General features: G+C 38.4%; 1 protein-coding gene across 1 annotated transcript; it reads left to right on the top strand.

Annotated features, from left to right (window-relative positions):
• The first annotated feature begins 5,925 nt into the window (after window positions 1-5,925).
• SLC2A2 (solute carrier family 2 member 2) lies at window positions 5,926-39,802 on the top strand. Its single transcript, XM_082655699.1, has 11 exons — window positions 5,926-6,003; window positions 13,596-13,688; window positions 17,762-18,024; window positions 22,834-22,958; window positions 25,581-25,696; window positions 26,825-26,987; window positions 27,476-27,663; window positions 30,109-30,213; window positions 34,251-34,352; window positions 35,021-35,224; window positions 35,312-39,802. Exons 1-11 carry the CDS (start codon window positions 5,989-5,991, stop codon window positions 35,510-35,512), a joined length of 1,575 nt encoding a protein of 524 aa, XP_082511825.1. The 5' UTR covers window positions 5,926-5,988; the 3' UTR covers window positions 35,513-39,802.
• The last annotated feature ends 26,214 nt before the right edge of the window (window positions 39,803-66,016 follow it).

Below are 66,016 nucleotides of genomic sequence, written 5' to 3'. Positions count from 1 at the left end.
TCTCCTTAAGATCCTAGCAGGCTCCCCTAGCCATGGATATGGCTGAAGATAGAGACCATCACTGACCTTGGACAAAGACTTGACCTCGCTGGACCTCTGCCAAGGCTCATTTCCAGGGGAAGCCCAAGAGGTCAGTATGGGTCCCAGAGCACGATCGGGAACCATATGCCAGCCTCAGCAGGCCTTCCTGGAGACCTGGACTCCGTTCCTTTTAGTGTCCTCCATCTTTCCTTTTTCACTCATTGTTCCACCCAACCCACACTCACATTACTGTCTGTCAGAGAAATATCTACACTTAATCAAACCCCTCCCTCAAGTCTATTACATCAGAGCTCAGACTTCAGTGCTCATTGGATTATTTATTCCTAAAACCTACTCTAAGAAATAAGGGCCTAATATTATTGGCCCAACTGTCTCACATTGCTTAGGGGCACAAAGTTTAATGAAGGCTTGAATTTGAAACGTTTCGTGGCCACTAAATTGTCTCCAAACTATTTACTTAAATTGTTTAGGGTCTTCTAAAATTAAATAATCTCAAATCCTTATTCTCAATACATTCAGTAAAGTCCTCATTTTATCTTTTCACAAGGAAAGCTATCATAGGGATTCTTATTAAATGGGTATTCTCCATATGACAGATGACTTTCTATTTGGATTGTAGGTAGAACTGAAAGAAGGCGTGAGTAGGCGTGAGGGTCTCTAGACTGGGCGGAAAACATGACAATGCTTTTGTAGTTTAAACAACTGTTCACTCTTACCCTTAGTGGTCAAGAATCCAGTTATTAATTGTTGAATAAGTTGGGCCATACAGCATATGAATGTAAAGAGAGCCAACGTTCACTGTGGAGTAGATCACATGATGACAAGCTTCAAAAATGTCTTGCAGAACAGTAACAACGATGGTGGGCTATAGCAGAAAGAACTGAAGCTAAAAATCTGGGTTTATATGGAACCTAATAGGTTGTCATTTGGGAAAGTTTGAGCACTCTCAATGTAGGCTCTAAAACTTGGATCCCAATCCCTATAGCATGTAAATTCTTGGAAGACAGGAATCTTATCTGATGGGTTCACTGTTGTCTCCAGTTCGGGCACATAAAAGATAATCTACAAACATCTGTTGAAAGGCTGAGTGAGTAATCACAGCTTTTCCACTGATTAGCCATGGAAACTTGGGACAGATCCTTCAATGCTCTGAGGCTTAGTCTTCTCACAGGTAAATGAGAATATTCTATTTAAATGGTGCTATAGGGATGAAGTGACAATGTGTGAAATTCTGAACCATGGTAGGTGTTCGATAGTTTAGAAAGAGGTGGTAGGAACTTGATGGTTAATTATTTTTCTAACTCCTAGTTCATTTGTGAAGTTGCCTCTTGCCTTGCTGGTTGTTTGTCTAAAAATTGAAGATAAACTTCACGCTCAAAAGACCCAAACCATCCTGAAACCTTTTGAGGAAGGGTTTTTTTTTTTTTTTTTTGCGGTACGCGGGCCTCTCACTGTTGTGGCCTCTCCGGTTGCAGAGCACAGGCTCCGGACGCGCAGGCTCAGCGGCCATGGCTCACAGGCCCAGCCGCTCCGCGGCATGTGGGATCTTCCCGGACTGGGGCACGAACCCGTGTCCCCTGCATCGGCAGGAAGACTCCCAACCACTGCGCCACCAGGGAAGCCCGAGGAAGGGTTTTTAAAGGCAAGGTGAGGAAGAGGGTCGAAAGGTGCCGGATCGGCTTGTGGACATTCTTCCGATTGGTTGGTAGTGCGGTAACCGGGTGGTATTTCGGGAATCAACATCATCAACCTTCTGGTTCCAGCTAGTCTGGGATCTATGTGCTTGCGGTCAGCATGCGGTAAAGGGTAACTTCTTCCACCTGGTGGGGGTTTTAGTATCTGCAAATCAGCTCAAGGGTATAGCTCAGGATATTACCTATAACCCCCGAGGAGGAACTAAAGGTCCTTGACTTTGTTTTATGGCTAAACTATGATGATCTTCTCTTGCTTGACTATTTTCCTTTGTTTCTGCATTGTCTCACTTCACTGATTAAATTTGCTCTTTGGAACTCAGGGACGCTAAAGCTTTTTTACAAACAAGAGGGAGAGGACACGGGGTGTGTTGTGGTTAGGAGGGGAGTCTGTTCCCGGGAAGGCCTCGCAGGGTCCTGCTTGGTTTCAGTAGGACTGAGTAGCTGAAATTTAAATTTTTAATTAACTTAAGTTGAAATAGCCACATGTGGCTAGTGGCAACTATATTGAACAGCACAGATGTAGGATATTTTTATCATCACAAAACATTCTATTGCACAGGGCTAGTATGGATGGTTCTTAAGGCCATTATATCTGATGAGTTCATCTACAGAATGGATGTAGATAAAAAGAAGAACAGGCCAAGGACTGAGCCCTGGACAACAATACCATTTAGAAGTCTAGGAATAAAGAGGGAGTAAGATAATAAGAGGCAGTGGCCGTTGAGTTCAGGTGATCTTATTGTCATGAGAACAAGAGAAGAAAAAGTTTTAAGAAAAAGGATAGTACTCCAATGGATACAGAATTGTCCATTAGCCTTAGAGAGATGCAGATTTTGGGGAAACCCATAAAAAGCTACTTCAGAGGCACGGTGAGGGACAAAAACCCATTTAAGTTAGATTGAGGAGAAAAGGATGGTGAGTAGTGAAGTGAGTGTAGACAATTTTTCAGAAGAGTTCTGCCATGAAGGGAAACAAAACAATAGTTCAATTAGAAGATGAGCAAAAGATATGAAGAGATATTTCACCAAAAAGGATATACAGATGTCAGATAATTAAATTATATGCCCAACGTCATTAACCATTAAAGAAATGTAAAATAAAGCCACAGTAAGATATCACTACACCTTTCAGAATGGCTAAAGTAAAAAATAATGACAACATCAAATGATGAGGGTGCAGAGAAACTAAATCACTCATCCATCCCTGGTAAGAATGTAAAATGGCGGTTTCTTAAAAGCTAAATGTGCAAATACCATCTGACCCAACAACTGCACTCATGGACATTTATTCCAAAAAAAGAAGACTTAATGGCTACACAAAAAGGTTTTTCTTTATTTACATGAATATTTATGGCAGCTTTATTTGTAATAACCCAAAACTGGAGAGGACTGAGATGTCCTTCAAAGGTTAATGATTAAACAGGTTGTGGTACATCCATTCCATGGAACAATACTAAGCAATAAAAGCAAACAATGGGTACATGCAACTTAGATGCATCTGGAAGGAATTATACTGAGTGAAAAATACCAACCTCAAAGGTAGCATGCTGTGATGATTAATTTGATGTGTCAACTTGGGGCCACAGTACCCAGACATTTGGTTAAACATTATGCTGACTATTTCTCTGAGGGTTTTGGAGGAGATTTATATTTAAATCAGTGGACTTTATAAAGACGCAGACATAGAGAATGGCCTTGAGACACGAAGGGGGAAGGGTAAGCTGGGACGAAGTGAGAGAGTGGCATGGACATATATACACTACCAAATGTAAAATAGATAGCTAGTGGGAAGCAGCCGCATAGCACAGGGAGATCAGCTCAGTGCTTTGTGACCACCTAGAGGGGTGGGATAGGGAGGATGGGAGGGAGATGCAAGAAGGAGGTGATATGGGGATATATGTACATGTATAGCTGATTCACTTTGTTATACAGCAGAAACTAACACACCATTGTAAAGCAATTATACTCCAATAAAGATGTTAAAAAATAAAAAAGAAGTAATCAGAATGTGACTTGAAGGGTTTACAAAGTGAACCCTAAAAAAACAACCACACAGAGCTGTTTCACGCAGCCCAGAAGGGATCTCTGGGTGATTCTGGACACTGGCACACCTCACTGAGGGACCCCCATCCGGACAACAAAGCGAGAAAAGCCTGACTTTATCCCACAGCCAGGGAAACACGAACACGCCTTCATGCAATCGGACCCGCAGCTCCTCGGGTGGGCGCTAAGGCAAACTCTCCTGAGAGGTCGAAATGCATTATCAGTTCTCCGGAGGCTAAATCCCAATGCAATCACTGGAACAATTCCTCCACCCTACAGCCGGAGATAAAGTTTCAGCCATCCCTAAAATGTGCAGAGATTACTTATTTCTGAGTAAGAGAACAGGAGAGGTCTGGGCTAAACCAGAGGAAACTGGTCTAGGTGGCTTAAGGTCCAGCGTCCCGGTTAAGCGAGTGGCAGGGCGTGTTTCCAATGAAGAAAACAGCTCCCTTGCGCGCTGTGCGCGCAGCTCCAACCCGGCAGGAGAAGTTAAAGGCTCCACGGCCCCACGCAGCACTCAAGGCCATCTCTTAAAAGGAAGATTCAAAAAACAAAGGTTGGTAAACAGAGGGAACTATCATTTTTGACAGCCGCACAAAGACTTTCTGGCAGAGTTTCCTGTCACTGGAAAATGATTGCTAAGGAATCGTCTCTTGATTAAATACGCTCAGACAATTGGTCGCGCGCATCACCAGCTGAAACTGGAGCAGAAAGCCAGGAGCCGGCTGTGCACTAACAGCAGCGCGGCTACCTGGGGTCTTTAAATTCTGATTTCAAAACTGCTCCCCAAAGCTTGACTCTACAAGGGAGAGTGCCTTATGTTATGATTCAATGGGTTAATCCACGTAAAGCGCTGAGAGCAGCACCTGGCACTAAACAAGAACTCAATAAAGATTAACTATCTTTGTTAGTAATATTCATTCATGCCTTTCCACTCAGAAATTACTGTATTGCTGTTTATGGTTGCGTTTCTCTCTCCTTATGCATTATGAGCTCCAAAGTGTCATATTTATATCATGCATCTCAGAGCCTGGGACTGTGCTGGGCTCAATAAAAGTTTGTGATTTGAATTGAATGATACTCACTTGCATTACCTTGCAGAAGTGATACAAATGAAAAGAGTGGGGAAATCAAAGACAAATGAAATCTGAGCCTCCTTTACCTCCTCATTCTGTTTCCTCATTTATGGGGCTGTTCGTTACATCTTCCCTGCTGGGCACTGGTTCCAGCTGAGCCTCAGTGGAACCAGTAACACGGTTTGCCAGGCACAGTTCAAGCTCAACCAATTTTGATGTCACCTGCCCCCACCCCCACCCCGAGACTGGACATGGTAGAGGATGTGCAGACGGGCACAAGCCCAAGCCCTGGGAGATTTACTTGAGAGCTCTACTACTGCCTCCTTCAGGTGCCTCTTGACATACACCGAACCAGTAACTATAACAGCAAAAACAAGAGCAACCAACATTTGCTGAGCACCTGTTATTCACCATGCTAAACACTTTCATATATTACCACATTTAACCCAACCAATAAACAAAGTGTATATTCTGTTATTTTCATTCCATCAGGTGAAAAAACTAAGGCACAGAAAAGTCACAATGAGCCACTTGTTTAAGGTCACACCACCAGTAAAATGGTGAGATTCAAACCCAAGTTCCTGACTCTCCAAACGCATTCAGGTAACCACTCAAGCCTACAGTGAGCTCTGGCCACACAGTCCAGCTCTGAAGCGCAAAGCACCACAGAACTGTTTCTCTGCAGGGCAGTGCATGTGCCTCCCACGCACCTGTCTTTCTTTTCCCCACGGCATAGCATGGCAGCCCAGCTTCTCTCATTTTCGACAAAAGACCCCAAAGATTTCTTTTTTCACCTGCCCCTGGTTACTGCCCCATTTAGAACGTGCCTTAAAACATGACCGCCTCTGGTTTCTAACTTAACACCTAAGGGACCTGCTCCCATCATCTTTCCTGGTGGAACAAAGGCATTGAAGCCACAAGTCACAGAGGCAAAGCATTTATTGATTGGATTCCCATCAATATTCACCCTCTGCCCAGGATTAGACTTGGCCTCATGCCTTCTTTGCTTTGCTCCTCCTACTCTAATGTATAACTAGTCTCAGGAAGCTGGAGGAGGACAGTCAGGGACTGGCCACTGTATCTGCCACACTCACTACAGGACTGGGAATTAAGAGGAGGACTCCAACCCACAAAATGACAGAAGATAAGGTACAGTCGTATTGTGTCCATTTGAGGACATGAATAGGGAAATCTGTTGAAGTCAGTGAGCATGTTGAGGATTTGGGGGACGTTGGGTGTAGCTGTCACATATCAAAGCTACTTCTCTTGGCCGATTGATAGTTTGGCTGCTAAAAAAATCATATTTTTTATTCAGTAATTGGGACTTTAAGGATATTTGCTCTCTTTTCTGACTAGTCTGTGTAATGTTTTCTCGAGTGGTACTACATAACCATATTATGGAAGGAATGTGCAAAAAAAGGCATATTAACCCAAATCTAACTAATGGTGAAACGGATCTGAAATCTTCAAAAAGATCAATATTCGAAAAACAAGGGGTAGAAGGCCTGTTTTAGATTAAAGGAGACTAAGAAGAACTGATGACCAAATGCAACAAGTGATCTTAGATGGTGGAAGGAAGAAGAAAACAGCTCTAAGGGACAATATGGGGATAGTGAGAAATTTTGAAAATGGTATATTAGATAATGTTTTATAACTATTACATTCTTGGATATGATAATGGTATTGTAATTATGTAGGAGAATGTCTATGTTCTTAGTGAATACATGCTGAAGTATTTAGGAGTGAAGTGACACAACTATCTGTTACTTATTTTCAAATGATTCAGCCAAAACAACACACACACACACACACACACACACACACACACACACACACAGAGTTAAACAAATGTGGTAAAGGTTAACCATTGGTGAACATAGGGGAAGGTTATGGAGTGTTCACTGCACTACTCTTTCAACTTCTCTGTAGATATACTTTTCAAAATAAAAACTTGAAAATAAAAAGGGTATAGTGCTGTTGCTGTCTTCTAAGTATCCCCCAACCAAATGCACCCACCTCTGCACACAATCATACAAGTGGGTAAATGCATGTTAGAGTAGGACCTCTAAGTTCTGATCTGGTGTAACTTACTCTGCTGAGCCATCTTTCATGTCAGTAAGTGACAAGGCTAGGAGCACAGGCTTTGCAGTCAGGGACCTGGATTTGGAGTGTACTTACCTGCTGTGATACTGGGGTTAAGTTATTTAACTGGCCTATCCACTAATTGAGATTTTAAGGATATTTTCTCTGTTTTCTGAGTAGTCTGTATGATTTTCTCGAGTGCTTTTCTCTATTGCAACAAATTAAGAACACATTGGGATATAACGTAAGGATATAGTATGGGATATACAGGGATTATAATAGTTCTCTACTGTATGGGTGTAATTAAATGAGATAATATTAGAGAAACTCAGATGACAAACATTTTAATGTAAATAGTTATGTATTTATATAATGTGTATTTAAGGAATAACTAGGATTTCATGATTTCCTATAACAGCCCAGGATACAGCTAAAGTAGTTAAAACTTTAAAAATAGTATAAAGACAAATATTAAGTTAATAACTATACAGATGGTATGTAGATTTGGCAAAAATTATGAAGGTAGTGTTCAAACAACTGAAGTTTGGTAGATATTGCAAAAAGAAAGGTGCTTAACCACAGTGCCTGGCACATAGCCTATGATCAAGTTTCATATAGAACTATCCTTAAATTCTCTTAGGGGCCTTTAGAAATTGTGTTGTAGTACTTCTCTTGAGAATTAAGGAATTGCCTAAAAAGGGAACCCAGAAAGAATGAGAACTGATGTAAAGCACAATGTTATAGCTTTGTAAAACCACCCAGACTTTGAAAGCAGTGAACTAAGCATGAGACTGAGGGTTAGGGGACCTGGGTTCTAACTCTGGATATACCCAGTAATGCACTGTATAATTCAAAAGACTTGGACTCAGATTCTTCAACTGAAAAAGGAAGAGATTAGCCTAGAATCCATTGCTCTCAAAGGTCCCTTTCAGCTTGAAAATTCTATGGCTTGAGAAGCTCCTGGACTTTTCCAAAGTTGGGTGCAAGATAGCCTTGGGGTTGGTGTACATAGTATTTTGTAGAGGAAAGAGTACAAGCTCTGCTCCCTACCTAGTCAATCAATAGATGCTGAAAATCTGCCTTTTTGTTTAGCAGTGGGAGTTTAAGATGAGCTCTGGTTTCCAATACAAGAGTATCTGTTATTCATCAGCTATGTGTGTTGGGCATACCACTTCATCTCTGAGCCCTGGTTTCCTCACCTGTAAAATGGGGATAATTTCATGTACTTTGCAGTAGTGTTGTGAAGATTACTGGTGATTTCTAAAAATTTGACAGGTGGTTGTTTGGCAAGAGTGATAAATGAGATGATAATGATGTGATTAAAGATCAGTTGGTTTTTAGCCCTTTCACTATTTATAGGAAGACCACAGTATGTATCTTATTCAGCCTTTGTAACAAATCTATGCATTAACTATTATTATACCCATTTGCGGGGTAAAGAAACTGAGATTTGGGGATGTTAAGGGCCTAGCTGGGACTCTTCCAGGTTTTCTGACTCCCAAGCCTACTTGTTTTTCCTAATAGACTCCATCTGATTTCTAAGCCACAAAATAAACACCACATCTGGGTTTTTTTGTTGTTTGTTTGGTTTTTTTTTTGAGGTACGCGGGCCTCTCACTGTTGTGGCCTCTCCCATTGCGGAGCACAGGCTCTGGATGCGCAGGCTCAGCGGCCACGGCTCACGGGCCCAGCCGCTCCGCGGCATGTGGGATCGTCCCGGACCGGGGCAAGAACCCATGTCCCCTGCATCGGCAGGCAGACTCTCAACCACTGCGTCACCAGGGAAGCCCCACATTTGTTTTATGTTAAGGTTCAGCCACTTGCCCATTCTACTCTTCTACATTTATCCAGCAGCATATTTTTAATTGGATATAGAACATAGTTTCTTTAACTTAAAATTATTAAGCTCTAAATGAAGACAGTCTTTCTAAAAGTGCATGCTTAATACCTTGTTACCTATGAAGAAGTTGAGAGAAAAGGCTTGAATATCTTCTGCCACTTGGTGGATATATGGCCTTTAGATGAGTTCATTACCCTTTCCATATCATTACCTTTTCCCATATGTAAAATGGTATAATAATTTCCACCTACAAGGTTGTTGAGAGAACAGGCAAACCATTTAGAACACAGAGCCTGGACAAGAGTAAGTTCCTCTCTAAGTTCTCACTGTTTTCACTAGCTCTTATGTACCTATCCTTGAGTCAACCTCTTGGATATTAGATTGAATGAATGGAGGTTAATGGGCCAATTCAAACTTAGTTGTTTAGTAGTTTTCAGAAATTTTCCCTCTCATAAACAAAACTTTCTTTGACCAAGTCTAACCACAAGGTTAACTACAAATGTTATCTCTTTTTATTTCACAATGGAAAAAGAAATGATGGGAAGCGAAGACCCAGTTCAAAATGGAGTTCAGAGAGGGAAATCAAACCTGAAAATAAGAGGTAGAAAACAAACAAAAAAATGCAAACAGTTCCAGAGGCTTTGATATTTGGTATGATCACTTTGGTTTGGAATTCAAGTGGCCCGATTAAAATAAATGAGATTGCTCCTTATCTGACCAACTGGGTGAAATTTCTATCTCAAGGAGTTAAAGTAGGGAACTTCAGGCCATGGGTGGCAGTACCAGAGCCAACGCTGAAAAAGAAGCCAGGGAGACCAGAGGACCAAGACTTTAAGAACACCCTAAGATTTCTAAATGTTTAAAACCTCTCTTATCTCCTTCACAGTGGCTTTTTTGTTATCCCTATAATGTGAGAAAGTGATCTTAGGGGCAGCTCCAATATTTCTATAGCAATGACTTAGAACAATTTAATTGGAAGGTAATGGGACAGGAGTTCCAGAGATCTATGTGTTTTTTTTGGTTTTTTTTTGCGGTACGCGGGCCTCTCACTGTTGTGGCCTCTCTCGTTGCGGAGCACAGGCTCCGGACGCGCAGGCTCAGCGGCCTAAGACACCAAGTGCTGGGAGACTCTGCCACGGAAGAAAAGGAGATGCAGGGATGAAACTGGGCAAGTATGTCGTAGCCCTGGGCTTGGTGTTGGGTAGGACCTGAGGTTCTTCTTCAGCTGAGCTACAGATGAGCAGTTGAGTAGCCTTTGTTTGCCCTTTTTGATTTTCATCAGAAACCTCACAAAAGTTTTTTATTTTATTTTATTTTTTTTTGCGGTACGTGGGCCTCTCACTGTTGCGGCCTCTCCCGTTGTGGAGCACAGGCTCCGGACACGCAGGCTCAGCAGCCGTGCCCGGATCGGGGCATGAACCCGTGTCCCCTGAATCGGCAGGCAGACTCTCAACCACTGCGCCACCAGGGAAGCCCTCACAAAAGCTTTTTATGGGTGTGTGAGGAAGGAGGGGATTTGTGCGGTGAGTGGTGGGAAAATGGAAAATGCACTTGGAACTGGTCATTGTTTGCTGATTTGCTTCAGCATCACAATCGGCAAATCCTATAAATACGTGCACTCTTAGTTTCTTTTTTTTCAATTTAGAAAGATTAGGATCCTAGAGTTTCAGACCTGTTTGGCTTGTGAATGTTTGTTTCTGATCAATGAGAAATGCAAAATAACCAAGTAATTAAAAGCATAAGTTCTGGATCCAAATCATTATTCTATCAATACAAGTTACTGGCTGTAAGACTTTAACTAGTCTAGTTATCTATAAAATAGGGATACTAATGGTACTGTCATGAGGAGTGTGGTTGGCAGAATAATGGTCCTCAAAAGATGTCCACGGGACTTCCCTGGTGGTCCAGTGGGTAAGACTCTGTGCTCCCAATGCAGGGGCCGGGGTTTGATCCCTGGTCAGGGAACAAGATCCTGCATGCATGCTGCAACTAAGAGTTAGCATGCTGCAACTAAAAGATCCCGCATGCCACAACAAAGATCCTGGGTGCCACGACTAAGACGCAGCGCAGCCAAAATAAATAAATAAATTAAATAAATAAAAAAAAAAAGCTGTCCACAACCTTGTCCCCAGAACCTGTGAATATGTTACCTCACATAGTAAAAAGGGCTTTACAAACGCCATTACCGTTATGGACCTTGAGATAGGGAGATTCCGGCTATGAAGATGGAGGAAGGGCATGACTAATCAAGGAATGCTGTAAAGCTGGGAATGGCCCTTGCTTTACAGCTAGCACAGACCCTGGTCCTTCAACCACAAGGAACTAAATTCTATCATCAGCCCAAATTTTCCCCTACATCCTCCAGAAAGGAACACAGCTTGCCAACACTTTAATTTTAGTCTGATGAGACTAGTGTCAGACTTCTGACCTACAAAAACTGTAAAATAATAAATTTGTGTTATTTAAGCCACTGCTTTGTTTGGTTATTTGTAATAGCAACAAGAGAAAACTATTACAGGTAAATGACAATACGCATACAGCCATGAATGGCATGCGGTAGGCAAAATAATCAGTATTAGGCATTGAAGCTCTGTTTGCATTGCACCTAACATCAAGATTGTCCAGGCTGTAGTAATGGAGATTATCAAGAAGGGGGTTAAAGCCTGCTTAAGGCGCTTCTTGGTCCCCTCATTACTAATGATGCTATCTGTAAATGAAATTCTCTGTCCTTGGAAACAGCTTAAAGGGAAAAAGGATTCAAGGAGAAATCACCAACCAAGTGAATGGAACCTCATCTTAGCTTTGGCTGCCTGAGCCACTGCGTTTTAGATGTCTCCAGTTCCATTTCAGAGGATAATTCAAAGTCTCTGGTAATCCCACACACCATAACCATACCATGTGTGTGTATTTGTGTGTGCAAGCACTCACACATGTGCACTTTTTACATATATTTTATTTATAATTATTTTACTATTGATTATTAATAAATAACTATATGTATATATGATTTATATCTAATAAATACAAATGTGAATTATATAATTATATGATATATAAGATATTATATATATGCTTCATAGTTATATGATATTATATGGTTCTTTGGAGATATATATATATCATATTAGCATGTAATTTGGGTCAGCTTTGATGTCTTGTCTTTCAGGGAACAAAGTTACTGGGAGGGAAAGTCTATATAGGGGCCACCTGCAATTAATTCTGAATTAGTAGAAAGAGAGGGAATATACAGATTCCCAATCATCACCCCAGAGATTCCAATCCACTAGTAGATCCGAGGTGAGCCCCAGGAAGCTACACATGTAATAAGCTCTTCAAGTAAAGTCTGGTTTTAGGACCACTAGACAGTAACTTCAAGGGCTCTCAGGGTGGTACTGTGATAATACTTTGTTGATGATGACACTGTGAAATTTCTGATCTCCAGAAATTTAATTGAGGAATAAGGAGGTCTGGTTAATTAGCTATTCTTCATGCTGGAGTAGGGGGATTTACAATTATTTGCCAATTGAGAGAAAAACTGAAGACTAAATAGGGAAAGTGGCTTGGGTCACATACCCACTAAGTATCAGAGCGGGAATTAACGCTGTGTTGATATGACTCATTAATTCATTCAACAAAGTTCCTACTATATCTCATGTCATTTACTTTAAAATTTCAAATTACATAATTATACATGAAATATTTTCCTTACAAAATGTATAATAATATAAATAAAAGAAAAATACTCTTTTACCCCACCTCTCCAATCTCACATTCCTCCTCAAAGGTCAGCCTTTTGGTGTTTGTTCTTCAAGAAAATATTCTATGAGTTACATAAAACACACACACATCAAATAACACTTAGGTTTAAGTCTTTTTTTTTTTTTTTTAGGTTTAAGTCTTTTTAAAAAAATAATGAGATTTCACAATTTCCTTTGTCACTTAAAAAGTCAGTATATAACAATCACATTATTCTAACTGCTGCATAATGTGTTGTAGGTACCATGATGTATTTGAATCTATTTGGCCATTCCGTTGAATGACATTTAGGTTCTTCCCACACTTCTTGCTATAACATGCACAAAAATGCATCAGATATCCTTACATGTGACTCTCTATGCATGATCTGATCTCTCTAAGATGGTCAGACATGTAATTGTAAGTTGAAAGAGATGGATGCTCTGCCACTTTCTACAGTTTTTTGTAGCTGCATGAAGTTCGGGAGAAAATAATATCCCTTAATTCACAACTCTAGGTTCAACAAGTTGCAGATCCTGAAAAGTATTTTACCTAGATGTTGATGTGGATTGTGATGCCTCTTAGATGAGTTGTGAGGTGTTTCTGAATCATGGCAATGTCCAGGAGAACTCCCTGTCTCTTTGTTACTGGTGTCTTATTTGACTTTTCAATGATTTTTAAAATTTTATTTTAAAACTGTTTTTAAAAAACAAAACAACAAAAAAAACAAACTGTTTTTATCTTGGCAGTGTCCTCTAGTCAGCAGCAATTCTAGTTCACAGTCCTGATTTTGAAGCTTAAAAGAATATACACACACATATATATATATGGAAAAGGATGTCTGGTTCCTCCCCTGGACGAAGCTGTCCCAGATTTTTGCTGCTTTAGCAGTGTAGGGGAAATGAAAGGTGCCCACAGTCCCATATGAATGAGCCCTGCCAGGAGCATAGGGCACACAATGAATGAGTATCAAGGGGCAAGAACCAGCCAGTGGAGCCTGTCAGAAGTCCAAGCTGCAGAGTAATGGGGCGATGGTAACTGGAATTGCCTGGTGTTTCCCAACCCTGTGTTTCATTCCCCACAGGTCACCAGGACCTTGGTTTTTACTGTCTTCACTGCCGTGCTGGGTTCCTTCCAGTTTGGATATGACATTGGCGTGATCAATGCACCTCAACAGGCAAGTGAAACATGCCCAAGTTCTCTTTTTGGTAATTTCTATCAGTGACAGAAAGGTATCTGCTCCACATCCAGAGAGATAAGGTGTGTCCACACAGAGAACACGGGATAATCCTGGTCTTCTGTCAGGTTCCACATGTGTGGTTCCAAGGCTGATAACTTGGCCTTGACTCCTCACTTTAAAACCCTCACAGAAAAAGAAAGAGTAATAAATAATCCTTGATCTCTGATTCAGCTATTCGCTGAGCTCACAGAAAACTCCAGCTAGAATACCACGTGCCTAAGGATTTTTTTTAAAAAAATTTAAGAGCTGATTGAAGCATACATTCAGAGCTTCCAGACGCACAGATGAAAATGCCAGGGAATAAGAGGAAACAATGGAAGGATAAGGTTGTTTCAGTGCACAAACATGTATTGAGCACCAACTCACTGTGCGTCAGGCACTAACATATGCTCTCCCCCATTTGACTCACACAACAACCTTATTATGCCCATTTCTTGTCCAGATTAAAACATTTTGGAACCCTGCGGGGGTGGGGGGTAGGCAGGGGAGGGGATGGAATTGGATGAAGGAGGTCAAAGGTACAAACTTCCAGGTATAGGATAAATAAGCACTAGGGATGTAAGGTACAACATGGTAAATATAATTAACACTGCTGTATGTTATATATGAAAGGTTTTGAGACAGTGAATCCTGAGTTCTCATCACAAGAAAAAAAAAACGACAAGCAAACAAAAAACACTTAGGAGCCCTAAGACTAACAAGATTCTAGTCCTTCCCCCTACTCCTGTGTCCCATAGGTGATCCAAAGTAAAATAATACAAAACCTTTAAATAATAGTCAACAAGGCCAACAAAGTTTGGGTTTTCTCCATGTTGACTATTTGAATGGGTATTTTTTTAAAATATTGAATAATTTCTGTCATTTTCTCATTTACTTTGTGCATCCCTACTCTGGTTTCCAGTGAATAGACAGGAGAAGGATGTCATTTTTCTCAGATCCCACAGCCTGTAAGCGGGGAAACCAGGACTTCGTTCCCTCTGCTCTGAATCAGACTGTCAGGTCGTTTAGGGTGGGATTGACGTCTTATTCTTCTTCCTAGCACCAGTGCCAAGCACAATGATTGATGTAAACAAAAAAGCGTTTAGTGAATGAAGAAGAGAGAGAGAAAGAGACAGAGAGAGAGAGAGAAGAGAAGCTAGGGGAAGGGGTGGCATAAGGTGATGGTACAAGCATTTGTTCGGTGCCTTCTATGAATCCATCATATTTCATCTGCTTCTCTTATGACACTGGACTCCAAGGAAAATGTAAGAGACTACAGGGTGTGAACGTGTGAAATGTGTACTTGCCACAGTCCATCTGCTGAAAAGTGTTGCTCCTTGAACTAAAAGATGTGCTCTGGTTAGGTACCACATAGCATCATGAGTGTGGCCCTTGCCAAGGCTGAGAGACTTAGGGAATAACTCTGGGGGCCACACTATTTTTTCTGTGGGTGATGACAACACATGCTAATTTAACAGGATTCTTGAAATTTGGAATTGGTAGAACCTTTTCTCTTCTTGTGGGAGAAGTTTTCAAATCCTTATTTAAAGCATCCTCTTCAGTCTTGGAGGGAAAATTAATCTAAGGTTTCCCCTCCTCCAATCCAAGTCCTAGAGCCAAACCTAAACACAGAGATCCCCCACCGGCATCCGGCTTAGTGCCCTCTCTATAACCCCTTCCTTCTGTATGGAAAGAGCTGCTTAAACACTATTACGTAAGAAGAGTCATTCAGGCCCATTTGTTTTTATTAGCAGAATGACATTTGGAATTGTTTTAGGGTATTTTAAAGTCACACTTTTTTTACGAATATGAAAACTATGCATGCCTGTTGCAGAAAATTTTAGAAGAAAAAAATTCATGATTATTCATGTAGAGCAAACTGCTGAGAACATTTGGGATATTTCCTTTCAGCCTTTCTTCTGTGTATATTATCCATATAGAGTGGCCTTCCATGAGGTAAATGTCTGGATCAGACTTCTTTTATTGTAAGAGGATATCATTCTCTCCTTCATCAGCTGATTTTACCACATAGGACTTTGCCCAGGACTGGCAACCTAGGGCAGCTGCATTCCAGGTCCTTGTCAGAGGTCCTCCCAGCTCATTGCTGCTGAATAGTGACCGACTCATCCAGAGGAATGACACAGACGGAAGAGAGCCTGAAGGATGTGCCTTTACTCGATTATACTTTTGTTTGATCTTTACCTCTACTGAAACACATTATAAAATATGGCACTGTGAAATCTAGTTTTGAAATTGTTTATTCTGTTACATACTGAACTCTGTGAGGACCCGTACAAGAAACTTCCTTCAGGTCTCAATACCTTCTCAGGTACTACTGAGTTGTTTTTGATCTTCAGAATTCACCAGTATATATGACTGTTTTCCTGTCTCTTCACTGGCTGCTAGGAAGCTTATTAATAAATTTAGAGCTCACCTAAAGCAAGGATACAGCACCTAGTGTTTGAATTTGTATACCAACTTTATTTTGGGCCTCATCTTTCCCAATCTTTATTCTTATACCTACTTTTATGTTTCTATTAAAATATTTACAGAAGCCAATTAAAATCCTGCTATGCAGGGGTAACAGTGGAGTGAAAATATATCTTTTCAACCTGCAGGATATTTTCAATTTGGATAGTTGCCAACCTTTAAAACTTGAAGAATTTTACATAAAAATCCAGATTTCTGGCTTCTCGTTAAAAATTAAAGGTCATAAATAGACATTTCTCCAAAGAAGATATACAGATTGCCAAGAAATACATGAAAGGATGCTCAACATCACTAATCATTAGAGAAATGCAAATCAAAACTACAGTGAGGTATCACCTCACACCGGTCAGAATGGCCATCATCAAAAAATCTACAAACAATAAATGCTGGAGAGGGTGTGGAGAAAAGGGAACTCTCTTGCACTGTTGGTGGAAATGTAAATTGATACAGCCACTATGGAGAACAGTATGGAGGGTCCTTAAAAAACTAAAAATAGAACTACCACATGACCCAGCAATCCCACTACTGGGCATATACCCTGAGAAAACCATAATTCAGAAAGATACATGTACCACAATGTTCACTGCAGCACTATTTACAATAGCCAGGACATGGAAGCAACCCAAGTGTCCATCAACAGATAACTGGATAAAGAAGATGTGGCACATATATACAATGGAATATTACTCAGCCATAAAAAGAAACAAAATTGAGTTATTTGTAGTGAGGTGGATGGACCTAGAGACTGTCATACAGAGTGAAGTAAGTCAGAAAGAGAAAAACAAATACCATATGCTAACACATATATATGGAATCTAAAAAAAAAAAAAAAAAGGTTCTGATGAACTTAGGGGCAGGACAAGAATAAAGACTCAGACGTAGAGAATGGACTTGAGGACATGGAGAGGGGGAAAGGTAAGCTGGGACGAAGTAAGAGAGTGGCATGGACATATATTCACTACCAAATGTAAAATAGATAGCTAGTGGGAAGCAGCCTCATAGCACAGGGAGATCAGCTCGGTGCTTTGTGACCACCTAGAGGGTGGGAGGGAGGCGCAAGAGGGAGGGGATACGGGGATATATGTATACATATAGCTGATTCACTTTGTTATACAGCAGAAACTAACACAACATTGTAAAGCAATTATACTCCAACAAAGATGTTAAAAAAAAAATTAAAGGTCATGCAACACTAGTCTCACATTGCAACTTCCTCCTTCAGATGGGACAAATAAATTCTGCCAACTCACTATTACATTCTCCAAATTACAGACAGCATTTCAGTCCTCTAGTCATCAAGATCCTTCTTGCCTCCTTCACTTGTTTGTTCCTGTCTGGTTCCTGTTGGCACTGGAATTTGTGACCTCTGTTTTATAGGATATGGTCAACTGAGACAACTATATGCGTTAGTATGTGCATAACACACATAATTGAGATAATCCTGTTTAAACACCTAACAAATATTTTAAAGGAAAAACAAACAAAAAATATACAGAATGTTTGAAATATTGGAGCTATTTTTCTTTATTTTATCTCCTTAGGTAATAATAACCCATTATAGACATGTTTTGGGTGTTCCGCTTGATGACCGAAAAGCTATCAACAGCTATGCTATCAACAGTACAGAGGACCTACCCACAAGCCAATTCCTAGGGGTCCCAACACCAACCCCTTGGGCTGAGGAAGAGCCTGTGGCATCTGCTAGCCTCATCACCATGTTCTGGTCCCTGTCTGTGTCCAGCTTTCCAGTTGGTGGAATGATTGCCTCATTCTTTGGTGGGTTGCTTGGAGACCAGCTTGGAAGGTAGGCAAATTTCATAAACAAGCAGAAACACAGAAACTTCAGTATTTTGGGTGTCATAATTTGTTTAGAAAGAAATCATCTTTCTTTTTGTGGAATAGTTTCAGAGTTGTTTTTTCAACTCACGACCCTATGAGTTAGGTTGGTATTGGACCAAATAATGGAAAAATCTGTTGCAACCATTGGCTTAATAGTGGAGGCATTTGCAGCAAAAGTGAGTTTGGTGTGTATTTCTAGATAATCACTCTGATTCTCTGACTTTGTAACTTGTAAAACATATTGAGAAACCACCGCACAAATGGTTTACTCAGGAACTCAGTGGGGAGTCAAGCGTGGAATTTTTAACCTGGGAGTCGATTGCTGGCTTCATCAAATTGCTCCATTTCTCAGACATCCAGGTTTTCATTTTCAGATTAGAATTTGACATTTGGATCAGTCAGGTCCTAAGGTCCAGTCAATATCCCCTGCTCCCAGTTGCCCAATATACTTGGCGTGGGGTTTCTAGCTGCTGCTCCTTTTATCTCAAAGCCCCAACAAAGGGCTGAAGCAAGTGGTGTCTCCATTTCTCTACTCTGGTTTCTATTATGTGTTTTGGATTAAAAACATCAGTGGAACTCCTTTACACTCAAATTTCATTTAGTCATGTGATGTACTAAAGCTCTTGGATCCCCCCCACCCCCACAGAGAGGAAGTAAAACAGAAAATAAAACGGTTATTTCTTTAGATTTATTTTCTGCTCTTTGCCTCCATCTTTTATCACTTTTTATCTCATGATAAAAACATGCAAATATGGAAAATTTAGAAAATGCAAAACCTTTAAAGTTCTAAATGATATAGGCAACTATCTTAGTAATACTGGATTACAATTCGTTTAACTATTTTTTAAAATATTTATTTATTTTCCTTTTTTTTGGCTGCGTTGGGTCTTAGTTGCGGCACACAGGATCTTTGTTGAGGCATGTAGGATCTTTTTTGTTACGGCACGCAATCTGCTCAGGTTTCTCTCTAGTTGTGGCGTGCTGCTTTTCTCTCTCTCATTGAGGTGCGCGAGCTCAGTAGTTGTGGCGCGTGGGCTTAGTTGCCCTGCAGCACGTGGGATCTTAGTTTCCCGACCAGGGATCTAACCCACGTCCCCTGTATCGGAAGGCGGATTCTTTACCACTGGACCACCAGGGAAGTCCCTCATTTAATTAGTAAAATCCCTACTTTTTGTTTTCTTGGCCACGCCACATGGCATGCAGGAATCTTAATTCCCTGACCGGGGGTCGAACCCGCACCTCCTGCAGTGGAAGTGCAGAGTCTTAACCACTGGACCACCAGAGAAGTCCTAAAATTCCTACTTTAAATTATAGTTTTCCCTCTTTGGTTATTAAATTCTGATAAGTTCTTCCTCTTGTACTGGAGCTTTTATATAGTAAGACTGTAAGAATTTCTCTTAAGTAATGGGTAGCATGGTAATGCAAGTTTTATTCTTACTCTTATTTGAGAGGGACTTCCTCTACCATAAAAGAAAATGGTCAGTTCTTCAAATTGTTATCAACTTACTGGTGCTTAGCTGATCTTTAAATCAGTATCCATAAATTATGCAGGTCATTAACTGGCTTTAATTATTTAAAAAATTGAAAAATCATTTCAATTTGCACCAAGTTGGTTTAAGCAATAGTTGGAAATTTTTCTAGATTAATTATGTCTAAAATAAATAAAATTAAGCAAAGCTAAGTTAAATTTTTAAATATGGATAGACCAACTCTTTTAGCAGCTTTTGACGTTTTATACTTCTTCTCATCACTGAGGAAGAAATTTAAGCCCTTGTCCCTCATTTAGAGAAGAGATTCTAACAATCCAGTGACTTACTCTAAAACATTTAATTAGTGTCCTGGTGATGGAATCAGGATGCTTGTCTTCTCAAGTCTTAGGATTTAGGGGCGTCCCTGGTGGTCCAGTGGGTAAGACTCTGTGCTGCCAAAGCAGAGGGTCCAGGTTCAATCCCTGGTCGGGGAACTAGATCCCACATGCATGCCACAACTAAGAGCCTGAATGCCTCAACTACAGATCCCTCATGCCGCAACTAAAACATGCCACAACGAAGATCCTGCAGGCTGCAACTAAGATGAAGCGCAGCCAAAAACAAAAACAAAGGTCTTAGGATTTAGCATCAACAATGTCAAACGACCAAAACAATGTCAAATGACCATTTATCAAATTATTTATTGTGAACTAAAAGTGAGGCTTCCTCCAACTCTCAGTAGAAAAATGATCCTCCTTGAAAATAGCCCTAAAACTAATCATTTTAACTTCAAAATTAAGACAAAATAGTTCAGTCTCTCTCACAAAACTATTTTTCTAGGGAGATTCACTGAGAACTAACATGATGGTCCTTATTGCCAGGGTCATTGTTTTACTAGTTAAAAGGAAATAAAAGTGTACTTTTCCGTTACTGCTTTAAAAAACATCTTTCCTTGTAATTGTGTTAATAGTCAATAGATGTCTATAGCCACTATTTTATAGATTTGAGTTCTCAAAGTGAAATTTTACTTAAAATTTAAGTACCAGGGTAAGGTAGGGGAGACCATGATCTGGGCAATCCACACTACCATGAGTGAAGGCAGGTATACACAGCTTGCCTTTGAATATGTTCTTTCTTTTGTATCAAAAATGGAACTCACCAAAATAAAGCATTAACCTTTGGTTTCACACAGATCAAATCCCAGCTCTGTCACTTAATAGCTATGTGAAAATGAGCAAGTTACCTCAGTTCTCTAAGATGTTTCCCTCCATCTGCAATGTGGGGAAAAAAATACCTCCCTCGTGGCATTATTGTAAGGATTAAATTAAAATGAATATAAAAGGTTTAGTACACTGCTTGGTACAAAGTGAGCAGGCAGCAAGTGTAGATGATGATGATGATGAAGAAGCCTATGCCTACAGAAGTATTTAGAGCAAGATTTAAAGAAATATACTTAGACATATATTTCTTTCTCCCTGATTCAACCATTTCGTGTATTTTTAGATTATTTATTCTTGGCCATTTCTCACATCTGAGCAGAAGTTAAAATCCTTTAAGGTGTATAGAGTGCTCCAGCATCCACTGGTGGTAAGGAAGAGGGACTTTAGAACAATCCGGCATCAAAAATACTTTCAGGCTATCTATCTCTTTTACGACTTTTTATCTTTTCCCCGCCTAATGGAATATACTATTAGCTAGCTAGTAACAGTTTCCTAGGGTAAGTTATTGAATTTGCCTGCCCTCTGTCCCTGTGTAGAGAAAAAGCACTTCACAGAAGAACACCCCTGTCTTTTTCTACTATGCAGTTCTGAAGCTGGTCAGCTCTAAAGCACTCTATTTACCTGTCTTTGGGTAGTTGATAACTTGCATATACTAGCTTGCCGTTACTGCTCTAATGAATTACTACAAACTTAATGGCTTAAAACAACACAAATTTGTTTTCTTTCCGTTTTGGAGACCCAAATTCAGTTTCAGTTGGCTGAAGTCACAGTGTCAGCGGGGCTCATTCTTTCTGGAGGCTCTGAGGAAGAGTCCATTTCCTTTCCGTTTCCCAGCTTCTGGTGGCCACTTCTGTTCCTTGGCTTGTGGCCCCTTCCTCCATCTTCAGAGCACATCACTACAAGCTTTATTTCTTTCATCACATCACCTTCTCTTCTGCCTTCCTAGTATAAGGATAGTCGTGATTACATCATTGGGCCCGAATGGATAATCTCTTCAATTCAAAATCCTTAATTTAACCAATCTGCAAAATCCCTTTGCCATATAAAGTAACATATTCCCAGGGTCTGAAGATTAGGGTGTGGACCCTTGTGGGGTATTATCCAGCCCATCACATGGTTTTTTGGGCAATCATTGCAGTATGAGATTATATAGTTTTATTTTCCAGAAAAAAAAAATCTGTTTGGTGTTTAAGATACTTGCTTAGAAAAAGCTCACCTAGTAAAGTTTGAAACACTGACATAGAGCATAACAAGATACTTACATTTCTTTGTGGGACAAAAATTTTCACACCTGTTCACTCAAATTCTTTTATTGGCCTTAGCATCGACTGAACTTTGAAGAAGGTTTTTGTGTACCTCACTTTCCCATTTACCAGGAGGAAGAGTATCAGATACCTGCAAATGTCAATTTTCATATGATTAATTTTGAAAATGATGTTTTTTTGCTATTGTCAGCTTTATTACATATTTTACATTGGTTGACATTAACTCATAGATTCTGGAAATATGCTGGCATACAATGACAAAATACGGATAACTATAGTTCTCTATGATAAGGCTTAAAGTAAAAGCATGTTTTAATTTACTTCCAAATAATTCATACTAGAGAAAACTTAACTTTGAAAGTTCCTTTCATGATCTATATCAACTAAAAACTTGTACCATTAAAAGAAAAGAAAAGGGGTGTCATAAGTTACAACTCCAGAATTAAATTTAGCTATCACCAGGCAATTATTCTTTAAAACAATCAACTTCTAGAAAACTTAATTGTTAACTATTTGAAAAGGTGTCAGAAGTGTTATCTTAAAGCAAACCAGTCATCATCACAATTGAATCATCTCTATCAAAATGTGGAGATCAGGTACCTGCAACCCCAATTCTCCCATTATATATATATTACGTATTGTTAATGCTTTAACCCACAGACAGATCAAAGTAGCAATCATGGTTTCAGATTCCCCAACTAGCTCCATCAGCAAAATTAAAATATTCAGTCTTAGGTAAAAATCTCAGCATGCTCTGAAAGCAAATAATTTTATCAAGTTTTGATGCTAAATTTATAATTCTTGCTTTTCAAATTTTCAGAATCAAAGCCATGTTGGTAGCAAACATTCTCTCAATAGCTGGAGCTCTCTTGATGGGGTTTTCGAAATTGGGACCATCTCACATTCTTATAATTTCAGGAAGAGGCATATCAGGACTCTACTGTGGTAAGTCATGCACACGCACACACACACGCACACACACACTCCCACACAAACACATACACACATCTGAAAATTATTCTGAAGGCAGATGTGGTTACATGTAGAGAATTTTTTTGAGCCTCGAGTGACATCATGAAAGGGAAAGGCAGTAGCATAAAGTTGCAGTCCTGAGTCAGGGAGGTTTGGGACCAGTAAGTGGAGTTGTAAGGGTATGTTCTTATCCACAGCGATGACATTTCTAGTCGTACGATCTAAGACAAATTATTTAACTTTGTTTCCTTATCCAGTAAGTGAGAAGGATAACAGTATCTACCTCCTGGAGATGCTTGTGAGAATAAGTGTTCAGCATAGAATGTGACTACAGCAAGCTGCCAAATGTGCTAGCTGTTATCATTACTCCCGTTGTTCAGTAGACAGCGGAAGACTGCTATGCCCAGACCCCTAACTCTACCCTTAGGGCCTACCTGGCCACTGGTGTCTCTGTCTCTCCTATCTGGAAAGACCCTGACATCCTGGCCCATCTCTCAGACCACATTCCCTAGCCCTAAATGCTTCCACATGTAGCTGGTTGAAGGGTTAAAGTGGTGCTGACCATATAGGGAGAGGGAATCAGGCAGAATCAGTTGGTAGAGGAGTTCAGAATGGAGGAAGGGTGCTCCTCCTAAGAACTTCACATCTAAACAGCTGAATCACTATTTCTTGGAGACAGCTTTTCAAACTACCTGAAGCAACTTATCAGCAGAAAGGGAGGATCGTGCATTCTCTAAAATAGTCAAATCTTTTGCTTCTCAATCCCAGTGACACCCATTGTCCCAAATCATAGCCACTAATAATATCCATTGGGGGTGGGAGAGGAAAGGTGAGGGCACAAAACGGTATATAAAATATTTTTAACAATTTTACCTGCAAAGAGGAACAGACTATAATTCCATGAGTCTTCAATGATCAGTTGAAACAAAAGTCTAAGATTACTTGTCTCTTTTTGTTATTTTCAATGCTAATAAAAATAACTGAAAGGGTAGCTTGATCAAGGTCAAGAGTCACCCCACTTGCGGAAAAAGCTTTGGATTCAGAGTGAATCGATTCTGGCACTGTCTTTGTCTGGCCTTAGTAACTGAATGTGAGACTCAGTTTCCTCTTCTGTAAAATGCAAATAATAACACAATCAAAGAAGTCCAAATCATGATTCTTCTATCTTTTCTCTCTATTTTTTAAAATATAGCAAGAAAAAAATTACAAAGTATTTTTGGTAAAGTCGAAGATAAATGCTGTAAACATAACATGGAACAACCGATCACTAATATAGCCAAGTAACTTGTACTCTCCAACCACCTTTCAAAATTATGTCAGATCCTATTATGAGCATTAAAATTGCTAAAAATTATAGGAAATACAATTTGACTTCAGGTTCATGTGACTTCAGACCTGTGAGCTTATCTACATTTTCTGTTCTTGGGGTATAATGTTAGGCATTACACAAAAATAGTACAGCCTAGAATAGGACCAAACAAATGGGTTTTTTTTCCCTTCTTCTTTAAGATCAACAGACCACTCATTAGAGTTACATGTAAAAGCAGAAATTCAGATGCTGTATCAATCATGCAAATGTTCATGTGATATTAAGAACAATTTGAAGCATTAAAAAATATTGAAAAAAAATATTGAAACAATTCCTCAAAGCATCTTTCATACATTTGATAGGCAGGCCGTCTCTCTAAGAGGAAGCCTCTGACAAATCTTACTTTTAAATTCTTAAGAAAATGCCAAACATCGCATTCAGCCTTGCTCATTGATAGTCTCTGACCGTTTTATGCACTCAGCAAATCGCTAGATACTCTGCCATTTCCAACATGACTGATTGCATCTGCATCTAGGAAAACTATAGAAGGCAGAATGGCCTAGAGCTTTTCAAAGTTCTGTATTCCTTTAAGCACCAGAAGTCCTTATGCAAATAAAATCTTTTCTGAAGCCTATTATTTGGAGAGAATAAAGAAGCTAGGTTTGCTCTGGTTGGAGGGATTGGAGGAAGAGCCTCTGAGTTCCTCAACCCCTTCCACCTTCCCCCTTGGCCTGGCCAACTCAACTGTGACCTTGAGGCACCTCCACAGTGTGGAAACTCAGACAGGGCTTGTAGTTCTCCACTAACACTCTATTGCACTGTGATCTTGGCTAAGTCGTTTCTCACCTTTATCAAGTAAAGAAGTTGGCCTAGATAAGTTCTAATTTCCTTTAATCCCACAAATCTAGAGTGAGAATATTATTGTGTTTTTAAGAATATTGTTAAAGCATTCTTCAGTCTCTTTTCCGAAGATAACCTAAGGCATTGTGATACAAACTCAATATTAACATGGATTTTTTTAACTAAATAAGACAATGCTATGAATAATTGCCAAATGCATGACTAACCATTCCTTTCTATTTGTATATCCAACTACAACTTCATTTGGAGTCACATCAACAAACATTCTTTGTGTAAACTGTGTGTAATTGTTGGTGACAAGGGCTCTTCCTTCCAATGAACTCAGGAAGGGAGTTTCAGCAGAATATTGACTGTACTTAAACAGAATTATTGTTATTGAGATAGTCCTGGCTACACTTTAACATTTATGTTCATGTTTCATTCAGGGTTAATTTCAGGCTTGGTTCCAATGTACATTGGTGAAATTGCTCCAACCACGCTCAGGGGCGCTATTGGCGCCCTTCATCAGCTGGCCATTGTCACAGGCATTCTTATTAGTCAGGTAAAAACTCCCATCCCCTACCTCACCCATCCTCTACTTTACGCAACTTCTCCTTCCCTGATTGTCCACTCTCACTGTAGAATGACACAGAGGAAAAAGGCAGTTCCACAGGTGGTAGTGGAGGTGGTATAGGATTTTTAGCTCAAAGCTAAAGTACTACTACTCCACTCTTCGCTTTTACCCTTGGAGTTGTGGTGGGGTTGGCACTGGAGGTGACCTGGTAAGCCAAGTCTTGAACTGCTGGAGCTATTCTAGAATTAAATTACTCCATTTAGATTTCAAGGAATAAAAAATTTCAAAATTTTGCCTACCCAGGTTTCCTTTGTTCTGAGCATCTTACCTGCTCAAATTTAATATGCAGATGCTTACAATAGCAGTTCTTGTTCAGCTGGCTCTATTCTTTCCTTCTGTCCTACATTCTCAGAGGGAGTCCTAGAACCTCAAACCTATGGCTATCCAGAGGATAAACTACTTGCAGTCGGGATCACAAAACTAGTTCTCATCAGAGTAATTGTTTTATCTATGTAACCCCATTCTATTTAAGTTCTGGGTAATCTAAAAAGAATTTTTTTTTTTTTTTTTTTTTTTTGCGTTACGCGGGCCTCTCCCTGTTGGGGCCTCTCCCTGTTGTGGCCTCTCCCGTTGCGGAGCACAGGCTCCGGACGCGCAGGCTCGGCGGCCATGGCTCACGGGCCCAGCCGCCCCCCGGTATGTGGGATCCTCCCGGACCGGGACACGAACCCGTGTCCCCTGCATCGGCAGGCGGACTCTCAACCACTGCGCCACCAGGGAAGCCCTAAGAAGAAATTTTTTTAACAAAGGTCCAAAGATGCATGATTTTTGCTGTTGTTTTAGATATCAAATGTGTGCTTAAAAGTTTGGTTGATTCGCATCCTAAATGTCCCATAGGAGTTAATGAAAACAAATCTAGGTGAATTCTTTGTAGAACAAAGAGTCCATAATTCAGTTCAGATGAGACACACTAGCAGTAGTTTTCATCTTGTGCATGCGTGAGTCACAGCTGTCAGGAATTACTATCAAATAGCCAATGTGCTTTTTCAACAAACTGTTCCAGAAGGCAGATCCAGAGTGATGTGCAGTTGACATGCTTCCTCCCTGACTTCTCAGATCGTTGGCCTCGACTTTATCCTGGGCAATCATGAGCTGTGGCACATCCTGCTTGGTCTGTCTGCTGTGCCAGCTGTTTTCCAATCTTTGCTGCTCTTCTTCTGTCCAGAAAGCCCCAGATACCTTTACATCAAGTTGGATGAGGAAGCCAAAGCAAAGAAAAGTAAGTCTGTGGGTGGTTTTACTTTCTTCCTATTGTTTTGGAAGCATCAGCTAATGAGAAAGAGTGTGCATGAATGGATACTCATGAAATTGGTACCAGCGCTTTCCAAATGAAGTCAGTGATTACATGTAAGAAGAATATGCAAGATCACTTAATATGACTGGTGTATGCCATTTTGCAACCATAAACATTCACACAAACCCAAACAGAAAATCCACATACAGAGACTTCTAAAAGACCTTTCCTGCATTATCCTTCTATGATAATGAGGATCACAGTTTTGTTTGTCATAAGATGAAGCGAAATGTTCTGCTTTTTTGAGAAATAAAAAAGCAGGATTTAATTTAACAAGAAAGAATTTCCAACACCCATGCTATTAAGTAACAGAAAGGGCTATGCAGAACTGTAGCTCTTTCATTAACATAATACAAATAAATTTATTTTTGTTTTGACCTGAGTTGTGTCAACCTGATCGTTTTGGGGGACAGGCTTGAAAAGACTCAGAGGAAGTGATGATGTCACCAATGACATCACTGAGATGAGAAAAGAAAGGGAAGAAGCATCAAGTGAAAAGAAAGTCTCCATAGTTCAGCTCTTCACCAATTCCAGCTACCGACAGCCTATTCTAGTGGCATTGATGCTGCACATGGCTCAGCAATTTTCTGGAATCAATGGGGTAAGTTTAAGAACGTCATCTAACTCTTAAGAGCAAAGTGAATTAAGATAGATGAGGAAAGGGGTTTAAGTTTAAATAACTAAAGGATACTTTAAAATGTTGACGTCACATGTCTTACTGCAACAAACATATTGAATGAGCATTAATTTTTTGTCTTGACTCATCTGCCTTCTAAAATCAACTTACAGTTTTTTAAAATGTCAATAATCAATGGTCTGCATGTCTATTAAGATGAAGGTTAAAAGGCAAGTCATAATGAATACAAAAGAGGGAAGAGGAGAATAAATATAACTAGAAGACTAAATTACAAGGGGTTTCCAGAGTTGAGTGTCAAATTTAGGATTTCTGATAGCCTAAGCAAAAGGAGTCCATGATTCCCTCTGTTTATTTAAATGAAGTATACCAGATAGCCTTGTGCAAAGAAGTTTCCTGCCATCCAAGAAACTTTCACTCTATTTGGGGAGATAGCACACAAAATAAACAATAGAGTGAACTGACATGATATTGGTGAGTAAGGGTAATAGAAAAGAAATGACTGAAAAACATTCTGAGTACTAAACTAGCTAGCATTTAGGTTTTGAATTGAAATTCTCGTATTATGCAGACTAAAATTGTTCTACTGACAATTAGCTACTAGAAGAAAAAAATTAAGCATTTGTTAAGAAACTAGATAAAGAAAATCATTTATCCCCTTTCATTGCTGTTAAAAATGTGGTTTGGGATTTTATAGTGAGCCAATCCTAGAGTCACAAAGACACTTTGGGGGTGACTGATGAATGGGCAGAGACTTGGGGGAAGCAAAGAAAGCAAAAGTTGAAGCATGAGTTGAAGCAAAAGAAGACCTGAGCCTCACTCCACAAAGTGAATGCTGCTCTGCTGTGGTCTCCATCCTCCTTTAACAGGTCCCTGATACTCATTTTTTATCTCTTAACTCTTTATAACTTTGGGGCTCAGAGACCAAATCTGTATCCTCTCTCTCGGCTCTGCTTGTATATCCAAGAGCACAACACTTAATCTCTCTAAACCTCCCTGCTCTAGCTTCCATCCCTGTGCCTGACTTAGAGACACTCAGGAAGTGTCGAACCACGCGCTGTCAGGCAGCCTAAAATGGTGGGCTGGTGTGCAGTGAGTAATCCTCTCCTCACTAAACACAGTCTGAACAGTCCTCCTGCGTCAGCCATGTCTGCAGGAAGAGGCACCAGCAGCAGGACATGTTATGTGGGAAAGGAACTGATGGAAGATGATAGAACAAAAAAGATGATGTAAAAGACTATTATAAACGTAAGGACATAACCAAATAATAAAGCCTATTAGGGAGGTTGTGAATCAGATTTCTCCATCCACTGAGATTGGTGGAAAATTTTGGGTTACATGCAATGACAACCAGAACTCTATACACACTGGTGAGAGTACAAATCGACACAACTTTTTTTTAAAATTTTGTATTGAGGTATAATTGATTTACAGTGTTGTGTTAGTTTCAGGTATACAGCAATCTGTTATACAAATACATATATCCACACTTTTTTTAGATTCTTTTCCCATATAGGCCATTACAGAGTACTGAGTAGAGTTCCCTGGGCTATACAGTAGGTCTCCATTAGCTATCTATTTTATATATAGTAGTATGTATGTGACGCAACTTCTTTGGAAAACTGTTTGGCAGTATCTATCAAAGCTGAGAACATGCATACACTACAACCCAGCAATTCTATGCCTAGGTGTAAATGTATACATATTTTACCAAAAGGCTTGTACTAGAATGTTCATAGCAGCACTATTCATAACCACTCTAAATGATAACTACCTAAATACCCATCAATAGTAGAATGAGTAACTAAATTGTGGTATATTAATACAATTATACACTAAACAGCAATGATAATGAACAGCCTGAAAATACAACAATATGGATAATTCTCATAAAAGTAATGTTGATACCAGATACAAAATACACACAAAATATGTGGTTCCATTTATATCACGTACAAGACTAGGCAAAATTTATCTATAAGGATAGAAGTTGAAAGAGTTTCCTTTGAAAAAAGGGTGACATTCAGGGGGCTTCTGGAGGGCAGGAAATGATTTATTTTTGATCTAGATTATACAGGTGTGTTTAGTTTGTGAAAATTAATTGAGCTGTACACTTAAATGATATGTGTACTTTTTTGCATGTATTTTATACTTTAACAAAAAAATAAAGTGCAGATGTACAATTTTCAGCTAAATATAAGGAGAACTTTTAAGTGACTGGAAGCTTTACACACTGAAGGAAGATTGTGGTTTCTCCTTCCCTGGAGGAAGAGGGTGGATAAAACCTTTTGGGAGTTCTAGGGACCCTGGTTCCATTGAAACACCTAAAAATAAACAAACTAAAATAATTCTTGCTTTAAAGCCATGAGTGCTAGGCTTCTTGATTAAGGCTAAACTATTATTATTTTGCAGATATTTTACTACTCAACCAGCATTTTTCAGACAGCTGGAATCAGCCAACCTGTTTATGCAACCATTGGAGTTGGTGCTGTCAACACAGTTTTCACTGCTCTCTCCGTAAGTAAAATACTCTACATAAATATTCTGCTTGCTCCTCAGTCCAGAAATGGGAGTAAAATAACCTTGTAATATAAAAGTGACCTATGACTTATTGTCCACGTGTGGTGGGTATGTAGATAGAACCAAGTGGGTCACAGGAAGAGTCCTATATGTGAATAACCAACCACTGTATTGAGATTAGGCATAACTGAACAGGTGATCACTGGTTCTCCTTATCTGCTGAAGATGTCATTTGTCACTCATTTGTGAATTAGTAACTCACTTGGGGGCACAGACACTTGGTATTTTTGTGTAAATAACTGGGCTCTTTCTCCTTTGCTCTGTACTTAAGCCCCTTGATATTAGCAAACAGCTTGTCATTTCTATCAGCATTGGATCCTAGATCCTCTCCTTCCATGGTTGAAAATTTTTATCCTGATATCTTAGAAAAAACATTTTTAAAATAAACATGGTCCTCTCAATTAGATAGCTAAGCCTCTAGCAAAATTAAACTGATTCAGTAAATTCTTATGATGTTAGGCCATTGGGCAGAACTTCCAGGTAGTCCACAAGGCCCTGGCTTCTGGTGATGTATATGACTGTGATATTATGAGAGGATGGAATAGAAGCGGTTTATAACTTGAAATATTATTGCTATTTTTGAAATGTAACTTTTTCAACTGTCAAATGTTATTATACACTTTTGAAAATTTTTTCTCAACAAGGGAAGAGGTCATATACTCTTCTTAAGATCAAATACCTTATCTAAGGAACAATTCAGTATATTGACAGTAATAATATTTAATATAACAATCTAAGAATTAAAGTAAACAAAAAACAACAGCAAAACCCCCCATACTTCCCAACTAACGTAACTCACTTTAAAATGAGGATAACTGAGTTTATCTTTGAATGCAGATGTTAAAAAAGCTTGTGCTTTTTAATTTTGGTCACAGTGCTATATACTCAATATACTTTAGTCACTTGTTTTTCATTCTCTGCACATGGACTTTTAACTATTACCTAGAGTAGTCAATAAATTACAGCCTGGCTACCTAGATCAAAAGGCAGGTTTGTCCAGACCACATTAAACAGAACTGGACCTTGGAAAGAGAAGGAAGAACAGATAATAAGGGAACACCAGTGCTTCCGTAGAAATGCCTTTAGAGGCATTTAAAGGCATTCATGGCCTGTTCAATCCAAAAGGCCACTCTAAACCAATAAAGGCCTGGTACTAGGATGGAATCCAAGGGACTATTCCCATTCTTTTGTCTCCTGAGATAATATTTTTGCAAATCCCACTTCAACATATTTTTTTCATATAGAGACTATGATTAAAACATTTTATGTGTAACAGGATTTGCTATGTAAAGCATCATGTTATCAAGATCAGGGTAACCCAAACTCTAAGAATATCTAACGAGAAAACGACTGCAGAATTCCATTTTTGTCCTCCCCCCCACCAGCCAACCCCATGGAGTGGGAAGAGTTGTTCTGAAAATAGAGCCTTGATTATTTTGAATCTACCTTTTTTGAACTCATCCTTTTATTCTGTGAAAGTTTTTGCATGACTGACATAATTTTTTTTTTTTTTTGCGGTACGCAGGCCTCTCACTGTTGTGGCCTCTCCCGCTGCGGAGCACAGGCTCCGGACGCACAGGCTCAGCGGCCATGGCTCACGGGCCCAGCCGCTCCGAGGCACGTGGGATCTTCCCAGACCGGGGCACGAACCCGTGTCCCCTGCATCAGCAGGCGGACTCTCAACCACTGCGCCACCAGGGAAGCCCCCTGACATAATTTTAAAAAGTCAACTCTAATCGGCTGTCTAATTAACCCTCCAGGACTACAGATAACAGTTAACATTTTTAATTATATTTATTTTTGAAAAGTTGTTTTAAAGTTCAAAGAAGTACATAAAGGACAGCCTCTCAGTCATCCAGTTTCTCTCGCCAAAATCAACCAAGGTTACCGAATTCTGTGTATCCTTTCAAATAAAGATGTGCCATTAGGAATATGTACTGATAACATATTAATGTTTCAACAGTTTGGAAGGAACATAATCAACCTTTTTTCTCTGGATGAGTACTTAGAGAAAGAGATAGACTTTCCCAACTCGATGCTGAATTATGTTCCACATTTCCAGATTTTCTTTTAAACTAATGAGCTGGTAGAAGGGAGCCTGTAATCTTGAGTAAGAAAACAAAACAGGAAGAATATAAAGGGAACTGGAAGGCAGCATAGGTCCAGAGGAGAAAGAGTGGCTCCAAGTAAGCATCCAGGATCTGAGTGATGTACAGTGTCTGCAGCGAAAATGAGAATTAAGATCAGGTAGACATCTCTGGCCCCTGACCAAATCTCACCCTGTATCACACCCTTTCCTGAGTGCTCACCTAGCCCCAAGGAGGGAGTCCAACTCAATTTTCAAGGCATGTAGTTTTAGAGTTTATAATCCTATTAGCAATAATTGTTCAGAAATAGAAGAAACAGACACAGTAAAAGCCCTTATTCCTGAAGAAATCCTCCAGTTTTCTTGGCAGCTTGACATGGTGTCATCAAATCAGATTTAAAAGTCATAATTAAAGAGTCAAAATATATAGAGAAATTTTATGAACTTGAGAAAGGTTTGTTTTTCCCACTTTCTTCTCAACAATTAAACGTGGGCTCCTTGCTTCCCTGGTGGCCCAGTGGTAAAGAAGCCGCCTTCCAATGCAGGGGACGCGGGTTTGATCCCTGGTCAGGGAACTAAGATCCCACATGCCACAGGGCAACTAAGCCCATGAGCCACAACTACTGAAGCCCGCACGCCCTAGAGCCCATGCTCCGCGACTACTGAGCTCGAGCGCCTCAACAAGACAGCCCACGTACCGCAAACTACAGAGCCCACACGCTCTGGAACCCGCACGCCTCAACTAGGGAGAGAAAACCTGCACACCACAACTAAGAGAGAAGCCCACGCACCACAACAAAAGATCCCGCATGCTGCAACTAAGACCCCACAGAGCCAAAAAAATTAAAAAAAAATTTTTTTTTAATGTGGCTCCTTGCTTACCACCCTGAAGTGATTTGAAACTCTAATACGAAATGTCTCTGAGATGAAAGGGGCTTTCATTGTAGGTGAAAAGAAATGTTTCTCAGATATTTTCAGAGCCAAAGCTCACTATACTAAGGGTATTGGATTGCTGTTGATTTACTGATAGATTTATGAGCCTAACCAATTTACTCACTGAAGTGAGAAATTATGACAGGTAGTTTTTGTGTGTGTGACTCTCCAACCTTGGCAGTATTCCAAGGATCAAGCAAGAGTCTATTCAACAAACTCTGGTCCTGGCTAATTGTAAATCTTAACCATTAGTGCAAAGATCCACAGACCCACAGGAATCGACACCAAATCTCCTGAATTAGGATAAGAAAGCACTTTAACCTTTTGCTTTAAAGTCATACCTTTTCAAGTGGATAGTTCATGACCAGCACCAGGTACATTTAGGCTCACCAGAAAAATGCGGACCTGACTATTTTGGTAAGGCCATCAAACTCTGTATGCTGCCCCTGAGTGGACACAGTTTGACTTTACTTGCAGTAAGAAAGTTGGATGAGAATAGTTAACACATCAACAGTTGTACTGTTTCAGGGGTCTGCAGTGCTCAAACCCTTGCAATTATAACTTAGGATAATTATCAGAAGGGAAATTAACATCATTTTTATGTAGGACCCTTCGTATTTTAAGTCTACAGGAAATATATTGGGAGAGGTCCAAGAGGTCCAGTCTCTAAATATGGCACCCAAAATGATAAACATCAGGTGGTGGTAATGCTATGGTTCTTTCTCTAGAATGGCCTGTTCAAATCAATGTGACGAAAGGAAGCCAGTAGTTGTAAATCACCTCTGTCCACTGAGAACAGCTTTGCCACCCCAGGCAAGAGTCACCCCCCTCCTGAGTTCCACATCTGTAAACAGAATAACAGAACGGCCTCTTTCCAGCTGTATAAATTAAAATGATCTCTTTGGCAGTAAAAACAATTTAAGTATAAAGCCAATATGTTTTAAATTTTTCCTAGGTATTCCTTGTGGAGAAGGCAGGGCGACGCTCTCTGTTTTTAATCGGAATGAGTGGGATGTTTGTTTGTGCCATCTTCATGTCGGTGGGACTTGTGCTACTGGTGAGTTTGGTGCCTGCACTGAGATTTTTGGTTACCATGTGATAGCACTTCTGAGCTGCAGGTTAAACGTTTGAGATTGACTTACGAAATAAAGCAAGAGGAACAGCATATAATACAAAGGAGAAGTGTAAAGAAAAAGAGAACTAGTTTAGGGGTTTAAATATAGAACATCAGCAGGTAAACTGTGCTTGTTACCCAGAGAGGCAGTGTATATAATAGTAGAGCACAAGCTCTGGGATTAGCCCAACCAGGTTCTAATCCTGGCTCTGCCACTTGGCTGCCTGTGTGACCTTGGACAAGTACCTAGACCTTTCCAGCCCAGCACCAGCACCCACTACTTTACAGGAGGTCATGCATCCTGTCTAGCAACCTTGGTATGAGTAGAAGCAAAGGTCACTGGATCCTTGCTTTTCCTCTTTCACAGAAAAAGAGTGACTAAGAGTCATGGAAAATCCTAATCCAGAGGATTTCCTATAGCACAAAAGATTTAAGGATGACTAAAACTAGAATAAACTTGTCTACGACTAGAATAACTTATACTTAATTGAATATAAACACATCAAGAAGGGAGCTATGTCATCTCTGAACTCAATGAGAATCTACCTAGCTAAAGGAAGAAGCAGTCAATGTCAGTTCCACTTTTGCTTTGTTTTTTGTTTCCTCCTCAGAATAAATTGGCTTGGATGAGTTACGTGAGCATGACAGCCATCTTCCTCTTTGTCAGTTTTTTTGAAATTGGACCAGGCCCCATCCCCTGGTTCATGGTGGCTGAGTTTTTTAGTCAAGGACCACGCCCTGCTGCTTTAGCAATGGCTGCGTTCAGCAACTGGACCTGCAATTTCATGATAGCTCTGTGTTTCCAGTACATTGCGGTAAGCAGCCTAATACTGTACAAATTTACTGAACAGAAGATAAGGTTGAAGAGCTGCTAATTGGAACTCTGTTTATTCTCTGTGCAGGACTTCTGTGGACCTTATGTGTTTTTCCTCTTTGCTGGTGTAGTCCTGGCCTTTACTCTGTTTACATTTTTCAAAGTTCCAGAAACCAAAGGAAAGTCCTTTGAGGAAATCGCGGCAGAGTTCCGAAAGAAGAGTGCTTCAACCAAAGCACCAAAAGCTGCTGTAGAAATGGAATTCCTTGGAGCTACAGAGACTGTGTAAAGATAACATGCTTTTTGACAGGAACAGAAACAGGAAGGAAGCAGTGTTTTTTAAATGACAAGTTTTTTGAGAATTCTATATCTACATCTTGAAGTACTGTTTTATTTTTTAAAGAGATGTTATAGGCTTTGATCAGATATGTCATCAAATATTACAAAGAAAGTATTTTTTTAACTTCGAGAATCTATTTTGGGTGGTAAGACTCTATAATTAAGTAAACCAAAAAGTCTAGCTCATTTTGGTACACTAAATGGCAAGTACATTCTAATGTTCTTAGTGCTGTCCTTTACAACAAGAGTATCCTGAAGTTGAAGCAGTTTCAGAGTTATTGCACATGACTAGAAACACATGACTAGAAACCTGAAGACACAACCAATATTTACATATTTAAATATTTACATATTTAAATACAATTAAGTTGGAATTTTCCTACCTGCAGACCTCATATCAATACTAAGGGAGATATGACTAGTGGCAGCAAGGGCCATGTTAAGATTGATAACTTTTCCAGTTTTTCCCCTCAGCTTCTTTCTTGTGCATTAGAATTTGTGTTGTGCTTAAAAAGTTTTTTCTGTTATTTTTCATGTGGAATAGTTTATTAAGCACATTAAAATATGGTTATAAACAAAAACTTTTATTTTGGGTAGGCTTACCAAAATCTTTCAGTATTTGGGGAAAAAATTTTTTTTTGTTACTTTGATGACCAAATGGTTTTTGTAAGATTAAACACTAAAAGGTTTTACCTGGTCATTTAGCATGGGTTATCAGTTAATATTAACAGCTATTATAAACCCATGTTAATTCCTTGCTGGTTCAATCCTTTGAGCTATAGTTTGTTTTGCGTTTTAACTGAGCACAGCTTGTTTTTCTGAGTTGTGTTATAAAATATACTCAAACAGTGATAAATCAAACACTTTGTATATCTCCTCAAACCCCAAATAAGATACAACAGTCTAACCTAGGAAATTGGAAGTAAAAGATTGCTCTGTTTGTTAAAAAATATTTTCTGAATTCTTATGTTTTAAAATAGAGTTGAAAAGGTAAGGTTGGAAGATCCTGAGGGCAGCCTCCTGAAAATTCATGAATGTTTAATTTCAGACTTGATCAATATCCTTTTTTAATTTTCTTGAAAAGACTTGAGTTGCCTAACACAAAACAATCATCCCATTTGACGTTTCCTTTTTTGCCTTAGCAGTATATGGATGCTATCTAAGCTGTTCTCTTGCAATTGCTACCATTTATTGTACACTACCTATGTGCCAGGCACTGTTACAAGTGCTTTTATGTGGACAAATTGGAAATACACAGATAATTGAACAGACTTTCACTTACAGTCAATTTTGCAAGTATGGAAATACAGTTCTGATGGATACCAAAGGCTTAGCAGGGAGCTAAAGTATCCCCAGGCTGTTTTCCTCACAAAGCAGAGCACTGAATCAATCTTTTTTACATTTGCTTTAATGTGCATGAAAAAAAGGCACTTTTTAAAAAGTTCTCTTTAAGAGTGGGAAAAACAATACTGAACACTTGGTGGGGGTTGTTTGTTTTTTCTTTTTTTTTTTTTTTCCTTTATTTTTCTTTCCTTTTTTTGACCAAAGGTGTTTACCTTTACATAATTTGACATTCCAAACAACATGAAATTATTTCTTTTCACTTTGATTTTTGTTTCCTCTGGGCCAATTTGGGATAAACTACTTTCACTTAGGACTTCAGAACAGAGTCACAGTGAGCTTAAATAGTTCAGTAGAGCTTTTTGCTAAACTGTGAACTCTGTTAAAAAAAAAAAAAAAGTAGGGACTCTGAGTAGGGCAGGAGCAGGAAAATGGCTCATCTTGCGGCTCCTGTCTTCTTCAGGATGCTGAAGCATCAGCGTGCTGATGGCCTTTGAGAAGCCCAAAGTTGCACTGGTAAAGAAATTTAACATATTTATAGGTGATAAATGTGATTTATTCACATTCTTTAATCACTATTCCTGACCTCATTTAGAATAAAGTAGTAAAGGTTTAAATAAAGAACCCAAAAGACCCCTTTTAAGTTTTAATTAATTATTCTGATTGACCACAAATACCAAAAATTCGGACCCTGCAGTTTTCTGCCTCAGAGAAATGTAAATGGCATACATTGTTTCCCTTTCAGAGATACAAGTGAGTTGAAAAGAAACATTAAGATGAAATAAGAGGCTAAGACAAAGGAACTAGCTTAACCTGATAAAAGAAACTCCTAGGTTTTCAACAATATTCATCATAATATATAATAATATCGGCACTAATTAATCAGATTTAATCCCAGGGAAATTAGACGTGTGTTTGAATGTTTAATTTTCATAGTATGCTACTGTTCTTGTGGAATTATTTTCATACTCTAACATCCTCACAAATGTGATTTTCTCTTAGCTTGCTCGGAGCATGATTACACTTCTTGATCTGGCCACTCATCTGCTAGATCTAGTGTTGCCCACTGTCGTGACACCAATGCACGGATCTTCTCTCACTTCCTTTTCCCCACTCTCCTCTACACGATCAGCACAGTAGTGCATGCTGAGTTGAGACACAGTAAGAGAAAGCCCCTCCTCAAGGAGCTCAGTCTATTGAGGAGCTCAGGAAGACCAGGGTATAAACATCCCCATCTTCATCTTTTTCCTTCCATGAACCTCAAACTGAAGGCCTCTTTTGTAAAGAGGGCTCAATCATATACCTACCTCAGAGAGTTGTTGTGAAGATTAAATGTAAAGTGCTAAGCAGAGTGTCTGGTACAAAGGGGGCGCTCAATAAATGTTACCTAGAATTAGTATTCATGAAGATACTGTTAGGATACAGGACTACCATATATAAGATAGTTCCAATTATTTGTTTTGAATAAAAAAAGTTTTATAAATTCAAGATAATATTTTCTTACTTCAAGCAACAGTCTCATGATGACAAGGGAATGTTAAGAATTAGGGTAGATATTAGGCTATCTAATGCTTAAACCCATACCTGATATTTCTAAGTAGGTTGTAAGAGTTTCTATTGTATTTTTTAAACTTGCTTTTGCCTAAGTTATTTTTTAAGAGGTCTATATGTAATATTATTTCTTTGGATAATACTAAGTACAAAATAAAATGCTATATATCATATTTAAATGTAATTTAATAGGATTAAATCACAGGGCAAGACCAAACCTTGATAATCCTCAAAAATTGCAAAAGTGTATAAACCAGTATACATGCATAAGCTACTTCTTCTTGCTAGCTTATTGTTGCAAACGTAGCAAATAAAGCAGTATTAGGCAATATCTTGTGCTTACAGTGTCCTAAGCAAAGGTGCTGAGTAAAGTATATATAATTTTTCATTACAATTCTGTATTAGTGACCTGAGGAGAAAAGGTTTATTGTCAACCACTCTGAGCCATCTGCTGGTGTTTTTACTGCTTTCTAATTGAGTGCACATTAGAAAGAATCATCATGAAAATAAACTTGTTTTATTAGTATGTATACACTATTAATATCTATACACATACATAAACTATATGAATGTATACATATTTATAGTATGTATACACTATAGTTTTATGTCAATAAGTATATTTCCAAATACTGTGTTGTTTTATTTTATGTAGAAAATAACCACATTTAAGAAAATTGATATTGGTTTATTGTATATACTCATTTCCTCTCACAGTATCTTTCCTATTCTCATTTTAAAGATAATATGTGAGTTACATTTTAAACCAAAATTTTATTTCCATCAAGCAGTTGTTTTGATTATCAGTAGTAGAAAAAACTAACCTGTAGGCTAGGTAAGAACAATTGAAGAGGAATGAATGACTCCCTTTGATGAAAATAGAAATAATTTAATTCGGTAAATATTGAATTGCACTCCTATTATGAACAAGACACTTTATTAAAGTTTTGTAAAAGAGACAAAGCTTAGAAAACATGGCCCCTATCCTCATTCACCTGCATACTCATAAAGGGGATAAAATTTGAAAACAAATAGTTATAGTACAAAGGAGAGAAAAGGAAAAACTGTAAGTTAGTGGTTTTAAAATTTTTAAGTTAATGTCTAAAATTTTTCATCATATGTTTAAATAGCTGCAAAGGATAAAATTTTTCAAAATATAGTATATATTTACATTTTAAAATTGCTATGCTCTATTTATTCAATAGCATTTAATTACCATAGTAATTTGTTACTCAACATAACCATTTAAAATATATATAAATATATTTTTATATTTAACAGTTGGAAAATTTACTGCATTATTTTCTATTCTCATATTTCTGTTCCATTTCCCCCAAAGAATTTTATCCTAAAGCAATAAATATACGTGCTTTAAAATATTTTTGATGATTCTAAGTTTCTGCAACAAAAAATATCTATAATTTGAATTTTAATTTTTAAAAATGTCCTGTGTCTACAAAGGTCAAAATGTTTAACCTCTTTTTCTTTTCTGGATTGAGTTAGCATTTATGATAATTAGTAGCACATAACTGCAGAAAATTATCCATATTACAAATTTTGATAAAATTATTTTTTAATTTTTTTATTGAAGTATAGTTGATTTACAATATTGTGCCAATCTCTACTGTACAGCAAAGTGACTCAGTTATATACATTTATCATTTTTAAAATATTTATTTTAGAAATTCATCTCAGTGAGAAGTATGGGTTTTCTTCAAGTAATTTAAATATTAATGGATAGGGGCTTCCCTGGTGGCGCAGTGGTTGAGAATCCGCCTGCCGATGCAGGGGACACGGGTTCGCGCCCCGGTCCGGGAAGATCCCACATGCCGCGAAGCAGCTGGGCCCATGAGCCATGGCCGCTGAGCCTGTGCGTCCGGAGCCTGTGCTGTGCAACGGGAAAGGCCACAACAGTGAGAGGCCCGCGTACCACCAAAAAAAAAAAAAAATTAATGGATAGGTATTTCTTATTGCTAATGTGAAACAGTGTTCAACATAAATCCTATCATTACCTTTTGTTATTATAGATGTATTGAAAATCTTGTTTTCATAAATAAGTAGATAGGAATGGAAGGACCAATGTCATTTAATTCCATAACTATTTCTAAGTTATAGCCAAAAAGCACATAAAAATTAATCATCAAAGTAATTTTTAATAACCTATCAGCTAATAACTCAATTGGGCCCTTTAATTTTGTTGTAATCAAAGAACCTGTATTGTGAAAGGACTTGTTATCCAGGTGTTAAAATTATTCTCTCCCTAGTTTCTGGGCAGCATACCAAAAAGGCTTTACCAAGACTTATTAAAAGACTATTAGTTATATTGTTGAATCTTTCACTTAGAGGCAACTTGCTTAACATGATATACTCAGAAGGGTTTGGGAAAATTGAAATATAATTAATGTCATGCATTTTCACATATATGTGATGAAATTATTCTATTTTATCACATGCTCTAGTCACATCAAACCTCAGATGAGAGGTCATATACAGCTTGTTAGCTTGTTCAATTCATGGAAAATGTCTGTCATAACCTAATGGGCAAACTCAGTCCTTATTGTCAAACTAATTTTCTAAATCAGACTTACTTTCTATCTGACTTAATTTTTCACTTCCAATGAGCACCTTAATACTCATTCCTGTGACAGCCATCTCATGTCTGAATTCCAGTGCTTCCACAGGTAAACATAAATGAGTCATGGGTACTGGTCACCAGTCTGTCTCCTGCATTTCTTACAGATGCTTTATATTCTTTACTTTTACTGGTCTTTCCTTCAGGAGCAAATGCACTTTGAAAATAATTGGGTACGGTCTGCTAAACCAAAGTGGTCAGTACCCTGTTCTACAATGTCTGCGTTCAAAATATCCTAACTCAGGCCCAAATATGCTATTTCTTATGCCATCTTAATTAAGGTAGGCGTCACAGTTAAAATCATTTCCAAGTATCCCTTTTTTTGGCACTGCTAGAGGTTTGAGTCTGCGGCAATGCGCCATGGTGAAAGTCAGGATTCAAGGAGGACTATACCTGTCTTTTGTAAAGTAGGAGAAGGATGACTATGAAAGAGGTGTTGGGGAAAGAACTGGCCTAATGCCCAACTGCAGGCACATTACTGAGCATGAAAACATATGTTTTTGTCCATGAATAAGAGATAACGTGCCCAACTCTGACAAGTTATTATCAGTTATTAACAAACTAAATGCTAGGAGGAGGGAGGAGGAGAGGAGAGGAAGAAATGAAACTTAAGAGGATCAGCCCAGAAGATCCAGCATCTAAACAATGGGAGCTCAAAAGAGAAAAAAAAATAAAATCAAAATAGAAGGAAGGAAATTATCAAAGACAAATCATACTGGAATTTTGCTGAGCTGAAGAACAAGGCTTGAGATTGAAAGTTTATTGTGTGCGAAACACAACTAAACAAACAAAGCACAAAATTTCATCATGAAATTTCAGAGCACCAGCAGTTAAAAAGTACATATGAAAGCATCCAGAAAGTAAAGACAGGTCACATACAAAGAAACAGGCTTCATAAAAGCATGTCATATCTGAAGAGCAACTGTGAAAGCTAAAAGGCTATGGAACAATACCTACAAAATTCTGAAGGAAAATTATTTCCAGCCTAGAATTCTGTTCCCAGACATATTATCAGTTGAATGTAAAAGTAGAATTAGGCATATTTCCAGACATGCAAGACTCAAAAACTTACCTGTTCTGTACCTTCTCTCATGAAACAAGTGGAATGTGTACTGTGCCAACAAAGAGAGAGAGAGAGAGAGAGAGAGACATGGAAAAGGAGAGAATTAAAAATAAGTCTCAAGGCAGGAGTCATAGGTGACAGCAAGCTCCAGGGCCTAGAAAGCAACGAATTCAGATTGAAGCAAGAAAAAGAAGGTTCCAGGGAAAAACAAAACTAAAATATTCTCTGATGTGTTTGACCATATGAAGAATAATTTGGAACATTTAGAAAAAAAAAATAGTGCCAAGCACATAGAAAACTAAACAAATGCAAATAGGAGGCAATTATGAATTCCTAAGGAGAGAGTGCAGTAGGGAGCAGCATAGAAAGGAAACGTCCTAGTACACTTCTTGGGTCAATGGTGAATAATTATTCACATAATTATATAAAACACTGGATATTGTTAACAATTCTTACTTTCAAATAAAATTTATAATAGTACTGGACTTCCCTGGTGGCACAGTGGTTAAGAATCTGCCTGCCAATGCAGGGGACACGGGTTTGAGCCCTGGTCCGGGAAGATCCCACATGCCACGGAGCAACTAAGGCCATGTGCCACAACTACTGAGCCTGCGCTCTAGAGCCCACGAGCCACAACTACTGAGCCTGCGCGCCACACCTGCTGAAGCCCGCGCACCTAGAGCCCATGCTCCCCAACAAGAGAAGCCACTGCAATGAGAAGCCCACGCACCACAATGAAGAGTAGCCCCCGCTCGCCGCAACTAGAGAAAGCCTGCGCAGCAACAAAGACCCAATGCGGCCAAAAATAAATAAATAAATATTTTAAAAAATTTATAATAGTACTATATTATGAGATATGTGGAGAAGGTGAGAAATTGTGAGAAAGAAGCTCAATTATTATTTATCATAATAAGTTGTCGACACATAACCACCAAAATCTATAAAGCAAAAAATATCCATATAAGCCTATGTGCTGGTAATTTTCCCTGTGCTTCTGCAGATCTGTGTTTACCCTTTCCACCCTGCTCTGTGACTCAGAAGGCTGATCTCTCTAGACTGTATCATCTAGGCTCCTTGTCTTTGGCTTCTAGTTGAGTTTGCTTAATGGGCTGCCCTAGTGGGAAATGGGAGGATAAGAAGAGGCAGAAAGAAGGCTATTGTTTCCTTCACTTCCAGCCTCCAACCCCTTGGGCAGTGACTGCACGCCTCCACTTAAGGCCACAGCTCCTGTACAGCTACAGCTACAGTTCTTACTGGGTTCTGATAATCATTCCCCCGAATCTTGCCTCTTTTAATCCTAGAGTTGGTAATGGCATCATACTACTGTTAGTTCCACTACTGCTAGTCCCAGGTGCTTTACCATCCCTTGTTGTTTCCTTAACTCGGCCCACTCCTTTGTAAATCATTTCTTCATTAAGCTTTTTTAACCCCCCCTTTTCAGGGGGCCATCTGTTTCTGCTGGGACCTGAACAATACAGCATATGAATTAGAACATGGATATTAAAGCTTAAAAAATAGTTAAAAACTTTTCAAGTATTCACCTCTAAGAAGACTCATGGTTGAAGACGGATGGGGCAAGAAATTATTGTGTTTTTAAACATATGTAATATAAGCCTGTGCTATTCTTTAACCTTTAAATTATAGACATGCATTATTTTATAAAATTTTAAAAATTATTAAATAACAATAAACGTTTTAATTTAAACTATTAAATCAACTGAAAAAATGCTATATAGCACAAATATGGATGAAATTATATATACACAATATATTTTAGATAGACGAGAGAGATTGAGAGAGTAAAGAGGGGTAGAAAGAGAGGGAGAAGAGAGAGGAGGAAGAGAGGGAGAGAGGACAAGAGAAGAATGTACAGTGGTTAGTGGTTATCAATAGGTGATAGGATTTCAGGTAGTGTGTTAGGGTTAGGGTTAGGGCTGGTGTTGGGGTTAGGGTGTGTGTGTTTGTGTGTGTGTGTGTGAGTGTATGGTCCAAGTTTTCTTCATTGTGCACGTATATTATGCTTATAATAGGCTAAAAAAATGTGGGGGAAATTAACCTTCTTTTAGAAATAGATGGTAGAAGAAAAGGGTCTGCAATTTGAAGAACAATACAGGACTTGATTACAATGGGAGAATGTGTGAATATGTTTGTAGACTAAGGGAAAGGAGAAATAGAGAAGGAATTTTAAGATTCATGAGAGAGGATAAGTGAGGCATGGGAAAGTTTGATATAAAAATCACAGGGAGTGCTATTAGAAAGGAGGAGACAGAAAAGTGAGAGAAAAATTTAAAAAGGAAAAATGATATGAAGACATTTTGAGGCAAAGAGTAAAAACGTTGAAGTTTCTTGTATCAGGTTGACTAGCCATTTTCTGCAGAGAAAGTACTAGGTGAGCTCCTACCCTGAGCAGGAATCTTAGAGATCATTGATTCCTGAACCAACTCCTATAAACCAATTGCACCCTAATGCTAAACCCTGATTATAGAGTTATCAGCTGAGTCATCTTGGGCAGTTCACATAATCTTCTAAAGTTTCAGTCATTTGCTCTTAATGTAAAATGAAAATAAAGATAGCACAGATTCTGTTTAAATTATAGGATTTTGCAAGATACAAATAATAATTGTTAAAAAAAATTTAATGAAATATGCAAATAATTTAGTTCTCAAATGATGTATTTGTCTGCTTGGACTGCCATAATAAAATACCAAAATATGCCAAAATAAAATGTGTGACTTAAACAACAGAAATTTATTTCTCACAGTTCTGGAGGCTAAGAAGTCCAAGATCAGATGGTCACCTTCTCCCTGTGTCTTCACATGGCAGAAAGCGTGCTTTCTAGTGCTTCTTCCTCTTCTTATAAGGGCACCAGCTCTATCCAATTAGGGGCTTACCCTTATGACCTCATTTAACCTCCTCACAGGTCCCATCTCCAAGTATAGACACTTTGGGGTTAGGGTTTCAACATATGAATCTGGGGTGGGGGGACACACAAACATTCAGTCCATAACAACAAATGGTAAAGAACTTTTACCTCCAAGAGAGAAAAACAAAAGACACACCGAGGGAGGGGTGGGGTGGAAAGAGGACCAGCCTGTCTTGGAGGAATTAACATGTTTTAATATTATTCTATTTTGAAGAATGAAAATGAAGCCCATTTTTACTTTCTTTTGCTGGTGTCATCTTTAATCACACTTAAAAACTTTCCCAAAGCGTCTACCCATCAATTTCTTAAAGGACTCTACTCTTTTTTTTAAAAAATAATAGCACATTTTGGAAAAGGAAAAAGACTGGGGGCAGTATGTGTTGCAGATATTGGAATTTAGGGTTGCCAGATAAAATACAGGACACTGAGTTAAATTTGAAGTTTGGAATCTCATGCAATATTTGAAACATGCATATGCTAAAAAATTATTCATTGCGTATTTGAAGTTCAAATTTAACTGAGTGGCCTCTATTTTCATTTGCTAAATCTAGCAATACTAAAAACTTACCATTATAAAATCGTGGCATGTATGTACAAATACACAGACTGGCAAAATAGAATTAAAAACTCAGAAACAATCACAACTATATAAAAGTAATTAACACTTGATAAAATGGGTATTTCAAACAAGGGGAAAGTATATATAACTTGATAAATGTTACTGAACATATACATACCAGTTAGAAAAAATAAAGTTAAATGCCTACTTCACACTAACCAAAACAATCTGTTGCAAATGGAGAAAAGTGCTAAATTTAGAAAACAACAACTAGAAGGACCAAAAGAAAATGTGGATGAACACTAATCTAACCTAGGGTGTAAAAGATCTTTCTAAAATAAAGCAAAATAGTAATAATAATAATAAAGGAAAAAAAGATAGCTTTTTCTACCTAAGTATTAAACATGTGTATGTTTTTAAAAAATAAAGTGGGGGAAAATTGTCAACATATACAACAAAGGGCAAATATTCTTAATGCCTAAAGAATGAGATGCCATTTTTTTCCTGCCAATTTGGCAAAACTATTAAAAATGGTACTACTGAGGCTGGCAAGAGTGCTAAGAGAACACAGCCCTGACACACTGCTTGTGGAAGCATAAATTAGTATTTAATCTAGAGAAAACATCCTTCAGAGATGAAAGGAAAGAAAAAACATTTTCAGGTGAAGAAGAAATAAGGGATTTTTGTTACTAGTAGACCTGCTCTAAAAGAAATTCTGAATACATTTTCTTAGCATTTCTTCATGCTGAAGTGATAATACAAATTACTATGATTGTAGTGATGGTTTACTTGACTATATATTTGTCTAAACTTACAAAACTGTATACCAAAAAGAGTGAATTTTACTGTATGTAAAATTTATAAAAAGTAAATTTAGTGTTTTTTTAAAATTTGGATAAAACAAAAGACAATGAATTTATCATCTCAGGTCACTCGAGGAGAGATTTTTTTCCATTTTGTTCTACCTATAGTCAGTCATCAAAATATGAATCAGCAGAAGAGGAATATGCCAACCATCAAAATCCAGAGATAATCCTAAAGCACGATTTGAGCTTCTCTTCACAGTCTCTGAGCTGACACTCAAAACCTCTTTCCAGAACAGCCAATGAGGCTTGACAGAGTTTCAGCATCATTGCCAGACCTCCCCAGGTGGAGCCATTAACAATCAGTGAAATGGCCCAAAAAGAGAGCACTGAAAGGAACATGAGTTTCAAAAATCTGCTAACTGCATTGTCAATTTCTGAATGATTGAGAACTGAACAGAGAGGCCATGGTACCACTTTCCCTGTCTCACACACCTACCATGCTCTGTAGCAGAAATCAACTGTGCAACAACAATCTCATGTTACTGTGTAACCCTGAGGAGGCCAGGATGAGGCTGTCTCTGTCTGGAGTTGTGCTGATTGTCACCCGTCAACCTGTACAGTCAGGAATGTCTGCATGCAGAGCCTCTGGCAGCCAGTTCTACTTTAGACTTGTTCCCAAGTGACACGGGTGATTATTTTTATCTCCTAATGTTATTGTTTAACTAATTCACTAATGATTAAGACAATTTTGAAGACTGAGCAAGCCCCACTAACTAAAGGGCTGCTGCACTTTTGTTAACATGCAAAGGGTGTCCACTGCCTGCAGTTAGCTAATAATGCATTATAATTAATAGTACTTGGGGAAAAGTATCCTGTCAGCGGGAGCCCTGAGGTTGTTTTCCTAAGGTGCCAAGATGATCTCCATTAGGGTTTTTCTGTTTCATTGGATTAAGTGGTTGGTGCTGTACCTACTCTGATTCTTTTAAATTCTAAAAGTAATTTGGGTTCTGATTCCACAAACTCACAGAATTTTCTTCATTAGCATTTTCTTGAACTGACATGTGGGGTGCTGTGATGATAAAAGTGGATAACCGCCTTCTTATTTACTCACCTCCAATTCTGCCTTGCAAAAGCACATCTATCTCAGCAGGAGGGCATGGGCAAGCAAGACCCAGGGGAAGTCAGAGTAATGATTCGTCTACACCACTAAAGATTTCTCCATTTGCTTGCTTCATCTCAGGCTCTTCTCGCAGTTTTTTTTGTTTTTTTGTTTTGTTTTGTTTTTTATTCCCCTGTGTATAGGATCTGCTGTGTTCCATTATTCTTACTTGGTGCTAAAAAGTATATTTTGTATGTAGGGAAATCAATCTTGGATGTCTTATACAATTAACTAGTACATCGCCTAACACCACTTTGCTGGAGTAAGAAAACATGTGATGATGGTTTCTGACACCAGAGCTGTTCGGTGAAAGCCAAGAAAAAGAAAAGCAAATAACAGGGTGACAAGATAGCCAAAGACCCGTCCTCATCTCCCACATCATTATGACTGTAAAATAAGAACACACATAGAATATTTTTGGCAATTTAGTGCCCGTCTCCAGATTCCCCTTCCCATCTCTGCTGTCCTCCGTTGCCCACCCACATTCCAGGGGCAGTGGCAGAAGAGGGATGAACAGCATACACGTCCCACACACCACACTTTGCAAAAGCAAAAAGCACCTAATCATGTAAATATGATGGAACTATCAGAAGTGAAAGAATGTGAGATGAGTTATACATACTGTGAAACAAGAATCATTGTTCTTTTGGTTCTGCAATTATATTTCATTTTTATCAAGTTAGAAATTAAATACACAGGAAACCTCTAATAACTCTGGCTTTCAGTCACGTGGTGGTGAGTCTAGTTGTGTAGTGTGTGCTGTGGGGTAGAGTATCCTATGAATGTCAATCAGGTCAATTTGGTTGATAGTGTTGTTCAGGTCTCCTATTTCCTTACTGATGATTTATTCCTTTACCTGTTCTCTGACTGCTGAGAGAGAAGTATTGAAGTCTCCAGGTGTAACTGGATTTGCCTAGGTGCATGACCTGTGCCACCATCATACATACACCTCCCCAACATTTTTATTATTCTAAACTCTACTATTATGATGATAACCATTTAAAAATGAGGAAACTGGGGGAAGGGGAGGATAAGTAAATTGTACAAGGGCACTCAAATAGGAAATGTAGGGCAGGATTCAAACTGAGGTAACTTGACTCCAGAGTCCCTGGGACTCTTCAACCCCATGATATTCTGTATCCTGTCTCATCTGTGAATGTCAAGATCAGGTCAGATGAGGCCATGACTTTATTCACCGGTTACAATGCATCTGCAGCACAAGTCAACTTCTAGCGAAGCTCAAGCGCCACCCCGCCTCCACACTCTCCCACTTCCACCCCGACTCAACACAATCCCATCCTCCCCTCAAGGAGCATTAGAGGGGAAGCTCTGAAGGTATGTTGTTAGGAGTTGCAGCTTTCAGTGGGCCAGAAGAAAGTAAAAGCCCTTGCTTTGGCATGAAGGGCTCTTTGGGGTTCTTTCCAGCTTCTCTCGGTTCTTAGCTTCCTCGACTTTGGTCTGTTCGGGATGCTGGTGTGGATAGGTCTGAGCCCTGCCTTGAGAGGGGCCTCCACCCCGAAGAAGCCTAGAGGTGGGGAGATAGAGCCAGTACTGCTCTGAAGGGTAGCAATTCACCTGTCTTTGCTTCCTTTTGTCATCAGTGTGGATAAGACCCCAAAGGTCAAGTATGGAGTGTGGGCTTTGAGGAAGGACCTGTTCTCAGATTAGCTTTAGGTTAGAAAGGCAAAAGGGAGTCCTCCTGGTTCATTCACAGTTCACTGAGTTTAGCAAGGCCAGAATGTCTCAAAGGAGTGGGGTCAAAGTAATACAGGAATAAGTAATGTGTATCATCCTGGAATATGGCTTCTGTGTAGAGATCTCCTTGGGACACTGTAATGGTGGGCCACTGGCCACTTCTGTTTTCATCAGAGAAAAACTCAAACCATAAGATTCTCCATGGGAATGGAATAACCACTTCTAAACCTAAGAAACGTAAATTCCCATTCAGAATGCAGCTGAAGAACTGTTCTGCTGTAGGCCTCAAAGATATTTTTCAGACCTGAAGGCCCTTCTGATGTGGATTAGGGCAAACTTTGGATCCAGTGCAAGACAAGCAGGCCAGTGCATCTGATATCTTGAAAGCAAGAGATGACCAACCACTCTCTCTAATCAGTTGAAGAAGGACTGTGAGGTCTGAACACCAAATCCAAGGCTGCTATCCAGGCACTTTGGGAGACCAGCTGCCAAAGGCACCCAGACAAACCCAGCAAAGCGGTGTTTATCTTGCTGCATTTACCACAGAGTCTGACCTCAGCCTTGTGAGCTCAGAAAATCAGTCCCATAGGGTCCCAGAGCTGCCTGTCTGGCTTCAGGGATGCAGTGCATGTAGAGGTAAAGAACAGGGACTCTGAAGCCACAGCACCTCAGTTTGCATCTGGGCTTTACTCTTTACTAGCTGCAAGTTACTTAACTTCCCTGTGCCTCTGTTTCCACATTTAAAAAATTATGATAATAATAGTTAGCTACCTTCTAGGGTTGTTGTAAGAATTAAATATGAGTTAATATTTGAATAGTGTTAAGACTAGTGTCTGGCACATAGTCGGGGCTTTTTGAGTGTTATTACAAAATTAATAAGAGACTGGTCATAATACCATAGTGGCAAATTATTGTACAGTGAGAAAACAGAGTTGTTGAGCAATCTGGAATTTCATGTTGACCTGACCTGGCTCCAAGGGAAGCCAAAGCAACATGGTTTTTACTGAACATGGAATGTTAGCAAGCAAGGGGAGTTGTTGTGACCTGAAGTGTCTAGTAGCATTAGGCTCTGAGATTGCTTCAGATTGGAACATTCCTACTATAGATATGTTAGTATATTTATCAGGCAAGAATTATGGGCCTGGTGTGTGTGGGGGGGTCATCTGGTTGCTATACGGTTACCTTGCATATCTCTACGTTGATATATTGCAGCAGTTGTAATAATGATGATGATGAGAATAATAATAATTTGGTGACTACTTAGTATGTCCATTATAAACATTTTCTCATTTATTCCTCACAACACTCCTACAAAGTCAACACTTACAGATGAGGAAACCAAGACTTAGAGAGATAAACATGGTCTCTCTGCACTTTTGCCCTTGCAGTTTCCTTGCCTGGAACACACACTTGCCAGTCACCCGGATCACTCCTATTCATCCTTCAAGATTCAGTTCTAGTGTTCCCTATTCTAGAAAGCAGGCCCAATTACCCTTCCTGAAGCCTCCTCTGGGCTAGACACCCTTCCTGTCTTCCCCCAGTCCTCTGCATGACCTCTGCAAAGCACTCACTGCATCGTATTAGAATGTTCTTAGCTGCCTCTTCCACTAGGGCAGGATGTGCCTTGTTATGACTATATCTTCTTTCTTCCCAGAGCTGCTTAATATCTGGCAGAAATGGTTATTCAGTAGAATGACTACAGTGCCTGGTACTGAGTAGATACTCAAATACTTGGGGAATCACAAATTAGATAATAGTAAAGGCTTTAAGTATCAAACGGGTGATGGACTAAGGATCATTTAAGGTCCAGTTGTGAGACACCACAGTTTTGAGATTCAGATTTGAGCCTGGCTAGCTTGAATAGATGATGCCAAACTTCAGGGAGAAAAGAAGTGATTTCAAGAGGAAGATAAGGAAGTCAGTTTTGAGTTGAAATGAGAAAAAAAATTACCCCTTCTAAGTTGGTAAACTTATCTGAAAGTGGAGGACCCACTTTTTTTAAAAGGAAAAAACCCCACAGTATATTATAATGTTATCCTATACTACACTAATTCTAATTTTCAAATGTAAATCTCTACACAGTTGCTAGGCATTATAGTAGTTCGACCCTAGAAATAATCCAACTTGAGTCATATCCTCAAAGAATAAGCTGCTCAGTTACATAACTCAGATTATATATTGAAAGGCATGAAAAGGCCACACAGGAGGGGAGGGTGAGCCCATCCGTATTACCAAATGGCCATTGCAGCAGTAGCAGTGGGCCTGCAAGTTTCCATTCACAGCTTTGATTTACCGTTGACCTCTACTGACTACCCCCGTGATCTTCACCAAGGTGTCTCATGGAGTAGTCATTCTTTTCTGCCATCTAAGGGCTTCATGAATTGTAAATCAATTCAAAACTGATAAACACACATCAACTCGTACTTAAACTCTGTTGCATAGTTGTTTCCATTAGTCTAAAATCTGTTATAAACCTTTCACACTAGGAAACCCATGGTGAGACTCTCTCTCAGTAGAAAGCATATTTATTTCAGTTAAGCCTTGGAAACTAGCATAAAAAGTAACATGGTTTCTTTTGTCTTGTTTCTAATGCTTCTTCATTGCAGGGGTCTCTGGCAGAAGGCTGGTTTTGATTGTCATAATTAGATTAGATGTCATAATCTAAATTTCATTGCATGTATGGATTGATTCAATAGTAACAAAGCAGAATGGTCGCCAATTCTCTGCTGTTGAGCAAAGTTTAATCTGAGTGTTGTGGGAATATTAATTCCTTTACGGAATTCAATGCAAGATAATGTGCTCATGTTCTTACGCAAATCTGTAATTTCAAACTGTGTTTGCCAATAACAGTGTCACTATAGTACAAAATCAAAGTTTAATGTGTTTGTGTTCACATGCTTTCAAAATGAGTTTCACAGTCCACCTGTAGTACAGATAAGCTCTGAAATCTGCTATTCTGGATTTTATCCAGGGAACTCTCTGCAAACAACAGGCTGTGTGATTATTTTAACTTGTGAAAATCACCCCTCCTTAGGCTGTCCATTTCTGTTAGACAGCTCTAAATACTGGAAACTACTTCATTAAATTGAACCAAAAGCTGCCTCCCTGAAATTTCTTCCATTTTTCAGGTGGGAATATCTTCCAGGTAAAAGCTATAGGGGCCCAATTTCAACCTATCACAAAAATAACTTTCTAACGATCAAAAGCTTTGGTGGACAGTGAGCTCCATATTATTAACGTGACTACTGCGTGAATTGAGTGTACGTGAATTTGCATGTATAGATGCTCCTCAACTTATGATGAGGTTACGTCCCAATAAACCCATCATAAACTGAAAACATCGTAAGTTGAAAATCCATTTTATACACCTAACCAACTGAACATCACAGCTTAGCCTAGCCTACCTTAAGCATGTTCAAACACAGGACATGTAGGGTATCGGTTGTTTACCCTCATGATTGCATTGACTGGGAGCTGAGACTCACTGCCACTGCCCAGCATCGTGAAGGAATATCATACCACATATTGCTAGCCTGGGAAAAGATCAAAATTCAAAATTTGAAGTCCAGTTTCCACTGAACGCCTATCACTTCTGCACCAGTGTAAAGTCAAAAAATCTTAAGTTGAGCCATCGTAGGTCGGGGATCGTATACTATATGCCAGACCCTCTTTACCTATATGAAATCTTCTATCACAACAGCATCTTTAAGTGGGCACTATTATTATCCCATTTTAGAGAGTAAAAAAAAGGCACAGGGATTTTAAGCAACTTGCCTGAAATCATACATGCAGATACTAAATGAGTAGAGTCAGGACTCAAATCCAAGGAATATAACTCCACTGACCATACTGCAAAGCCCTGTGTATTACATCACCACTTGACACAGAAAATTCTAGCAGCAAAGAGGCTTGAACTAAATGACATCTGAAGTCTTTTCCCACCCTGAGAATATATGGCACAGGAAATTCTCATGCAATGTGAACATTTCCCCTTAAATGTTCGTCAGAGTCTGGAATAATTGCCTCTCTTCTGTGCCCCCCGGAAGTGTGTACTTCTTCTATGATGGCACCTATCCAATGACTTTATTTATTGTGTTTCTCTCACATAAAACTATACTTCCTCAGATTAATGACTACTTGTACCTTCTTCATCATTATATCCTGAGTACCTTGCACAGATCCTGGCACACAGTAGGCAATCAATAATTATTTGTTAGATAAATGAATGAAGTATATAATGAACCAATGGTAACATCCTATTGTTCTACAATTTTAATTGCTGTCTTACTGCAGAAATAGATGCTGGAATGAAACCTAGGGAGAAAAAAAAGAAGATATACATACTTGAAGTTAAGGGTCTTTAAAAAGCTTATCCTTGGGCTTCCCTGGTGGCGCAGTGGCTGAGAGTCCGCCTGCCGATGCGGGGGACATGGGTTCGTGCCCCGGTCCGGGAAAATCCCACATGCCGCGGAGCGGCTGGGCCCGTGAGCCACGGCCGCTGGGCCTGCACGTCTGGAGCCTGTGCTCTGCAACGGGAGAGGCCACAACAGTGAGAGGCCCGCGTACCGCAAAAAAAAAAAAAAAAAAAGCATATCCTTTTATGCTTATTGTATGTTGCTTACTAATAAAAGAATAGAATATAAATATTTAAGAATAGGAGATTATTTAAATAAATTATGATCTGTTCACCCAGTGGAATATTGTACTTCTATTAAAAATGATGCTGAAAAATAATAATAACATGGAAATACATTCTCAATACATTAAATTTTTAAAAAATTAAACCCATTTTTTGTGCATGTCAGAAAGGAAAAGAGGAACAAAATGGTATATACACATAAACGTTACTGAAAGGATGTCATAGCCCTATATAGCAATAATGTTTTTCTCTGCTGTAGAATCAGAAACCAATTTTTTTACAGGTGAAGGGTTTATTTCACTTATCTCTATTTTCTAAATTTCTACAATAAACATGTATTACATTAGGAAAGAGAAAAATAAAAAGTTTTTGTAAATGCCTTGCATGTGCTGTGTAACTATTCTTAAATTCATGGGCATCAACCAAAAGTTCAGGGCAACCTAAAAGAAGTTTCCAGCCTTTTTCTTTAAAACTACTAAGTTCATCTGTTTTGCACTATTAATAACATAATACAACCACTTCTGCTTTATCTTAAAATTAATGGTATTTATTTGACAACTCAGTGTAACAGCTTGGTATGCACTTTCTTTTGGAAGTTCCCCATTTGTAACATTAAAAACAGGAAAAATGTCAGCTGGTGAATGCATTCTTTTTTTTTTTTTTTTTTTTTTAGTTAGAGGGTAGATGAATGGGGGTGAGAAGCATTCTGATTGTCTATAAACAAAGCTTTAATGAAGATGTGTCAGAGCATTATTAAAGTGTGGTTCTACTTTTGCAGAAAAAAATCTAAAGATCAGTTTATATAGCTTTATTTTTTACCTTATCGAAATATACAGAATTTTAATATGCGTATATTGTCTCTGACCTAGTTATAATGTGTGTCTGCATTGCTGTTTAAAATGTCCATTCATTATGTAATGTAATAAAAGAGAATCTTCAAAAATGTATTTAACATGAATGTTATCTCTAGGTGTTGTCATCATAAATACTGGAATTTATTTTTAAATTATTGAATATAGTAGGTGTGTTTAAGATAATAAATCAGCCTCCAAACAGTAATGTTTAATTGATAATCATTTATTAACATGCTTTGAAAAGTTAAATTGTGAAACAAAAAAAAAGTTTTCTTGTTTTTTTGCTAAATATGAATAAATTACCTGTATAAACTAATAAGAAAGGAATGGGTTCAACTTACTACCCATGTACTCAATTATCTTTTTTTACCCAATACTTTAGTTGAAGTACTGTATATAGGCATGTGTAAGGGGAAGAGGTGACTCTTGGGAAATATTTTTTCAAAGTGGAAACAAAAGCACCATAGACCATCATCACCCAAACTTGACTAAAGTGTTCAGAGGCTACTGTGCTAGCACAAATCTCCTCATGCTTTTACCTTTCTCCACTGATTGTAACAAATGCACTAACTCCCATGAAGTGGTTAAAACCAAACAACCAAACGAGAAGCAATAACAAATTCTTTATAATAACAAGTACCATGGAAAAGAGAAACAAGTGCTGGTTGTAGAAATGAAAAAATCAAACAGGGGTAAGACAGTGATAGTTCCTGGCCTAGAACTATATAATCTGGGGGGAAAATTATATACAAAAATTCCAGGCAAAAACAGTTTTTCTAAATGTTTTCTTTAGGTCTTCCTATTTTTTCCCTCCAATAACATCAGACTTTGCAATTTCTAAAAAATGTTATGCCAAGATTTCAACTACTTAATTTTTTTCCCCTGCCATAACAACAAAAAAGAAAGGGTGGAGGGCTTTCCTGGTAGCGCAGTGGTTGAGAGTCCACCTGCCGATGCAGGGGACAGAGGTTCGCGTCCCGGTCCGGGAAGATCCCACATGCCACAGAGCGGCTGGGCCCGTGAGCCATGGCCACTGAGCCTGCGCGTCCGGAGCCTGTGCTCTGCAACAGGAGAGGCCACAACAGTGAGAGGCCCGTGTACCGTAAAAAAAAAAAAAAAGAAAGGGTGGAGAGAGAGAGAAAAACAGGGTAAGAGAGAAGGGAAAATGTGGTGGGTGAGTAGTGCCACTGCTGGCTCTTATAAAGAATTCAATTGTCAGTGATACGGGTAATGATCAGGAAATAGTTTTTTAATGAGGAGGGGAGGATGTGCAGAGGAGAATGCTCCTGTGACTCACTGAGAACTGGCCCTCCTTCCACCTATTTGTGGGAAGGGTTAGACTTCAATGTCCAATATTGGGAGAAGGAATAGAGAGTGGTGGGAGTGATGGTCCAGATGTGAGCATGAAGTAATCAAGAATGTAAGCAGCTCCGTCTCTCCAGACCTTGGAGTCATATATATACACAATAACCTGGGAACAATTTATCATCATTACAAGACTTCCCTACAAGCCACAGAAATTCTTTGCATTACAAAAACACAGTATTTAGTTAAACCTCCTTCTCAAAAGAAATTGTTTATATTGAGAGACAGCAATGTGTTTACAAAACAAAACAAAAAAACCAAAGTATTTTTTTAAGATAGAGCTATGGTAGGTAAAAGGCAGTAACTTGAAGGAAAAAAATTACGATTGAGAGTTATAACATTAAAAATAAGCATATAGTGGGTGTGCAATACCTCCGAAGACACTGTCCATCCTAAGAAATAGTGCCTAGATATTTAGCTGATGTGGATAGAAGATATATTGGGTTGGCCAAAAAGTTCGTTCGGGTTTTTCCATAGCATGAAGAACCCAAACGAACTTTTTGGCCAACCCAATATTTGGAGTCCAATCTGGGTGTACAGGGATTGTCCTCAGAATAGCACTATAACTAAAGATAAGCAAATCTAATCAAATATGAACAATCTGACTGCTTGGAGACTGGGATGTGGCAAGGAGTGATATCTTCTTGGAGCATGTGAAAAAATATATATTAAGAACTGCATAGAGCAACATGGATGAATTCCACAGGCCAGTGTAGAGCAAAAGATAGCAAATGCCAAAAGGTCCATAAAGTATAGCCCATTTACATGATGCTCTAAAGTAGGCAAAACAAATCTGTGTGCCACAATTAAGGATACTGGTTTTGGGGAGGCAGAGGATGAAGTCTGGTTTTGACTAGGGGGACAAGAGGGAAGTTACTGCACTGCTAATAATGTTCTCTAACTTCATTTGGGTGATGGCAATATGATGTGTATACATTTGTAACAGTTCATTGAGTTCTTAAGTATAAACTTAAAATTTGTTTACTTCTCTGTGAGACTTTACCAAGTTAAGGAAAAAAAGGAAACATATGCACTTTGCAAAAATGGGACGCTGTATTAAACAACCTAAATCATTCTGGTTACCAGAGAGACCCACCCCATTATGAGACGTGTGTAGTGTAAATATTCTTATGGCCTTCGTGACACTTCCATCAGGATCATTCCTCTCCCTTTTCTCAGTCTCTTGAGTAGCCTTCTAAATGCTTGTTCAATCTCCCGGGAAGGCTAGCACAACTCTGGAGCCAGAGAGACCAGGGTTTACATTTTGCTCTCATCACACTGACCAGTTTGGGGAGCTTGGGCATGTTCTCCATGCCTTGGTTTCTTCATCTGTAAATGAAATGCTAAAATGTAAAGCACCTGACACATTGACATTTTAATAAATGTTCACTCATTATCTCGTTTCCCTTCCTAGGAGTAATAAATGCAAATTATCCTGGTCACTGGTATGTACTCCTCTGAATAATACTTCAGCATTACGGTGTGTAGCTGTCCTGAGAGCTGATCCTCCACTGGAGAGACTGCAAGGTTCCCATCTCTGGGTTGTACAAAGTTGAGGTCAGACCCCACTGTGGAAAAGGCAGCTTTGTGAGGACCCAACTGAGAAACATGCCTGCCTCCCCTCCATCCACTCCCCTTTCTACAGGAACAGCTGACGGACAAACTTTCTTAGGTGACTGATGCTTCTTTCAACCTGATCGTAGAGTGTGCTTCTCCCATACCACCTTCCTGTCCCTTTACACAAATAGTTCCCCAGAACCCATGATGAGCTGCCACATGAGATCAGCCCAAAGCAATCCGTACCCTCCACACATTCCCACCACTTAGCTTACCTGGGAGCCTTTCACAAAGCTCATCAGGCCATTTGAATTTGTATATTCAAAGATAACATTCTGGTGATAAATTCTAGCATTTTTTGTAATTTAAAATAAGAATAGAGTAACTGCCTTCTTGTGTGGCTGGCAGCCTGCTGCTTGCAAAATACCTACAGCTACTGCTGCCCAAATTACTGAGTACTGTTTACCGCAGACAGTGGTGGTGTGGCTTGGATGGTGCTAGGCCACTAAGGATTGCTGCGTGCCCCGTGGCCTCTCTATCACTCTCATTTCCTAGTTGCCAATGGCAACTACAATCAAAGTGCCTCTTCAGTGTAACCACCAGCATCTTTTGGCCTAGTGTGGCCTAGCTGCTTCAGCTGAGACAATAACACTAATATGTCACTCATTTAAGACAGTGGTTCTGAACCCTATCTGCACATTAGAATCACCTGAGAAGCTTAAAAAACAATTACCTTTGCCTGGCTCCCCACGTACTCCCATACTGCCCGGGATTCTGGCTTAATTGTTCTGGGATGACATTGGTCATGGTTACATTTTAAAAGTTCCTTAGGGGAATCCAATGTGTAGTCTGGGCTCAGAACTACTGATTTAAGAAGTCTAAAGTCTATCCACCATATATGAATACTGGGTCTATCTGGGTGGTGAAGTTACATACAAATTCTATTCTCTTTTCTGTTGTTTTTGTTTACTGTTTTCCAATCTTTAAAATATGAAAATGTTTAAATTGCATATTAAAAATTTTTTTTTCAAAAGTGAAACATACAAGTAAAACATGAAGTTAAATTTTTATTCCCATTTTTATTAAAGTCATATCCCTACTTTGGAATAAATTTGAGGTACATTGTAGAAATAATAATCAATGACAGTTATCTTTTAAAAAATGGGATTAATATAAATCATACATACTCCATGTATTTAACATGGTATCATGATTTGAAGAGTTATTTTAGAATCCTCCCTACCCACAAATAGCTCCACAGTGTCAGAACTCCCTTTCATTACCCTTTCCACTCCTTCTCTAAGTTAGATTCAGGCTCTTACACATATCTGGACCCCCCTCAGGCCCACTCATCTTAAGGACCTATCTCTAGGTAGACAGGAAGGATATAAGAGACCCTTTTTTGATGAAGATTGGGCTTAAAATCACTTACACAAGATGCTCTGTTTACTGGTGGCTTGACTTGACTTGCGTAGATCTGGAGCATATACCTACCAACTACAGATAATGAAGTTTTCCAGAGTCCCCAACAAGGGGAGAACACTCTTTGGTGAGATATATACTGAGAATTTAGGGAGAGTTTACATAAAAAGGCATACCAGTCCTAGTTCCTTGATGAACTACAAAATGCCTCTCACCCCCTTTCCTCTCACTGGGCAACTCTCCTTTCTTTATTAAAATTGACATCGTCATTTATTATCCCATACTAGTGTAATTGTTTGTATGAAATAGCTTTCCACATCAAAGAAGTATCGGTCTAATGTGCCAATAGTACTAATGTTAAGAAACCCTAGCTTACATATATGACTTTATTTGTATTTTCTGAATGTTACTTTACTCGCTTGTAAAATGGGAATAAAAATACCTTCAAAGTATTTTCTGACTCTCAAAAATAAAAATGATTTACTCAAGATCACCTACTCAGTAAACAATAACACTGAGTATTGTTCCTAGATTTCTAAGAGTAGTTATCGTCCTACTACATTGCAAACTTGGTATCTGCTTGATTTCTCTGGTTCTCCTACTTGTACTCCTGTGCCCCTCTATTCCTAAGCATGGTAACTGCACTTCTTAACCTTCTTTGGGTTCCTCATCTTTTCTGGCCTCTAATACTGTCTTCCCCGTGTCATCATTTGGCCCTTCCGGTCCCCTGGTTCTGTGTGAGGCCCAAGGACTAGTGTTACAGACTGAAATTTCTTCCTGTTTTACTGAATTTTATGTATACGATAGAATAACTTTTGAGATACATTATTTTCTAAAAATAAATTTTGTTATTGTTTTCTTAATTAGCTCATCATTAAAACTTAAAAAAACAAATAGCAACAGAGAAAACTGAAAATAATCTCAAAACTTAGAAATACCTCTGCCATCACATTCAGTCTTTTTTCTATGAATATATTTTTTCCTTCCATTACAAGGTATTGTGATGTCAACACTATCCGGTAATTTTTTTCCACTTAATACAGCAGGAACCTCTATGTCACTAAATATTATTCCCTAAATATTTAGAGAATTCTCAACTCACTAATTATTATTAATGGCTTCATAGCAATTCATCGTATGAATCTGTTTAACCAAGCCTGTATTGTTGGGTTATTTCCAACTTTTATCTTTTATAAACATGCCCTTCCAAATATTCGTCAAATAAACCTTACAGTATTGTTATCATGTTCTTACCTAGGAGTGGAATATAGGGATCAAATGACAGGCAAAAGTTTAATAGTTTTCACATATAGTGTCAAATTGAATGGAAATTTTACTTCAAATTGGTTAATAAACCATGGACATCCTTCATCCAGGTTGGTTTCTCGCTATAGTGGCCCCTCATTGCATATCTGTGAAATGAGAAACCAGAGGAAGGCTGGCAATTGATGGTGATTAGTCAGCACTTTCACCACTACTGTAAACTAGCTTTGAATAATCCTGAAATTCAATCCCGCTGACCTTCAGGGAGTGCCACATAGTACAAACATAAACACAATGTGGAGACTATAAAGACAAACTGCCTACCTTGAAAGTGTTTATAATTTAATTATATAATTATTACATAATACAAAACGTGAAAATAAGAAAACTACAAAGTGCTGTGTGAAGATTTCTGAATGGGTTGCTTGGGAAGATTACATAAAGAAAATGAATTTAATCTGGGCTTTGATGCGAATAAGGTCAAACTTTGTCTAGTGTTGGGCAGAAGGGCACCTTGGGTATGGAGACATATGAAGTGAAACACTCAAGGGCAACAAAGTGTCTAAAATTCATTTTAAAAAAAGGACAGCAATCAAGGTGTCTCATGAGTAGAGATAATGCAAGGCAATAATGGGAGATACCCTGGGGAAGCAGGCTGGTATCAAACTTAACACTTTGCTGAGGAGTGGAAATTATTTGGAATGAAATGGGGAGCTGGTGAAGGGGAGAGAAATGTTGCAGGAAGGTCACTGTGTCAGCAGTGTGGATCAAAGTAGTCTTTGGCGTAGGGAATCATTACAGCAGGCCCAGTGAGAAGTAAATAAGGGCCTGGAAACAGAAAGGGACGGGAGAGAGGCAGACTGAGACAAAGAAAATTTATAGCTGAGACTCTTCAATTTATGTAGAACATAATAATGCAAGAAAGAGTGAACACTGGCAAAATTTAAAAGCTGGATTTATAGTCTGTGACCCCTCTCACCCAAATTTTTCCTAAATAAATATCCAATTAATTGCCAACAGACTGTTGGCCTGTTTATTTAGCTATATTTGAAAAGCACGAGCACCACCTGGTGACAATAACTCAGATTGCCCCCCCAAACGTCCTGAATTCCATCTTTTTTTCTTTCAATTTTTCATATGAAAACATTTCACACATACATAAAAGTTGAAAGAATACTAAAATAAACACCCCTATACCACTGTATACCATCATCTTTATTTACCAGTTGTTAATGTTTTGTCACATTGGCTTTAGCTCTTTCTATATGTGTATATATGCTAAGCCCTTTGAAGGTAAACTGTAGACACTGAAACACTTCAACTCCAAAATTTTCTGCATGAAGTTTCTAAGAAAAGAATATCCTCTACATAAACATAATACCATCACCTTACCTGAAAAATTAACAATACTTTTACATCATCATATAATATGCTATTCAAATTTCACAAAAAATGTTTTCAAGTTTGTATTTCTTAATCTAAGATCTAATCAAGACTTATGTTTTGCACTTGATTATGTTTCTAAGTACTCTTTTAATCTAGAACAATTTTCAGTACCTTTTTTTTCTTTAACTTCCCATGACATTGCCAGTTTTTTAAAGCATCCAGGCCAGTTATCTTGTAGAATGTCCCACATTCTGGATTTGTCTTATTATTACCCTCAAGATTAGATTCACATTAAATATTTTGATAAGAATACATCATAGGTGACTTTGTGTATTTTTTACTGCATCACTCCAGGAAACATAATATCCGGTTGTCCTACCATTGGTGTTGCTAAGTTTCATCACTTGGTTAAGTAGTGACTGCAAATATGCCCTATGTCATGAGTGGGGTGTTACTTTGAGGCCATGTGACTATCTTGACCTTAACAAAATTTTAGCCAAAGGTTTTTTTTTTTTTTTTTTTTAGCCAAAGGTTTTAACATAAAATGACAATCCTTACTTGAATCAGTTTATTATACTTGGAATTGCAAAATGATGATATTCTATCATTCTTTTTTTTTTTTTTTTTTTTTTTTTTTTTCCCCGCGGTACACGGGCCTCTCACTGTTGTGGCCTCTCCCGTTGCGGAGCACAGGCTTCAGACGTGCAGGCTCAGCGGCCATGGCTCACGGGCCTAGCCGGTCCGCAGCATCTGGGATCTTCCCGGACTGGGGAACGAACCCGTGTCCCCTGCATTGGCAGGCGGACTCTCAACCACTGAGCCACCAGGGAAGCCCTATCATTCTTTTGACATATATTAAACAGAAACAAATTAACCTAACTATAAATCAATCTGATAAAATAACAAAGGAGAAAATAATTGAGATTCAAGTAGTTTTTGACCAAGTACTCTGTACATCCTTAGTGTAATATATTCTAAAGACAAAAGGAACTGAAAAAGAGATCTTAAACCTTACTTAGTTAATACATTATTAGTAATTATACAGGTATTGTAATTCTGAAACTTTTTAATGTAATTGTAGAATAAAGCAAATAAGTATATTCATGAAATTAGGAAAAAAGATTTCACTGTAAGATAAAAGAGATACACAAATAAAATAAAATCAAGTATGGAAAAATGTTATAATGTTACATTAGAATTAGAAATATCAATATTACCTCACAATTTAAGAAAAAATTACTTCTTGGTTCTGTCCACTAATCATTTAAACAATGGAATTACAGTAGCAACAGCATACCTAGCACCCAGATCTTGGTTTTTCATATGCTTACTAGTCATTTGAATTTCTTCCTTTGTGAAGTGTCTGCTCAAATCTTTTCTCTGTTTTTATTTTTGTTTGTGTCTTATGATGGACTTCTTTCTATGTTCTGAATACGAGTTCATTATCAGATATATGTTTCGTGAATATTTTCTCCCATTCTATGGCTGTATTATTTATTTTATATTCTTATTTATTTATTTATTTTTGGCTGCATTGGGTCTTCGTTGCTGCGCGGGCTTTCTGTAGTTGCAGCTAGCAGGGATTACTCTTCGGTTTTCTTTTGGTCTAATAGTCCTCCCAATTATTGAGAGAAGCAGGCTAAAGTATCCCATTATGATCATGGATTAAAATTTTTTTCCTTTTACTTCCGTGAAATTTTGCTTTATATTTTTTGAGGCTATGTTAATAGGGGGAAAATATTTTGTAACATTATACCTTCCTGGTGGATTAAAACTTCTGTCACCGTGAAGTGGTCCTCTATCTCAGTGATGCTCTTTAATATATTCATGATACATCATTTTTGTTTATTTATATTTAATCTTTTTGTATCCTTATATTTTATTTTTATTTATTTATTTTTGGCTGTGTTATGCCTTTGCTGCTGCTCACGGGCTTTCTCTACTTGCAGTGAGCGGGGGCTTCTCTTGTTGTGGAGCACAGGCTCTAGGTGCCCAGGCTTCAGTAGCTGTGGCTCGCGGCCTCTAGAGCACAGGCTCAGTAGTTGTGGCGCACGGACTTAGTTGATCCACGGCATGTGGGATCTTCGCGGGTCAGGGCTCGAACCCATGTCCCCTGCATTGGCAGGCGGATTCTTAACCACCGCGCCACCAGGGAAGTCCCTGTATTATTTATTTTCTTAATGAGCAGTTTTTAATTATGATGAAGTGCAATTCATACATTTTTCTTCTTTTATAATTACGCTTTTATGTGTCCTTCCCAAAAAACCTTTGCCTACCAGTAAGTCACAGATATTCTTCTTATATTCTCTTCTAAAAGCTTTATAATTTTACTTTTTATGTATAAGTCTATAGTCTATGTAAAATAAAATTTCGCATGTACATCTTTTATTAAATACCATCAAGTGCTTAATCATCTCCAACTTTGTTTAGATATTTCACATTTGTTGACTACCATAAAACAAACATTAAATGTCAAAATAAATTTTTAGGAACATAAGTTTTTTCCTTTTTTAAAATTTTATTTTATTTTATTTTTATTTTTTTTAAGTTTCGGGGGCTCTGGGATGAGCACGGATGCCGCTCCACCTCCCTCCGCCGCCATTTACTGCACCCCGGCCCGGCCCCCGACGCGACCACACTGACACTGACAGCCTTTCCTTTTTTTTTAAATTGTAGTTGACATACAGTATATCAGTTTTAGTTGTACAACATAGCAATTTGACATTTATATGCATTACAAATTGATCACCACAATATGTCTAATAACCATCTATCACCATAGAGTATTATTGACTACATTCCCTATGCTGTACATTACATCCCCGTGACTAATTTATAACTGGAAGTTTGTGCCTCTTAATCCCCTTCACCTATCTCCCTCACCCACCAACCCCCCTCCCATCTGGAGATCATCAGTTTGTTTTCTGTATCTGTAAGTCTGTTTCTGTTTTGTTTGTTTGTTTTGTTTTTTAGATTCCACATATAAGTGAAACTATACAGCATTTGTTTTTCTCTGTCTAAACTTACTTCATTTAGCATAATGCCCTGAAGTTCCATCCATGTTGTCACAAATGGCAAGATTTCATTCTTTTTTATGGCTGAATGGTATTTCATTGTAAATATATACCACTTCTATTTTTATCTAAAGTGAGTCTCTTCTCAGCATATACATGGGTCTTGTTTTTTTTATCTATTCAGCCACCCTATGTCTTTTGATTGGAGTATTTAGTCCATTGACATTTAAAGTAATTATGGATAGGTATATTTATTGCCATTTTGTTCATTGTTTTCTGGTTGTTCTGTAGTTTTTCTCTGTTCCTTTCTTCTTCTCCTGTTCTCTCCTGCTGTGATTTGATAACTTTGTTTAGTGTTGTCTGTATTCTTTCTCTCTCTCTCTCTTTTCTTCTTTTTGTATCTGTCATAGAGTTTTGGTTTGTAGTTACCATGAGGGTCATGTATAGCAACCTATGTATACAATAGTCTATTTTAAGTTGATGGTTGCTTAAGTAGCACTTTAGTGCCTCTCTTATAGATAGCATAGAGTTGGGTCTTGCTTTTTTTATCCAATTTGATCATCTCTGCATGTAAGTTGGAGTGTTTCTAGGTGCCTTATTATAATAATGAAATGTAATTATTAATATAGTTTAAGTCTATCATTTCACTATTTTGCTTTCTACTTGTGCTACCTGGTTTTTGTTCCTCCATTCTTCCTTTTCCTTTTTTTTTAGTGAAATATTTTAATTTTAAAAATTTAATTTACCTGCTGCTTTTTAGTTATACTTCTTTGCCTTAAATATTTAGTAGTCACTATAGAGATTACAATATATATCCTTAAATTTTCTCAGTCTACTTAGAGTTAATATTACTCCACATAAAATGTGGTAACTATGCAATCAGTTGGTTCATAAAACCTCTCATCCTTTAGGCTATAGTTGTAATATGTAATGCATTATATTTACATATGTTATAAACTACAAAAGAGTATTATAATGTTTGCTTTAAACAGTTATATGTACTTTAAATATGTGCTTATGTGTACATATATTGTATATATGTATACTTGTGTATATGTATATTTTAAAATAAGAGGAAAAAATAATCTTGTGTTTACATACATATTACCTTTTCTGATGCTACTATTCCTTTCTGAAAATCTGAGTTTCTTTCTGGTTTTATTTCCCTTCAGCCTATAGAACTTCTTTTCACATTTCTGCATTAAGTTTTCAGTGGTTACTATAG

The sequence above is a fragment of the Grampus griseus genome (genome assembly GCF_964374135.1).
Source record: "Grampus griseus genome assembly, chromosome: 5".
Lineage (NCBI taxonomy): Eukaryota > Metazoa > Chordata > Mammalia > Artiodactyla > Delphinidae > Grampus > Grampus griseus.
Note: the sequence above shows the minus strand (reverse complement) of the source record. Positions and strands in the feature narration are given on the sequence as shown.

What these genes read in the sequence shown, in the direction of transcription:
- SLC2A2 (XM_082655699.1), top strand. An exon ending in CAGGCATTCTTATTAGTCAG is followed by an intron (nt 25,697 to 26,824) that starts GTAAAAACTCCC and finishes CTGACTTCTCAG; the next exon opens with ATCGTTGGCCTCGACTTTAT. An exon ending in CAGTTTTCACTGCTCTCTCC is followed by an intron (nt 30,214 to 34,250) that starts GTAAGTAAAATA and finishes AATTTTTCCTAG; the next exon opens with GTATTCCTTGTGGAGAAGGC.